The following is a 57,470-nucleotide window of genomic DNA, read 5'->3' on the forward strand; positions in this document are numbered from 1 at the left end:
TAACAAAAAATGCGAGCGAGCTCAGCCACATTTCGAAATGTATACCAATGTATGGATCAGGTAGCTTCTTTACAGTAATATTCCACAAATTAAAACCAACTCTTCCAAAAAATTTTCTTAAAAAAAATTCTAAAAAAATGCCTAAAGTAATCAAAACAAGCAACACGCAAACATAAAAAATAGCATAACATTTTTTGATCAGATTTTTTAAGTAAAAAAATCTGCTCAAAAAATCGTCTGATTTTGTTTGCTGATTTAGTTGACCGAAATGTGTTTGATGAAACAGCAGAAATGTCTGCTTTCCCATTTTCAGCAGACAACAACTGCTGTTTTAGCAAACATTTTTGCTGTTGTGAATAACAAATTTGATTGAGTGTCTGTATTTGAGAGTGGTTCAATTTATAAGGACCAAAAAACATTCACCAAGTGGTTTTCGATAGCCTAAGTTGCAACAAATTTAGCCCAAGTAACCTTGGCTCTAAAATCAAAATTATGCCTCTTGTTTTTGTTGACAATTTTTATACCCACCTCCATGGGATGAGGTAGTTATTCCATTTGAAATACCTCGAAATATTGATCTGTGACCCCGATAACGAATGTTTACATATTCTTGATTGTCTTGCAATTCAAAGCCGATATAGCCATGTTCGTCCGTTCGGTCATACAAATATCGGTTTAGATTTGTGTTCTGTTTCAACATCCGCGGTATGGTTTAAGTCGGTTTATAACCTCAGATAGCTCCTGTATATACCGATCTCCCGATTAGGCCTCCACTGTCCCAATAAGCTTAAATTTTTGCTGAATTAGCAGAAATGTTGTATGGAAAGTATACATTTGCCCTTCAACTAAGTTCGTTTGTGTACATTTTTAGTGCAATCCATGGTGGTGGGTTTCCGAGATTTGGTCCGGTCAGTGATCAATATATCAAGGAGTTACAAACGAATTGGCAAGATTAGTATATCCCCATTCTATGGTGATGGTTATAATAAGGATACAATTTATATCCTCATAAATATATGCTACATGCTTAAACCTTATGTATGTAGGATGGGAACTTAGGCTGTAGGGTTAAATGACCGTCTAGAGCAACTATGTCAGGAACAGTAGGGAAAGGACAGAACTTTCTTTTTTAAATATATACGCGGCTTGTGCAAGATTCCGCCTTGAGTTGGTATTTCGTCTATCGTTTTTATATGAAAAAATATTTTTAAAGTCGAAGTCATTAACCATATTGAATGAATAAATGAATGAAGTCCATTTGAAATAATTGGTTGTTGTTTGTCTCCTGGAAATTGAGCCAGCGGGGTTCGGCAGCGAAACAGAATCTTACATTTATGTGTTAAGTAGAAAATATATCGGTTGTTGTAAGTTAAATGCCATTCTTAACCGTTGAGAACTCATGCCATCGGTACCTAACATCATTATTGCACTTTCAATAATATGTGCACGCCTTATAACGAGTATAGTTGATGCAAGGTTTTGTTTTTTTTTTTTGCAATAATTTTGGATTACGAAAAAAAAACTTTGTTAATTCACCACTTCCATTTTAAGTTCATCAAAAATGCTTTAAATTAAAATGTCTTTTTAGTATGTATACATTTATTGAGAAGAGACAGCCAGATGTGTGCGAAGAACAAACAAAAACAAGCTGTTCTTTTATGTTCTTATCATTTGTTAATATTTTAATTAGGGCTACATAAAATATCTAACTAACTTATTAAGTAGAGTTCATAAAAAACTAAACTAATCTAAATAAATACGTTGTTGCAGAGCTATACAATTGCTTATCTACTAGAAAGTAATACAGGCCTCAGTTTACCAGTAGCCTACAAACTTTTGGAGAGAGAGGGCAAAACCCATTTAAAAATATATGAGACAAGGCTACATCAGTGGTTTATGTACAAATTACAAGAGACTTATATCTATAGAATTCGTTGGGATTGCCTCCTTAGGTTTGAGGAGCTGGGGATTTCTTTTTAAGGCTCCTGCGGATGGTGGACTCCAGCAGCCAAAATAGCAGAGCCATACAAGTCAATGTGTTGATGCAGTGAATAGTGACAGCGTAACCGAAATTGTCCGTTATAGAACCTGCAGGAATAAAGGATGGAAAACTTAGACGCAGGTGTGAGAAAATTGCTAACTAAGGGCTAAACTTACCCAGCACTGGACCCAAGGCAAATGAAAATATTGAATTGAAAATCAGTTGTATTCCCGATGCTGCCGGCAGACGATTCAGGGGCACATAGCTTGGTATGATGAGTGGGGAAAATATGGTGCGGAAACCTTTACCAAAACCTATCAAAATGAACACAGCCACAACCACATAATACGAATCGGTGAGAGTTACTATCAATCGCCCAATGGAAATCGCAATGATACCGAATGCGAACAGAACCTGATTATCGAGCTTGACCTTTTCCAAAGCGAAGGGGGCCAAAAAACGAACTGCTATATCCATGCCACCCAGCAGAGACATGGCCAACGATATCTGATTGTCACTGTAGCCAAAGCTGTTTAGGATGAAGGGCGTTAGCACAGAGAAATTCATTTCTCCGAACATCATCATGGTCATGCCCGCAGCCAAATTAACAAATGTGAAGTCTCTCAGTAGATCCAAGTCAAAAAAGTGAACAATCTTCTGACAGAAAGTCATGCGACTTTTTGCCGCTTCATCTTCTTCCCTTTGGGCTTGCAGCTTAGCCTCTTCCTCTCGTTTGAGCTCTTCGGATCTGTTTTGCAGGAGGGCTTTTTCTTCGGCGCAGGTGCAATGCATGTATTCCTTTGAGTAAATGCTAACTTTGCTGGCATATCGATCCAATTCTTCCTTTTCGCGATTGAAATAATTTGGCTTGTGGAGAGAACTTTCGTGCAGCTCATGTTGCTCCTGGCCAGTTTCGCAGTTGTCTTTTCTTGATGTGTTATTCAAGCCTTTGTTGGATCTGTAGCGCATACCCTTGTCTGCCAATGACAGTTTAGAGCCATACCAACCGTCATTGGCACGGGCCATCATGGGAGTACCGGGTTCGATAATTTCATAGCCTGGTCTCTCCGGATCATCGTCATTGAAAAGATACTGTGAGGAGAAAATACTACGCTTCTCTCTCTTCTGATACTGGCAGTACTTGCACTCGTATTCATCCTGGTCATTATGAATGGTGTTGCCATTGGCTTCCTTTGTCTTTGCAGCATCCGGCTTGGGCGAATGCCTGAGCACCGGTTGGAATGTTAAGGCACATAGAAAGGCATTTAATGAAATAGCTGCATAGGTCAGTATGGAAATTTGGGCACCATAAAACGTCATCAATAGCGTAGAGATATGGGGGAATATAATGGGACCCAGCCCAGTAATGGTCCAAGAGAAACCTGTGGCTTTTCTTCTCTTATTTTTGAAATATGTGTTGACGGCCAAGGAACTGGCGGCCATGCAAAGACCCAGTCCAATACCTATAAAAATATTAAAAAAAAAAAATTTTCACTACTTGTTTGGATTACTTTACATTGCGACTTACCATAAATGCATGAGAAGCATATCAAATACTGCACAAATGTTTGACAGAACGCCGAAAGAAGTATTCCGGCAAATCCTAGAATACTTCCGGCCAGTGCCACCTGTCTGAAAGTGAATCTCCTGAACATGGCACCGTTCACTAGACCGATCAGCGATGAGATCGCCATGACCACATTAACAATTGTGGTTGTCTGTTTGGCATCGAATCCAAAATATTGCATTCGTCGTCTGTATATGAGGCCATATTGTTGCAGTGGTGGAAAAAGTGAAAACTGTAAAGAGATTATGGAGTAATTAATAACCACTAAGGAAGGGCAAAAGTCGGGCGGTGCCGACTGTATAATACCCTACACCTATCCTATAAGTACAATGTGGGAGCTATATCCAATACTGAACCAATTTTGACGGACTTTGGCGTATGTTTCGGATGGATTATTAAACAATCGGTATCACATTTTTAGCAAATATGTTCAAACTGTAATACCTGCGGTTGACAAATGACAATATAATTGCAAATTACCCAAAATCTGACGAACATGATCCGATTTCGAGCAAACTTCTTAGATATTGTAGCAGTCGTCGAAAAAAGCGATTTGCAAAATTTTGGCTCTTGGAGTGAAATTCGGGCGATATACATATGTGGCAGCTAAATCTAAATCTGTAGCGATTTCTTTTTAATTCACTGGTAATATCAAGAGTCATAAGAAAACCCTTCCTGTCAAATTTCAAGAAAATCGGTTATGAAATGAGCACTTTATTGCATTATTTCTCAAAATCGGACGAACATATATATGGAAGCTGTACCTAAATCTGAACCGATTTCGAGAAAACTTTCCAAATATTGCGGTAGTCGTCGAAGAAAGCGTTGTGCGAAATTTTGGCAACATTGGTCAATAAATGCGCTTGCTTTGACTATAGAAATTAAAATCGACCGATAAGTATACGTGAGAGCTACATCAAAATCTGAACCGATTTCCATGAAATTCACTAGTAAAGCCGAGAGTTATGGGAAAATCCTTCGTGCCAAATTTCGAGAGAATTGGTTTACAAATGGCCATTTTATTGCATTATTACTGCAAATCGGACGAACATACATATGGGAGCTATATCCAAATCTGAACCGATTTTCCCTATTTCAATAGGCTTCTTCTTTAGCAAGAAACATGTCTGTACCAAATTTTAAGACGATCGGATGAAAACTGCGACCTGTATTTTGTATAAAAATTAACATGGACAGACGGACATGGCTAAATCGAATCGGAAAGTGATTCTGAGTCGATCGGTATACTTATCAATGGGTCTATCTCTCTTCCTTCTGGGTGTTACTATCAAATGCACTAAGTTATAATACCCTGTATCACAGTAGTGGTGTAGGGTACAAATTTGGGGGATTCGAATATTCAAGTAAAAGCGTGCTAAGTTCGGACGGTCCGAATCTTATATACCCTCCACCATGGATCGCATTTGTCGAGTTCTTTTCCCTGTGTCTCTTTTTAGGGAAACAAAGTAAAGGAAAGGATAAAATATAATAATTGCTATGCTGTTAGCGCTATATAAAGTTATGGTCAGATTCGGACCATAATGGAATGAATGTTGGAGACCATAATAGAAGTCATTGTGTAAAATTTCAGCCAAATCGAATAAGAACTGCGCTCTTTAGGGGCTCAAAAAGTAAAATAGGGAGATCGTTTTATAGGGGAGCTGTATTAGGCCATAAACCGATTCAAACCATATTTGACAAGTTTGTTCAAGGTCATGTTGTACAAAGTTCACCCAAATCAGATAATAATTGCACGCTCAAGAATCCAAGATCCCAGATCGGTTATATGGCAGCTATATCAGGTTATGTACCGATTTGAACCATATTTTGCACAGTTGTTGAAAATCATAACAAAACATCTCGTGCAAAATTTCAGCCAAATCGGATAGGAATTGCGCCCTCAAGACGCTCAAGAAGTCAAGACCCCAGATCGGTTTATGTGACAGCTATACCAGGCTATGGACCGATTTGAACTATACTTAGCATAGTTGTTGGAAGTCATACCAAAACACTATGTGCAATTTCAGTCAAATCGGACTAAAATTCCTCCCTTTAGAGGGCCAAGAAGTCAAGACCCAAGATCGGTTTATATGGCAGCTATATCAAAACATGGACCGATATGGCCCATTTACAATCCCAACCGACCTACACCCATAAGAAATATTTGTGCAAAATTTCAAGCGGCTAACTTTATTCCTTCGAAAGTTTGCGTTCTTTGGACAGACAGACCGACGGACGGACAGACGGACGGACATGGCTAGATCGACATAAAATGTTACGACGATCAAAAATATACAATATATACTTTATGGGGTCTGAGACGAATCTTTCGAGGAATTACAAACAGAATGACGAAATTAGTATACCCCCTATCCTATGGTGGAGGGTATAAAAATCATTTGAAGGATGAAAGTCAATGAATCTTTGATCCATCATAGTTCAGCAAGCCCGCTTATAACGCTCAACGCTTGATTTACAATTTCGGAGAGAAATCGTTTTCAACGTTTGTTATTCTCTCACTGACAATACTCTCTTACTGACGACTCTTCGCTCATATAAGGGAATCTCCCCATTTTTGAGGTGAAACTTGACTCGGATAGCGTTTATTGAATTGAGAGAAGTCACCGTATAAGTTCGTTGTATGTTTGTATATTTTGAAATGGGCGGAAACTCTCCCTGCAGATATAGATCACATATGTATGTATAAGCTGTCTTCCGATTTTTATCTGAGGGTGGAACTCTTACACGGTTTGACTAACATTAAAACCAGGCGTAAGAAGTCGGATCAACAGCTTTTAGCAAATTTGATAGTCGAATTCAATATACGTAAATATAGACCCATCTTGACCATACTCGCTACGAATGTCGAGGGGATGCGCCTTTTATAGACTCAAGACCTTAAATCGAGAGATCGGCATATATGGCAAACTGTATCTAAATATAGACCGATCTGAGCCGTATTGAAGACACGGATATGTAGAGGCCTTCCTTTCAGCGGAATCGGATAATAATGTAGCTAATATGGGATAAAAGACCTTAAATCGGTTATCGGTTAAATCAAGTTTCAGCTCAATATCTCTATTTTTAAAGACTGCAGCATGAATTCAACAGACAGACGGATGGTAGGACGGATATGACTAGATCGTTTAAGATTTCCATGACGATCAAGAATAAATATACTTAATGTGGTCGGAAATTCATATTTCGATGTGTTGCAAACGGAAAGACTCAATGATTATACCCCAGTTCTTTGTGGGTGGTTATAAAAAAAGCAGTGAAAGGTTCGACCGCCACATAGAAGGCAGTCTTTTCACCAATTCCCTGATGCCAGACCAAGCTGCTCCCAAGACCTCCTAACTACGTGAACATACATAGATTAGTGGCCCGACTACAAATAAAATATTGCATTAAATTACTTAAGGGACTTTGCGCACAACAAATTAAAAGTTTTGTGCGATAGTATCAAAGAGATCTTGTAATATACGTACATTGCTAAATCCTGCTGCCAAACACACCACCCAACCCCAACCACCATCTGGAGCTACAAAATCCGGACCCAAATCACTTTTGTCTCGCCTCTTTGGCTTTATCGGCTTCGTGGTCTCTTTGTAAACAACCGTATTGTTGGGTGCTGTCAGCGATGACTTTTCCTCCACCATCCTTAATGTGGTCTTAATTTATAGTCCTGCAAATAGAATGGAATGTCATTAAAAAATGTTTAATGATTTGATAATGTGGTTGTTGTAATCTATAGCTATATTTTTGTAATGATAGGCGAAGGCGTTGTCTATTTGTGTCCCCCTCTCATGGCAGAACTCATTCACAAATGGCCCAACCCAATGAGTCCTTTGTGCTATTGCCACACAATTTACATTGCATAGGGGCCATAATTCTTATTGGCTCCATCAACGAGAATACCAAAAGTAAATGCGGCAAAATATGCCTTTGCTGGCTGCTGATTATTTTTGAATCAAGACACGCTTATAAGCGCGCTGAGTAATTTTCTTTTCTCATTTTGCACGAACGCAGATCATCGATCACTGATGATGACACCATGACTCGACAGTAAATCCCCCAGATACGACAAAGCGGATGGCACCAGCCAAAAACTGAGTATGCTTTGTCTATGCGCCTCACAATGACAAGCGATTTTGAATATTCATGTTATCGCTGCAAACCACAGCACATGGCCACGAACCTGCAGAGAACTTTTCCGTCGCAGGCTGATTGTGCCTACGGTGATGTTGTGCCATTTCCCTCAACTTATGAAAAATAGATATAAAGGTAAAATAATGGCAGGTGCTGTGTTGTAAATCCCTTCGATATCAATGCAAGAAATAAGTTGTACAATAAAATCTCTCATTTTATTTATTCAATTCCATTTGTTCACAAAGATAGGCTCTTAAAAGAGATGGAGCAAAGGCAAAGAACAAAGGCTATATCAATATTGGCGATAATGCTGCTTTTATTTGCAACGATTTGCTTCGATTTTTATACCCTCCACCATAGGATGGGGGTGTACTAACATCGTCATTTCGCTTGTCAGTCGGGCCGAGAAAGAGAAGAAATAAAATTCTAAAGACAAAATTTCAAAATAGAATTTTACTTAACAAAATTTCAAAAAAAAAAAAATAAGACAGATAAGATTTGTGATTAATACAAAATTTCAAAAAAATGTTTTTAAAGATAAACTTCCAATTCCAAAAAAATATTTTTAAAGATAAAATTCCAATAAAATTTTCTGCGAAAACAAAATTTGGCTCAGGTGCACTCCTCGAAATAATTTTTTTTAAAGACAATATTTTAATGAAATGTTTTTTAAAGACAAAATTTAATGTCATATTTTCTAAAATCAAAGTTTAAGGAATTTTTCTCAATGAAAACATGCATAACTTCAATTAAATTTTTTCTAAAGACAAAATTTAAATATCTTTTGTCATCTATTTCAATTAAAATTTCTTTCAAAAAAAACATATCAGTGAAAAATATTCTTGAGATAAAATTTATCCCGATCCATTTCAAAAATATATTTTTAAAGGCAAAATTTCAAAAAAAAATTTCTAAACGTCAATGAAATGTTTTCTAAAGGCAAGATTTAGCGGCCGCTTGAGACCCACAAAATTAAGAAAAAAAAAACAAGTAAGAGCGTGCTAAATAAGTGCTAAATTGAATGCTGAACATTGTAGAAGTCATTGTGTAATATTTTAGTCCATTCGGATAAGAATTGCGCTTTGTAGGGGCTCAAGAAGCAAAATCGGTAGATCGGTTTATATGGGAGCTGTATCAAGCTATATATCGATTTAGACCATATTGGCCATTGAGAAGCCGTTGTACAAAATTTCTGGCAAATCGGATGAGAATTGCGCCCTCTAGAGGCTCAAGAAGTCAAGGTCCCAGATCGGTTTATATGGTAGCTATATCAGGTTATGTACCGATTTGCACCATATTTAGCACAGTTGTTGAAAGTTGTTGTTGACCTCATGCAAAATTTCAGCCAAGTCGGATAAGATTTGCGCCCTCTAAAAGCTGAAGAAATCAAGACCCAAGATCGGTTTATATGGCAGCTATACCAGGGTATGAACCGATTTGAACTATACTTAGCACAGTTATTGGAAGTGATACTAAAACACCATGTGCAAAATTTCAGTCGGATAAGAATTGCGCCCTCTAAAAGATGAAGAAATCAAGACCCAAGATCGGTTTATATGGCAGCTATATTAGGTTATGAACCGATTTGAACCATACTTAGCACAGTTGTTGGAAGTAATACCAAAACACCACGTGCAAAATTTCATTCAAACCGGACGAGAATTGCGCGCTCTAGGGGCTCAAGAAGACAAGACCCAATTTTTGGAAGTTTTGATTGTCTTTCAAGAAAACCTTGATACTGTTTTCTTTTTTTTATTTTTACGCATAAAATAAATATACATGATGGCTCATTTAACTTGCTCAAATTTCGCATAGAAATGCTTTTGATATATAAAAATTTTACGAATAATAATTTTCTTAAGAGGTACTTAGGAAAAACTGTGGTCAAAATTGGCCGGTCAAATTCTCAAATTTTGACAAAAAAAATCGAAAACTTTCTAAATTCAAGCAGGAGCGATTTCTATTGCACGCCAATAGTCAAACGATTTGCGGTCAATTTAATTGAAGTTCGAAGGAGAATTTGAGCACGTTATTTCAGCAGAAGGCTATCGTAGCGCAGAGGTTAGCATGTCCGTCTATGACGCTGAACGCCTGGGTTCGAAACCTGGCGAGTCCATAAAAAAAATTTTTTTTTCAGCGGTGGGTTTCCCCGCCTAATGCTGGCAACATTTGTGAAGTACTACGCCATGTAAAACTTCTCTCCAAAAAGGTGTCGCACTGCGGCATGCCGTTCGGTCTCGGCTATAAAAAGGAGGCCCCGTATCATTGAACTTAAACTTTGCATTTTGTATTTCAGCAGATTTTGGTCATTTTTTTATAAAAATTTTTCAAAATGTATTTTCTTCAAATGCATCTAAAAATAATATTTGCTTAAGATTTTCAGTTTGTGTGCGTCGTATTTTATGGACATAAATAGTATTTAAAATCGATTTCGAGTTCGGGAAATTACTTAACTAACTCGAGAAAAGTTAAAACTAGCGGAAAATATAAACTTTTACAATATTTAACACAATAAAAAATCGTCATCAAAATACTAGCCAGTTCGCTGAAATGATTGACAAAAAAATTGAAAAGCCCAATCTTACTATAAAATTAATGGTGTTTTCGATTGTGCCAAAAAGTGTAGCATTTTTCCCACATGCCGCAATGAAATCGAATTTTTGTGTTCGTTTGTCCAAAAAAAATCTAACCCCACCACCGGGTGTAGTTTTTGTTTATAATGGTGTTACCTACAGAGAGTGGAAAAATGTTGCATTTTCTACCACGTGCCAAGTCTACGGTGTAGAATGTCGCACTTTAAATCAGCTGCCATCACTTCATAGGCATATGCACTAAAATAACCGCGTTCACTAATTGTGATAAATTAGAAGACAACATTCTTCAATGTTTGGAAAAAAGTGCCAAAATATTAAAAATAAATATTTAAAAATGGAAAAAGTGATCGCATTTTATTTAGCTAACGGCATATTAGATGCATTTCTAGAAAGTTCTTCATCCGAAGAAGAAAATGCGATTTTTACCGTATTTTTGGTCGAATTGAAAAAATATGGGCACATGAATATGTTCGGCTGACAATGCACAAAGTGCAACACTATAAAAGTGGGCGACATTTGCAAAATGTGGTCCATATAAGTATAACATTAGGGTAAAATTTTTTTCAGTATCGAAAACACCGTAAGATATCTGAAAAATATCTAATCGGTCAGCAATACAAAGTTTTGGCAAGATATATAAAGTTAAGCTCCCGTTAAATGTCCAAATGTCACCGTCTCTCCCTGGACCCATTAGTGACTAAAATTGTCCATAAAAAAAATTTGCAATCTTTTATTCATTTCACAGTTACAAAAGGATTTGAGAATTTTTCGATTTCGAACCAAAATGGCATCTACCATTATCTTTAACATCCAAGCCAAGTATAGCCCGAATCGGTTCATCATATGGTTCCAATAGCATAGTAATTGGTACCCCTTATCCTTTGTTTGCCTATAACGAGACACCGGGCAAAGAACTTGACAAATGCTATCCATGGTGAAGGGTACATAAGATTCGGCTCGGTCGAATTTAGAAGGCTTTTACTTGCTTGTTTTATGCAAAACTAAGAATGTCTTTATTCGCCTATGCCTCACTTTGAAATTGAAAAAGGTGTGTCAATATAATGACAGGCATTGAACGCTATTACCACTATGACAGAGCAGTGGCTCATTATAATTCAGGTTTGAAAATGAGAGAAAGAATTGCTTACTTTAGAAACAGATATCTTTCGCTTTATGGTTTTCTATTTACATAAACTTAATGAAACAAACTGACATGCTATACCCCTTGTTTCAGGATATTTGAAATACAGAGACGATTCCCTAAGAATGGAAATAATTAATTATAGTCAAAATTCCTAAGTAGAGAGACCTCTCTAACTGCAACAATTGGCGAGGCATAGCCCTCCTATTTGCTGTAAGCAAGGTCTTCATTAAAATCATCCTAAATCTCTTTGTCGCTCCCCTCAATCAACTTCTAAGGAAACAACAGGTTGCATGTCGAGCACATCAATCACAAAGAGAATTATAGTGGAACAAAGCATAGAGTGCAATAGCACTTGGTACGCAGCTTTCATTGACTACGAAAAGGCATATGCAAATATAATTTTCAATAGCTACGACGGCAAACTCAGTAAACTGATTAATTCTACCTCCGGTGTCCGGCAGAAATTTCTGCTATCGCCGCTTCTATTCATCACTGTATTGGACCGCGTGCTAGACATTTTTTGACAGTTCTAATATCAAATGAGGTATCAACTGACGCCCTAACGATTGTCTGGAGGATCTTGAATATGCCGACGATATTGTTCTACACTCGCACACCTATCAGCATATACAATCGAAGCTAAATAACTTACAGAACGAGTCTCAAAAATGGGACTCAAAATCAACATTAAGAAAACGGAATCACTGCGTATGAAATCAACAAATGACACGGCTTTCGCTATTATTGGGCAAAATATAGCAAACGTTGACAGCTAGACATGGAAATCGTTCGTTCCACAAATGGAGCAGCGAAACAGGATATCCTTGGCTGGATCCAGAAGGCGCGTGTAGCATTGGCCAAGCTTCCAAATATATAGCGTGCGAGCAACATAAGCATTAGAAATAAATGCTGAATTTGTAATGCATGCGTGAAGTCAGTGCTTCTTTAGAAGCATGGCTAGTTACAGCAGAGATAAAATACGGTCGCCCAGAACCATTTCTAATGAGGAATTACGGAGAAGTACTCAAGAACGGAATATCAATACCGAGATCAAGATGGCTGGATCGGACATACCATTCGTAAGCCGTACTTATGTCACGACACTAACACAAGTCTGACAGATTTCACACTAGCTGTTATTTTCCACCGCATGTATTTTCTTTGTAGTGATAGGCATTTTCTCCATACGACACTTTTCTCCAGTTTTAATAGGCTTCGTCTCTAGGCGAAACAAATATGCCTCTGTCAAATTTGAAGCCGATGGGATGATAGTTATGACCTGTACTTTGTACACAAATTAACATGGATAAACGGACAGACGGACACAGCTTAATCGAATCTGAAAGTCGTTCTGAGTCGATCCGTATATTTATCATTTGGTGTATCTCTCTCATTCTGGGTGTGACAAATGCACTGAATAATAACACTTCGTATCACAGAGGCGGTTTAAAATGCAAATGCTGAATCTAGAGCTAAAGGTACAGAAATAGATATTTTGGCATATTGAAAGCGCAATAACAAAATTAACATACTATTACCCATTGGTGGTGGTGTAATATAAAATATTGAATTTTTTAAGAAAGTGCCATTAAATTTCATGGCACGGAAAATTCAAACAAAATCGACAACCCTACACCAGAAAGTTCAAACCCACATGCTTCACCATATAAACAAGTAGACTAATTGAAGTGTATACATGTATGTATTTTACAGGGTACCTATCTTCAAAATTTTTTATTTACAAGTTGTCGTACATTGCTGGCCGAAATTGCTGCTAACATCGACACGATTATATTCGCACCTGGTTTGAATTCTAATTAGGCACGATCACTATTAGCCAATTGAAGAGCGTCGTTTTCTTTAATCGGCAAAAAGTTTGATTATGAGCGTTCTTCTCATTAACATGCGTTCCTTAGACAACCAGTGAGAGACCCACTTGGCCATCACAAATAACCAAACGCAAAGCGGGATGATTAAGAAGCCGGTTTCTTTGTTAAATCTGCAGTGTGACTCAAACATGTGCGAGTGTGAACAAGAGAGACAAGTTCATTATAATTCATTATGAATACCGTTTGTTTGCATAGGTGTGAGTTATTAATAAATACTTATGCTAATGGAGCTTCTGGGATACTTCGTGGTGCTCGGCAAATAATGAATGCAACATTGCTACGGTGTATATTAAAGTTGTGTTTGGCCAAACTGGAACCTTTCTCAATACAAACATGCTTATGTCCTTTGCGTTCATTACAACCTAGCTTGTATTACATCCGACTGAAACTGCTTACTGTCCATCAGATTGCATCAGTGTTGTTTGTCTATTAGCATAGCTAATTTTTATTTAAACACGGCTGCTGATTCTATTGGAATTGGTGCCTATCATTTGAACGGTTGTCTGCTTGATTGCTACGTCAGATTCTGGTTTATATTTTGGCAAGTAATGCTGAAAAGCAGCTATTTGTTGCTAAGTGGGCAGTAAACAGACTTTGCAAGGTTTTGACTATGAGGGCCTTTTTCAAAATTATTATTTTGCAAGGAATAAAAGCGAAATTTCTTATCTACGGATACAAATGTCACAAGTGGAGTATGCACTTAGCTAACATGTGGATTTTTGCAAGCATAATCTATTATAAAAACAACGCTCACGATGAGTTTAATTTAAAATTTACCAAATAAAAATGGTCTTAAAAATAATTGGATTTATGATATGAAAGTTATTTTTAGTATTTTTGTCATTTTCAAGCTGAGAAGTGTCTGATTTTAATAAATTGGAGAGAATATTCATACACTCAACGAAATGTAATACACGTATTACTGCTGAACAGGCAAAGAACATCAGAAAAAAAGTTGCAACCATTTTTCATATTTTAAAAGTTTTTTTTATACCCACTATCGCAGGTTGGGAGGTATAGTTATATAATCGTTTGGTATATCTCGAAATATCGTCTGCGACCGTATAAAGTGTATATATCTTCATCTCTATCTACATCTTCTGTTGATCTAGCCATGTCCGCCGTCTGTCTGCGAAATCACGATAGAGGTCAAACGAATAAAACTATGCCCTTGAGATTTTTGTACAGATACTTCTTATTGATGTAGGCGATTGGAGATTGCAAACGGACGATATCGATTCAGATTTGGATTTAGCGCTATATAAACCGATCTATCGATTTGATTTCTTGAGGATCTAAAGGGCGCAGTTTCTCTTCGATTTGGCTATAATTTTGCGCAGTGGCTTCTCCTATGACCTCCAACATCTGGGCTGAGTATGGTGTGAATCGATCCATAACCTGATATTCCTCGTGTATAAACCGATCTCTCGATTTTACTCATTGAGTCGCTAGAGGGTGCAATTCTTATCCGATTACATTGAAATTTTGCACAACGACTTCTCTTACGACTTGCAATATCTGTGCCAAGTATGATCTGAATCGGCTCTTTATCTGATATAGCTCCAATATAAATCTATCTCTCAATTTGGTTTCACCATATTATAAACACTTTTTGTCTGAGTATCGACATGTTCCCAAAAATTCCAAAATCTCTTAGAGTTACAAGTGAACGCAGATGATTCTTACATCAAAACAATAAAACTGGCGCAAATATGTATTTGTGTATATATGTGTTGTGGAGGAGATAATAGGCCCTTTTGAATGGCTCCATTTGTTTAACTTCTGGCTCTGTGGCTAATTCGTAGTTAAAATATAGAAACAAATGTTTACCTAAAATATTTAAATATATGGATACGCCATGCAAGCAAACATTTCATATGCGGGGGGTTTTTGCCACCAAACGTATCTCCTTTTAGTTTAAAGCTGAAATTTGGAAGACATTCGTGTTGAATGTAAACAAATGGGAAAAGAGACATGTCAGTCTAAAATATTTTAACTAGAAAACTTTAGATCATTATGGAAGACTTTTTCAAAGTTACGTCGCTCTCGTCTTTTGATTCCCTTCAGTTTTGCCAAGAATGTCTACCAAATTAAGAACAAACACTTGCGGCAGACATGGAAACCAACGATGCGTATAATTATTTGTAGATAATTAACCCATTAAATTCCAACGGGTAGAAAAATACGCAAAAATAAAGCTATCTTAGATAAATTATTAATTTTAATTGGTAAGAGTTATTCGGTTTTCAATGGAAATCAAAATCAAATATTTCTTAAGGAGCGAACGTTCTAACTTACAGGGTTCTGTTAACTATTATGGTGTCTGGAATTATTGGATGTTTCCAAAATAAAAGAAAAAAATTATTTTAGATTTTCTCATACCTTTTCACTACTAAATGGTTAAAACACCAAAACAAAATTTTATTTTTGCAGTAAAAACATAGCGTTTTATATAATCTTATGAATTTTTTTTTGTGTTTGCTCTCTATTCAAAGGAAAAAAATTATATAAAATTTCACCCAAGTCGGACAAAGGAGTTGAAGATTGGATTAAAAGTTAATGGGTTAATAGAGAAATGAAACGGAAAGAATGAAATCTGTTATGAAAACAATCTATTCGCATTGCTTTCCATATCTGTTATTGTTTATCATTAACAATTAAAACTAAAAATTATATTAAATACGCTCAGAAAAATCATTTCAAAACAAAAATTAATATCTTTAGTGAAGGTATTTTTTAGTAGCAATGCGTATCAGTTCTCAAAAGAGAGACGCTTTTGAAAGATTGGTCAAAAACTCTTGTTAGTTATATGTTTCGCCGAGTTTTAGCGAGCCCGAATTACCAGTACAGGCATAATGGGTTCAATTGCAGGGAGATGCTTTGTTCTGTCGTCTCTGTGGCATCACAATGGTGTGTGTTGTTTCGGACTGCCACTAAATGTAACCAAACTCCAACCTATACGTTTGCACTTAAGCCATAACTAATCCCAAACAGACAGACGCAAAACATATTTTGTGTGGAATTATAATGTTTGATTTGCAATACAATTTTTTTAAAAAACAAATATCTTCTACAAAAAAAATTCAATTCTCTGAAATAGTTACTTTGTTTTATTCAAGTGTGTTATAACAAGTTAATCTATGATTGTAATAAACAATAATAATATTCCATCAATCAATGAATCTTAAAGTTGTCCTACTTTTGTTATCTACTCTTTAGAAAAATCAATCATGCTCAATGAAAAATATACGCAAAAATTTTATAAAGTATATTTCAATTTCAAGTTGTTTGGTACACACAGACAAATTACAAGTGTCTGATGTAGTGAACATTTGATAACGCAGTACTTCTCATTGTACTCAACCAACCGCCACTCAACTCAAAGCTACTGTCAAAGAAGTGAAAACCAATTCATTGTACCCTACATCACAGAGTATATTTACGAAATGATTTTCAAGAAGTCAGTGGCATACAACTTTGTTGAAATGTTAGATATGAATCTAACATCTAGATCTTAAACTCAACCAATTCCAACAAAAATTGTAATAGTGTGGTTTCCCAAATCTGGGGAAGATCTTTGGATATATGTAGCAACATAAATATCTTGCTGGTGGTAAATATAAAATGAGCCACAAACAAATTCTGTAATCGCTAAATGGGCATCTTAACTTAACGGAAACACCCGCAACACCAAAACCTTTACATTGATCCGGTCTGAAAACAAAAATCTTTTAACTACTTTTTTTTACTGGGTTACCAACGAACCATAAATCTGAGAAGATTTATTAAATCTTGAAATTAAAATGATTTTCGCCCTAACAGGCAAAAGAAATTGAAAATTCCGCAGAGCCCGTCCGGAATTCAAACCTGGGCGCGAGGAGTAACGGCGAAAGCCGTTGCCGTGGTCTAGCGTTCGAAACCATCAATACAAATTCCAAAAAATGCACAGAATCATGTGTATGCCGTGGAAGTAGTGTAATTGACAAAAAATCAGCCGTTATACAAACACATGCATTGGGAAAGGAACAGCTAGAAGTCAGGGTTGTTGAGCATGAGTAATGTGGTATTTATGTCATAGAAGCGTTTTCGCAATAAAAACGATAGAAGTACAACATACCAATGTACGGCCCTTGAAGCCCTCACACCTAATATGGCCGATGAGTTATTCTAAACAAAGGACGAAACGCGCGTTGGTGTGTGTGGTGATCTCTGGCTTTCCTTTTCCATTGCAGACAAAAATTTCCAATCATGGAGCTCGTGTCGAAAGAGAAATAAACGAAAATTCAGTGTTCATGAAATATTGATTGATGTGTTCATTGATTTTCGACAAGTCTTCTTCCCGTTCGGGATAAAATTTTTTTGTATTATTCAGTTCTTCTTTTTAGACATCCAGTTTACAAACAGAGAAATGAAAGTTTCTTAAGATTATAACTAACTTGCTGGTTTCAAATTAACTCAATTTTCCAAAGTTGTAGGGAATATTCGGATTAAGCTGAAATGAAATTTGCGAAATCTTGCGGTTTGGAAAAAGTACCATCGTCCAATTAGAACTCATGAGCACCTGTCGGCCGCCCTTTTTATACAATTTAGCTGAAATTGTCCCATTAGCATACATGTGCATATTCTATGCAAAATGGCATTTCAATCCACAATGAAGAAAAAAAATACTAACTTTAAAGATGACAAACTTAGCTTGAAGATGTCAAATTTTCCAAACTTTTAAGTAACAACTTTTTTGGTTAAAATTTTTTACTTGATATTAAAGATTTTTTTCTTAAATGGAAATTTGTTGTATGCTTAATTTTGAATCTTATCTTTAAAGACAAAAATCTTGTAATAAAGGTCAAAATATCATTTATATGAAATTGACTTTGGGACAAGGACAGCGGTGTTCCCTAGTTAAAGAGACACAAAAATTCCTTACAAAAGGGAGAGTCTGTAAATGTTAAAATTTTGAAGTATTTTAACATTGAGACTCAACTGTAGAGACAAATTAGAAAGTGCCATCAATCCTTTAGTATATAGCGGCTTAAACTTAAATACATCATCGCTATTTTGAATATACGCTTCTTTGGCTAGCAATCATTACCAAAATCTTTTGATCAAGGACAAAATCTTTAAGTCCCACTAGACTGAATCATTCGAAAAAATCTGTGTCCATTTTTGGCCACCTAAGTGTGCAATATGATTACTTGTAAATCTTATACGAGCATTGGTATAGTTTTATAGAATAAACTGCTCTGTTTTAAATTTATTCACTACAGTTTTTATCTTCATAATCAAAAAAATGACTTTTCCATCATCTACTTCTTTGGTGTTTTGTTTATATTGTTGATGCTATATTTTTTGGTCATGTTCAAGTATCGGTGAAAAATTAAATTTATCACGTACTGTGAACTAATGATTCCATGAAAAAGGCAACCTTAACTCAGACGGCTTTAAGTGGCTTTGCTATGTCGTCGCTAATCCCGGCGACATGTAATTTTCGTGTGGCCATTGGAGAATGATGATGATGATGGCCTATTGTGTGGTGATGGTGATCTTAAAAAGAAGTGTTGTTTTTTGCTTTCAAATACTGTCAATTGAGGGTTGTAGTTAAGAGAGCATAAATGGGATGGGATGGTATGGAAAAGTGAAAAAACATACATACGGTTTAATATTTCATAAACATGCAACAGAAAATGCATCAGCAAATCTACTTCAACCACAGGGATGAGGAAAACATTTTATTGTTGATATGAAACACATTGAATAGAAAAGATGGTATTGAATGCATGGCGCGACTTCAGACGCTTGACATTTTTGTTTGAAAACCAATATTTCGTGGGTGTGCTTCAAACAATGGTAAAAAACAGACATGGTCGGCTATTAGATACGTGGGGTTCGTTTAAGTGTTTTCCCATTGTTTGAGGCTAACAGCTATTGCTATCTACTAAATTGAAGTCTTTGGAGGAAGAGATTTTAAATCTGTATGTCATTTACATACCCCTAATTCTATTTAATCTATTTTCAGTTCATTGTTCCCTCTTGAGTCTACCTCCCAAGTTATTTAATATAGAGCCCAAGGCTAACACGCAACACTTTTTAAATTAAATTTCTTTACTTTGATGGAGCTGTCCGTCTGTCTGTCCATCTGTCGAGCAAAAAACAAAACACATTTTGAATGTATGTGAATTTGACATCTGATCAAATAAATATAGTATTGTCATTGTTGTTTAAGAGTTTGTGAAGAATCAAACTACAAAAGAAATGAACAAATATTAGCCATGAATGCTGCCCCAATTAAAAACCTGGTTTGGCTGAGAGCTGAAATAAATATCCGGTTTCTAACTCGCAAATTCTAACAACATTCATGAGAGGGGAAAAAACCTGACATAAATAAAAGTAAGCACGCCAAGAGAAAACCAACGAAAAATCTCAGACATAGTATTTAATTATATACACCTCGTACATTCACTCATACGCTCATTCAGTCTCTGACTTAATTCACATTACATACCAGAAAGTGCTTTGTCATTCATTCGTTGCTCTTTAGACATATTCTATTCGTCATCGAATCATTTTTAATAAATAAATAAAAAACAAAACCAATTTAGAAACTAATTACTTTCTGTATTTGTTCGAGCTGCTCCTATGTAAATATTGATGATTATTCAATACATGCAAAATGCTTACAAGTAGACAAATTAACAATAAAATATATTAAAAAGACTCAACTATGAAAATTGAATTTAAGTTTAAGATAATATATGTACATTATCTTACGAAAAAGATGTTATAATAACAAAAGTTTAAAATTGACAAACGAATCTTAAAAAATTTTGAATTAAGAAGAAAAAATGGCTAACCGTCGAAATAAAAATTTTGTTAAATTGACCCATATCCGTGTAAAATTTTGCCACTTGTCTTAATTTGAATTGATTTCTATAGAATTCTCCAGTGATCTGAAGAGTTATAAGAGAATCCTTCGTGCCGAGTTTCTTGAAGATCGTTTAAAAAATCACCAAAATATTGTAGTACTAGTCAAAATCGGACGAAAGTATGTATGGTGATGGAGTTGTAACTAAATCTTAACTGATCTCGACCAAAATCGAAACGGAAATTTTAATGAAATTTTTCCGAAATACAAAATTTCAATAAAAGTACTTCTAAAGACAAAATTTCAATGAAATTTTTCCTTAATACAAATTTTCAATGAAATTATTTCTAAAGACAAAATTTCATTGAAATTTTTTCTAAAGACAAAATTTCAATGAAATTTTTTTTTCTGAAGACAAAACTTCAATGACTCCTTTTCTTAAGGCAAAACTTCAATGACATTTTTTCCAAGGACAAAATTTCTATGAAATTTTTTTTCGAACCAAACTTTCAATAAACTTGTTTCTAAAGACAAAATTTCAATGAATTTATTTTAAAGACGATTTAATGAAATTTCAGGGAAGTTTTCAAAGACAAAGTTTCAATGAATTTTGTTTTAAGACAATTTTAATTAAATTTCAATAAAATATTTTAATTTTTCGAGTTTTTTGCCTGTAAATAAAAACATTTTTCTGAGTGCAGAAACCCCGATTTTACTATTCCGAACTGGTGCCCCTCAATAATTTTAATTTTGAAATAACTATATTAAATCAAACTAAAAATGTTTTTCTCGTTCTCAATTTCCATATTTCTTTTTTACTTGGATTTCTATAATGAAACCACATTCAAGGTAATTTATACGGAACACAATGTGCACAAGGAATCGAAATCTATCAATTAAAATCATATTCAAAAAGAGAAAATTAAAAATTTCCCATAGAAAAGCTAAGCAATAGAAAAATTTTGCGAATAATGATTTCCTTTGAATTCATTTCCCATATATTGTGTCAAATTTCCAAAATATTGACAAAAAATCCAAAACTCCCTTAAAAGGGAAATTTATTTAAATGGGCAATATTTTTATTAATCCAATAAGTAGAAATCCAAATTAGCCCATGAACATTTCATTAAGGAACAGCGGGAATAAATTTCTCGTATCAATGCTGTCCGATGAAAATTTAAAGTTAATTATAATGAATCTCCTTTTTATTTCTAAGTCCGAACGGCTTGCCGCGGAGCGTCTCCACTTAGAGAGGTTTACTCGGCAGATTACCTATAGTAATGACCTCACAAGTTTCGCCAGCACTAGGAGGGGATAACCACTGCTGAAAATTTGTTCTGCTTTAAATACCGTCGAGAACCGGTATTTGAACCCAGGCGTTCAGCATCAAAGGCGGACATGCCAATCTCTGAGCTCCGTTGACGCCAAAAAAAACTAAACTTGGGAAATTAAAACATTGTTTAGTGGGGAGCTCTCACTTTATGACCAAATGTTATTGCTGATGGGTCAGTTTCCGGAAGCAGTAGCGTCCACAAATTTTCTGACAACAAATTAAAAATATTTTATCCATTTCACAGTTACAAAAGGATTTTGAACAAGTACAAAGGCGTTAACTTTGGGTACCCACCACCTCGGGTATACATGTAAACCACTTTTCGTCATAATCCGGTGAAAAATGTATTATATATGCCCCCGATTTGGACCAAATTCGACACGGATATTGAGTGGTCTAATAAGTACAAGTCATTGTTCAATTTTGTAGAACAAAATAGTGGTCTTTTGGTAGCCATATCCAAATATAGACCGATTTGAAACATATGTGACACGGATGTCGCAAGGCCTAATATAAGTCAGTATGTCAAATTTCAGCGAAATCGGATTATAAATGTGCCTTTTATGGGGCTAAGACTTTGAACCGAGAGATCGGTCTATATAACAGCTACATCCAAATCTGAACCGATCTGAGCCAAATTGAATAGGGCTGTCGAAGGGCCTAACACAACTCACTATCCTAAATTTTGGCGAAATCGGACAATAAATGCGCCTTTTATGGAGCTAAGACCTTAAATCAGGAGATCGGTCTATATGGCAGCTATATCCAAATCTGAACCGATCTGTGCCATATTACAGAACGGTGTCGAAGGGCCTAACGCAACTCACTGTCTCAAATTTCGGCGACATCGGACAATAAATGCGCCTTTTATGGGCCCAAAACCTTAAATCGAGAGATCGGTTTATGTGGTAGCTATATCAAAATCTGGACCGATCGGCGGATTGGCCTGTATGGGAGCTATATCAAGTTATTGTCCGATATAGCCCATCTTCGAACTTAATGGATACAAAAAGAGTCTGTGCAAAATTTCAGCTCAATATCTCTATTTTTAAAGACTGTAGCGTGATTTCAACGGACAGACATGGCTAGATCGTCTTAGATATTTACGCGGATCATGAATATATGTACTTTATAGGGTCGGAAATGGATATTTCGATGTGTTGCAAACGGAATGACAAAATGAAAATAACCCCATCCTTCGGCGGTGGGTATAAAAATGTTCGTTTTGGAAAATAAGTGAGTGTAGATTAGTATACCATAGGGTATACTAATCTAGTCATTCCCTTTGTAAGAACTCGTAATATTGCTTTGCAACACCACAATATATGTTCCTGATCGTCTTGATATTCTAAGCCGATCTAGCCATGTCCGTCCGTCCATCTGTCTGCCAAAATCACAACAACGAATAAAGATACCCGCTTTAAATTTTGCACAGATATTTCTTAGATTGTTGGGGATTGCAAATGGGCCATATGGGTTCAGATTTGGATATAGCTTCCACATAAAGTGGTCCTTCGATTCCATATAAAGTGGTCCTTCGATTTGACATCTTGAGCCCCGAGAGGCCGTAATTGTTATCCAATTAAGTTGAAATTTTGTTAATAGTTCCAAACATTGCAAGTACGCTCCAAATCGGTCTACACCCTGATATTGCACCCATATAAACCGACCTTGCTGTTGAACATCTTGAACCACTGGAAGCCACAATTATTGCTCATGTTTCCATGGTAAATACTGTCCAAAGCGGTCTATATCCCAATATAGCTCCTAAAAACACCCTGTAAGTTTAAATTTGTGCCTGATTTGGCAGAAGTTTTGTGCGTAAAGTACACATGTGCCCTTCAAGTTTATATGTGTAAACTTGTAGCAGAATCTATGGTGGTGGATTTTGAAGATTCGTGTACATATATTTTTAGCAGAGCTCATTTCTTTTTCGAAAATCTCAAAATCCTGCAAGCTCAGTAGAATATAGTGTTCCCCAAAGTGACCTAAAAACACCAAAGGTATTTTCGTTTTCCATAGACTCCAACAGAAATATTTTTTTCAAGCGTTGTATAGTGGTGTTATACAGCATAAAGTATTGATTTTTTTACAGGCTAGATATCTTAATAATTCCACCCGTTTGGCATGCAAAGGTTGTCTATTTTCTTTTATCGCCAGATGCTAATTGATTTTTATCGACAATACTTTAATATTCTGTTTGAAATGTTTAAAATCGTAAACAATTTTATGACTTCAATATAAATTTTATGAGGGCCTATATATCTGCAGGCTGTTTTTTATTTGAACAAAATAAAGCCTAGAAAGTTAATTGTATTCGAGATTTATTTTCTCAACATTTCTAAGCGTACGGAATGCAAAATGGAACTCCAAATGCTAACCACTGGGTTAATGTTGTGGGTGCAACTTAAGATCAAGCGTGTAGAAACGAAATCTTTCTTTAAAGTTTTTGTGGGTCATAAGTAATTGTGTAAACATTTTTTGCCTCGAAAACTTTCTTACTATCTTCTAAAAATATAATATAATGGTCGAAGGCTGATCAAAGCCATAAGCAAAAAAAAAAAAAACATTATTTCCAATTATATCTATGTAAATTAAGTTATGAAACAAAACAATTTTTTTAATAATTAAAGTATAAACACCTTGTTGACACTTTGTTATCTTTTGTATTGTCTTAAATGTTAATAAATTAATACAATAAAATTGTAAATTGTTAATAAATATATATAATAATATATAATAAAATTATTGATAAATTATTTATTTAAAATCTTGATTTTGTTTTTTTTTTTTTTTTGAGTTGCTGTCTTATTCACCGCATATTTACAGTTCTAATGCAAATTTCCAAATATTTATCATTGCAATGTCTTTTTATCAGCTATTAAGATGTCGTTGTGCTGCTGTGACGTTATGATGAAATGAAAAAGATCATTGCCAAGGTTTGCGTGTTTGTTTTAATGGCATAGTCGTTTGCATGCGCCTTAGTTTACTTTGGAAAACGGCTTCCGCAGTTGTGCGATGATATTCGTTTGTAGGGAGATTAAAGACGTGCGATGGGTTGGGTATTCTAGACAGTAATCATTATCTGTTTGGTATACAATTATCGTACACAGGCAGACTCACAAATGGATGAATGATCTCTGGTTGGAGAATTAGAAAAATGGCTGTTGTGTAATTCTGAATTTTCTCCGCAAATGTGCTCCAACTAATTGCTTGTGCCGATAGACACTATCCGCTATCATATGAATATTTGTATGTATTAAAAATGCCAATATATTTTTTGTTTGTCTTACGTTATTCTTGTGGGTTGTTAGGGTCAATATGTTTCAAAATGCAAATAAAACAAATTTATTTCATCCTTTTCTCGACGTTTTTATATATTAATTGTACTTCTCCCCATTGACGTTGATAGTAAGATTTAACACATGGCACCTAACATTGAGAACACTGGTCACGAATACTTCAAATTCCACATTCATTGAAACTCATTCAAGTAGTCAATGAAGTAGTGGTTGGCTGTAAAAGTTTTCACTCTTTGTTTGTTCCACTTATCATTTTCGTTTGCTTAAACACTGACTTAATTAGTTTTTGTTTCGCACTGAACTTACTATCGCAAATTTATTAAAAAAGTAACGCTTCTTTAATCTTTTTATTTTATTTTTGTAATTATTTCACTTTGCAATACACAGAGATATGCTCGTTTATTGCTCGCCAATATTATCTCACTTTCGGTTATAAATTATACGACGCTCGAATTTCTTGTTGCGATCACCGTTTCCGTATTTTTATGAATTTTCAAATCAAAATTTCCGTTGCTCTGTCCGAGCTGCTTACTAGTACGCACTCGGCGTCTGACTTAACAGTCTGCTGCCGAGGGTGTTTGCTTTATAGAATTTCCATTAACAATCGAAGTGTTCTCAAATCATGACTCTTAGTTGTGAGAGTAATACTCAACGCTTCGTTCCCCGCTCGTTGATGGTACTGAGTAGGTTCATCGATATGTGTGTGTGTGTGTGAGCAAAGCAGCATATGTTTACTTCGCTAGAAGAAAATCGATACTCAGTGGTGCCATTAACAGTGCTGTATGTTCCCTTTAACCAAACCTCCAGCAAGGCGATGGAGAGATTTACTACCACCGCTAGCCAAATGCGGCAATTTCATCATGAACGTCAAATGTTAAGCATTTGCTGGATAGCAACAGATTTGCTTTGAAGTTATCAGATGATCGATTTGTCGGTAAATCCTTAAGAAGCGGGAAAGTCCTTTAATTAAGTAGTTGGGCTTACTAGATGCAGCGATTGCAGCGATTACCTGTGTGGCACACGTGTTAGCCTTTTTGTAAGTGGGCGTGATGTTAAGCCAGCATGGAAGTCTGTGTTGTTATCACAAGTCAAGCAGTGGAGAAAACATCACAGGACCACACATATACCAAATCCATTCTATAAGCAAAAAAAATAAAAACCATGGTTTACCAGAAATTGGGGTGCTTTTCTAACAACATGATGTTTGATATCGCTAAAGGTGGCTGGTCGATTAGTTTCTTCCAAAAGTAAACATGAAATGGGAAATTTTAAATACTTTTTATATCTCCCAAGCGTTTAATCAACAAAAATCATCGTTTTCAAAATTAAAACCAGAAAAACGATGCGCATACCCCTACACATGTTCATTCGTTGCTGTCTCAACAACGACTAAAACAAAGAGAATAAGAATACGTGTGACTTGCCATCAACGCTACCGTAAGGGCCTGGACATCGCTGTTTTAGTTCTAACCGGTGCAATTCAGATGTGCAAATGCAAATTTACCCAAGAAAATTCCATAAAAGAACAGCGGGGTTACTTCTCCAATATCAATGAGTCCTCTCCAATTCAAGTTTGAGCTCAATAAAAAGAGACCTCCGTGAAATTTTTTTCTGATGTTGTCTCCGGGACATGCTAAGCGCTGCGCCTAGAGATCAGATGTACTTCATGCCAATGCAAAGTTTTCCTAGAAGGCAATCAATATTCTTCGATAATACATACAGTACACACGAGTACAGCATTTTTTAAAGTTTCTATTGCAAGCAAATTTTAACAAGTTAAAACATAATAACTTCAACCGGTGTTAATAACCTCCACCATGGGCCGCAATTGTCAAGTTCTTTGCGCTGTTACTCTTTGTACCGAGTTTTAAGTATTTGGATCAAAGTTATTAAAATTTACTACCGACTCAACTTTAAGAGCTTCAGCGATGAGACTCATTCCTGGCTGAATGGCTTCGTCATTAAGCAAAATATGCGTAATTGCACAACGTACTCTATGAGTCATCATTGCATCCCGAAAAAATTACGCTTTGGTGCGGTTTATGGGCCGTCGGCGTCATTGGGTTGTTCTTCTTCCGTGATGATCGAGACCAGCACGTAACTGTGAATAGGAATCGCTACCGTCCAATGATAACAGAATATTTTTTGCGCCAATTGGATGATATGGACTTGTAGGACATGTGGCGCCACAAAGCACACAGTCTCTTTGCCGCGTTGGTCATGCGATTTGACGCTGATAGACCATTTCTTGCGGGGCTACGTCTAATCTATGGTCTATGCCAAAAAGCCATCGACGATTGATGAACTGCGTACGAATAACAAACGCGAAATTGCAGCAGTTTAGACAGATTTATGCTTGAAAACCGTCGAAAATTGTGTTCAGCGTCTGAACTTCTGCAAGCGTGCCCAAGGTGGCAAGGCAAAAGAAATCGAGTTGCATAAATAATGGCATCGAACGTACTTTCACAGAAATAAAGAATTTCATTGATATCCACAACCGTTTTTGTTTCATTAAAACACTTTTGTGGCGCTCTTATTGAAAACCCCGATAAATATTTATACAATGCATATTGCAAATTTTGCCCATGAACATTCCACTAAGGAATAGGGCCAAACTTCTCACATATCAATGAGTGCAGTCCGATTCAGTTTAAGCTCAATGATTAGGGTCCTCCTTTTTGAAGCCCAGTCCGAACGGTGTGCCGGCATTGTACCTCACAAATGTTGCCAGCATTAGGAGGGGAAAATCACCGCATAAAATTTGTTTCTGATGGTCTCGCCGGGATTGGAACCCACGCGTTTAGCGTCATAGGCGGACATGCTAACCTCTGCGCTACGGTGGCCTCAACAAGACTAAAATCTTAAAGTTACAATGTAGGCTTATAAATGTATTGAAATATCCCTCTTAACAAGAAGAATATTTTTTTTTTCAAAAAGATGTAAAGCATAAACAAATTTAAAATTAAAATTACAACTAACAGACAGGGTTGTTGAGTGTGTGGTAATTGTATCAGAGATGCTTTTTCGCTATCAATACGATTCAAATACAACATACCAACGCACGACCCTTGAAGCCATCACACCTAATATGGTTGAAAAGTCTTCTAAACAAAGACGAAACGCGTCCCATAGTGGTTGGTGTGTGCTGCTATCTTTGGCTTTCCATTTACAATCTCCGATCAATGAGCTCGTCTCGAAAGAGAAACAAACAATAATTGTAAAATTTAATAATCTTCGCCGTAACAGACAAAAAACTTGAAAAATGTAAAATTAAATGATTGTCAAGATATTTCTTAAAACTTTACACGTTGCTGACGTTCTGTAGATCATGGGGAAGTGTATTCCAAAGACGAATAGTGTTAATAAAAAATTTCCGTTCAGAAACGAGACTTCGTGTACTAAAGGGAACTAACGCTCTTACTCTGTAGGTTCCAGTAAATCTTTATTTATACTAGATATAATTTGTTTTCTGGTTTACAATAACTTTTTGAATTAATAATAAGCAGTGTTTCAAAGTTATAACCATAGAGAGAATTCGCAAAATGAGACATATGTTCCGTTTTTTTTTCAATCCATACACATACCGAATATTATAACTAAAATTTATGCTCAATTTGCGCAAACACGTTGAATCACAAATCAAGCGAAAATCTCACATCCGTAAATAAGCCCAGGAACCAGAAAAGTTTTTGTGATAAGAATACATATTTTCAGAGGAGTGAAAGAAAGAGTGACTAACAAAGAACCACAATTTCGCATGCGTTTGTCCGGGAATCACATTCACGTCAATCTTTTGGCCATTTATAAAAATATTATGATTTCCTAAGGAAAAATTCAAATTTTTATGAATGACAATACATTTAGATTTCAGTGGATTCAACAATAAGCTGCCAACTATAAACGTTGGCAGGATCTGTATTAAGTCTAGTTACACACTCATCAATACTACTCACAGAACCGCGAAAATCGAACATACGTAACTCGCGAAATTTGAAAATAAAGTTAATTTTTGATCAGACCTCGTATTCATTAAGTTCGCCTATATCTTCATGATATTGTGAAATAGACTTATATTTCCCAATTTGCAATCTCATCTACAATTTTGCACTTGCATTTTGTATCTGCTGCAGAATTAAATTTCAGGTTTGGCTCTTAATTCTTCTTCTTGCAGTGCAAAATTCTTCATGAAACTCAGGAGTGGTGAAGCGCTTCCATTTAGATTATGCAAGGTCTCTCTCTCTTATGAGGGTTTGAATTGTGGAACAACATGGACAGTTGCATTACATCAAATTTTACTATGACGATGACAATAAATCTAGCCACATAATATTATTCAATTACATAGCGCCACCAATTTTGTTAAACAAACAAACTTCTAAATGTTTGATTCGACTATCGGACTAAGTTCGATAATCAAAAAAATTGTCTTATCATGTTGCGGAAGGCATAAACAAAACTTTTAGGTAAAATTTCCTAAAAAATTAAAAAATACTCTTTGTCAAGCTGGAAAACAACATTTGTTAGCCCCTGCGCCAATCTCATATAAACTGCATAATTCTCAAATGAATTTCCCCCATTGACAATTGATTCGAGTGAAAGGCTTTGTGTTTGAGTTCGTTCATGAACTCCCTATCAATCAAACGATGGGAAGCGGTGATATGGACTTTCAGGTTTTATCATTGTTTTTTTGATAACGATGACGTACAGCACGAAGAGAAGCACAAACCACTCCATATGATAAGATAGAAATTACATTTTCCAGCATTTGGAAGTGTTCAATATTATTCCCTTTTTCAATATACAGACGCATGTCACCATGATAATGGTTTAGCAAGATATTAACTAAAATATCCGTGTTGTTTGTACTTTCATTCGCTATGTAGTGGAACTGAAAAACAAGCACAAAAAAACTGCCAGTCATTAGTGGACAGGTAAATAAAAATGATTCACCTTTGCATACCTTCCCATCTTGAGACAACAGGCAGAACTTTAGAATTTCAACGGGAGAAGTTTCATGTGTAGTGTCGAACAAGCCAATGTCTCTTAATGAGCAAACAAGCGATCGTAAAATCTCAGCAAATACGAGTATAATTTGTGGCTACGGTAAACTGCTACCGGTGTTACATTTTTCGTTTATTTTTTATTTTCCCTCTGTTTCAGTTGTTTGTTTAATGAATGCACCTAGAAAATTACCAATTAAAAAGGGAGATGTAATGTGAGAGAGTACACCTGTATCTGGGACATACAGAGTTGGTACGTGTGTGTTTCCATACCCTTGTAAAGTGGTAGAAAAATGGGGAAAAGATTGGAATTTTAAAATATTGATTGATCACTAAGACTGAAATAATGGTTTTGATCAAATAAAAATGAATTGTAACATAAGCCACATACAAACTGTTATCGCTAAATATGTTGTATATGTGTAATGCGATGTGCGCTCTGATGTATCATCGTCCATGCGGCAATGTACTCTTACACTCTTTACCACGTAATTAATCAGAAACCTTGTAAGGATTAAAAAAACATCAAATGAAAAATACAAAGAAAAATTTCGTCATTATAATTACGTTGTTTTTGAATTTAAAAAGAATTATAAAAAATACTCGTACCCAGCAAAGCCTGGTAAACACATGTCATTACATTTGGCATGTAAAATAATGGATAACTCATTATCCTTACATTTACTAGCTGCTAAAATATAATGAGTTATCAACAGGAATAGCGTCTGTGTTACGGGTAGTACAAATGTCATTACATACAACATTCGATGAAGTTCAAGAATAAGCACTTATTTGTAATAATAGAAAAAAATCATTTATCCTTGGTATTGGTAAAAATTCCATTAAGAAACTGCGGGCAAAATTAGCTCATACCCACGAGTGCTGTCCGTTACAAGGTTAAGCTCAATGATAAGGGACCTCCATTTTATGGCTTGCCGCAAAGCTACACCACTTGCCGAATGGCTTGCCGTCAAGTCACACCACTTAGTAGCACTAGGAGGGAAATACTGCGTCGTTATTAATATAAACAAGTAAAAGTGTACCAAGTTCGGCCGGGCCGAATCTTATATACCCTCCACCATGGATCGCACTTGTCGAGCTCTTGCCACGGTATCTATTTTTAGGGAAACAAAGGATAAAAGAAAATAATTACTATGTTATTGGAACAATATATCAAGTTATGGTTCATTTCGGACCATAATTGAACTGAATATTGGAGATCATAGTAGAAGTCATTGCGTAAAATTTCAGCCAAATCTAGTAAGAATTGCGCACTTTAGGGGCTGAAGAAATAAAAAAGGAAGATCGGTTTATAGGGGAGCTGTATTAGGCTGTAAACCGATTCATGCCATATTCGACACGTATGTTAAAGATCATGAAAGAAGCCGTTGTACAAAATTTCAGCCAAATCGGATAATACTTGCGCCCTTTAGAGGCTCAAGAAGTCAAGATCCCAGATCGATTTATATGGTAGCTATATCAGTTTATGGACCGATTTGAACTATTCTTAGCACAGTCGTTGAAAGTTATAACAAAACACCTCCTACCAAATTTTAGCGAAATCGGATAATAATTGCGCCCTCTAGTGGCTCAAGAAGTCAAGATCCCAGATCGATTTATATGGCAGCTATTTCAGGTTATGGACCGATTTGAACCAATCTTAATACAATTGTTGGAAGTCACAAAAAACACCTCATGCAATATTTCAGCCCCATCGGATGGGATTGCTCCCTCTAGAGGCTCAAGAAGTCAAGACCTCAGATCGGTTTATATGGCAGCTATATCAGGTTATGGACCGATTTAAACGGACGGACAGACGGACGGCCATGGCTAGTTCTTAGACGAATATTTCAAGGAGTTACAAACAGAATGACGAAATTAGTATACCCCCATACTATGGTGGAGGGTATACAAATATTTTTGATTTTTTCTACCTCCCCACAAATCCGTTGATTGTTCCGCAAGCTGTGGGCGTAATTTTAAAGAAATAAAAAATGTAAAAATCATTTTGCGGGTCCGAGGTTCGAACTCGAAACCTTTGTATTGTAAATCTTCTGATGTACACTCTGTGCCACAAAACTACTTAAATCACTCCCATGTGTTGGAATATTATGTCTATAAATAGAATATGTCAAACAAACACAAACGCATGGCCATCTTTGATGTAATAAAATTAAAGTTTGCTTTTGTGTTAGCTAATACTGACAGGAGAATTCTAATTCTAAGTTTTATAAAAATGCATTTACTTTCTTTTAAAAAATCCGCAATTACTTTTTGGGCAACCCAATAATTTTATTTATAACTAGCCGAACCGGGCCCGCTCCCCTGCGCCTTTATGACTTTTTAGGGTGGAGACACTTCGCCCTGAATTCGGATATCGAATTCGTGCCATTGTAGCCTAGGACGCTGAATGCGTTGAATCCGGGCGAGACCATCGGCAAAGCCCTCTTAATGTTGGCGACATTAGCAAGGTACAGTGCCAAGCATGGCACTACGGGACGGTTCCTGGTGGTAATGATCTCATTAGGGGAGGGATGGCACCTCAGATATTTCGACTAAATAAATGTCAAATTCGAGCTGCACTTCCAATTCACTTTAATTTGAACCCCATATTGCCATGGCCGGAAATATGAACCGTTTGGAAGGTGTTTTGGGGTTGGGTGCCCGTGGCGTTCTTAGGCTAAGGGGGAGGGTCCGCCTCCACTCGATATCTAAAAATTATGTAGTCTATGTTTGCTTTCAGACAAACGTACACAATCTATGAAAATTTTAAGAAAATCGGTTCAGCCAAGTTTCATATAGCCATAATGGGTCTAATGGCGTTTTTGAGGAGTGGCGTGACTACCTTATACTTTCATCCGACTTTGTATACCAGATTCAATCTACTCCCTTTCATTTGAGCCACATATTGAAATATACGTCCAATATGTCTGTTTGGGGGAGTTTTGAGGTTGGGGCGGCCCAATGGATACTTAGACTCAAATTTGAATACCATATTCGTATTCTATTCTCCAATACCATTCATTTGAAACCTTTATTGTCCCGATCGGTCCACTTTTGATTTCGATCCCCCTTCCGATACCGAAAAATTATATAGCCTGTGTTTCCTTCCAGACAAACCTACACAATATGCGAAAATTTCGAGAAAATCGGTTCTGCCGATTTTCAGTCTATACTGAACAAACAAATCGAGTCCCATATATCCGTGATTGGCTAATGTGGCCATTTTGGGCATTTCAACAGGAATTTGTATGCCTGATTCATTATCTACTCCCGCATACTTTTCATTTAATATCCATATTGTCCTTATCGGTCCACTATTGATTTTGATTATAAAGCTTACTTCCTACTTCCTGATTCATTTAAGTCCCATATTGTCATGATCGTCAAATAAACCTATTTTAAGGGGTTTTGGGGCTGGGCGGCCCCGAGGCAATTGGATCCTACTTTTAATGTGAAATGCGTACTCTTCTCTTGAATACCTTTCATTTGAATCCCAAATTGTCCCGATCGGCGGTAAGGGGGAGGGTTCGCCCCCTCCCGATATCAAAAAATTATATAGCCTTTGTTTCCTTCCAGACCAAGCTAGATAATCTGTGAAAATTTCAAGGTAATCGGTTCAGCCGTTTTTGAGTCTATCCGGAACAAACAAACAAACATACAAACGAACAAACACAAATTAAATTTTATATATAAGATTTGAATTATTCATTATTCAACTCATGTTTGAGTCTAAGTTGTTGTTTTTAGCAAAGTTCAACTATGATGTGTCATTATTTTTTGACATCTTGTATGCCTAGGCATAAGTACTTATTTTTGAACTATTGATATGCTTGTGCGGAAGGACTTTCCTCCTAGGACATCGCCATGTAAAAGTAAATAGAAACGATGCCTAAAAATATGTAGTTATAAGTTTTTGAATGAGCTTACCTTTTTGGTTATTTGGCAATTAGAGTTTGTGCTGGGATAGTTCTCACTCAATAATGGATAATAAAACCAAAGGGGTTCATATGACACACTTCAAAACGGTTAAGTATAACATAGTATTGGAAAAATTCACGCGTCTGTCGAAATTATGGTAGTGTTTGAAAGAGGTGTCCGCTTGACATTTTATACGTATAATTCTTTTTGATGCAAGTCAGTGTATAAAACATATCCTTCCAAGTGCATGTTCAAATATAATCCGATGCTTATTTTGTACATATGCAGGTATAATTATGTGCAGATCGGCTATTGAGCTACTACTAGCTACTTAAAATAGGTATTGTTATCCATATTGCTATAATTGTAAAAGGCTAACTTAAGCTCACTGGGAGGCAATTGGGTAGAGAGCTGGGATTTTCTAGGTGGAGGTCGTTGATTAGTTTCACACCAGAGGGATTGGTCTGTCGTTATTGTGGTATTGCAATGGGCTACAAATTGCCACTATTACTAACCCTAACCTAAGTTGTATATGAAACTCGACATCTGTGCTATACCATATACAAAGAAAGAAATGTGATTGCAATATATATATATATATATATATATATATATATATATATATATATATATATAGATATATATATATATATATATATATATATATATATATATATATATATATATATATATATATAGAGAGAGAGAGAGAGAGAGAGATTGTATTATTCTTGGCAGTGACAAGTTCTGAAATTCCTCGAAGAACACTTATTTACATCATATATTCAAGTACAATTGGAATAAATAATAACAATATATATATATATAAATATATATATATATATATATATATATATATATATATATATATATATATATATATATATATATATATATATATATATATATATATATATATAGAGATTGCATTATTCTTGGCAGTGACAAGTTCCGAAATTCCTCGAAGAACACTTATTTACATCATATATTCAAGTACAATTGGAATAAATAATAACTACAATTTCAAGTTTATTGAGTTTAACTTTCTTTCCCGGATTGTTGAGGTTTCCTCAAAAATCCACATTTTATGTAGTGTGTCTAAATGTCACTTCGTAATACCTAACATGTGCTCCAAGATTACATCCATGTGCACCATGAACCAATCACTCATCAATGTTGTACGTTAACTACAGTTCATAAATTATAAACAAGCACATCAACGGCAAACGTTTGCATTCATGACATTAACTAAAGATTCTGTAAGGAACATTTTGTGTCATGTGAAGGGTGTATAAATTTTTATCAACCAATATTGAATTTTGCATTTGTGGTGTTTCCATCTTTAATCGGCTTTGTAGAGAAAGCTTTAAAAAACATTATCACATTAAAAGACTTCATTGTAGAATAAGATGACCTTCGTCGAAGTTGAGACAAACTTAAACGATGAGTAATAATTGTGAGATAAGCAGCAACGAAATGAGATGTAAACATGAGTGAATGTTTATTTTGCAATACCAAATTCTGCGAAGCACTTTATTGGAAAACCCATGACATTTCAACAAGGATTTTTGTCATCTCCTTGTTGTAATAGATCAACGTATCAAAAGAAGGTCTTAAGATGATTAAAATAAAGATTTGATGCAATTGAAGGTCTCATTGGAGGAGAAATAATAAAAGTGGGAACTTGAATAGATTGTGGATAGGGATTTCTTGTGCTGAATTCAGTGACACTTTTAGCAATTGTTTATATAATAATTCTAGCGCAAACATTTACCAATTAAAAGAGCATGGGAGTGTTAATGATTTCCAATTCTCCAGTTTGTGCTTCTCCATGCGCTGAATTGGATCCAAGTGGAAGCACATTCAAGTGGAACATTGCCTTATAATTTCACTTGCAATTGGTTGCATGAAAAGTAGGGAGGGGAAATATTTGCATATTCGGTTTTTAGGGGTCGATTTTGACCATAATGTGTATTTAGGCATAATATTTGATATATGCATTTTTTAGGCAAAAAGTAGAAAAAAGATAAGTTTAAAATCTTAAATAAGTCAACCACTAAGGTTTAGGTACTTTTATGGATGTAAATGTGTTTTTTAAACGCGTTTTACTGTCATTGTATCCTAAGGACCTACAACGTTGAAACTTAAACCGATCTCCCGCGTTTGATACCCGATTTCGATGAAATTTAGCACAACCCTTTGTATAAAGTTCCATGATATCTGTAACGAATATGGTTCAGATCAGTCTATATCTTAAGATAGAACCCCTTATACACCGATCTCCCGATTTAAGGTATAAAGCCGCCTTTCTTGTCCGATTTCGCTGAAATTTGGCACATTGAGTTGTACTTAGCATTTCAATATACGTATCGAGTATGGTTCTTATAGGACAATATTTGGGCACAGCTGCCATGTATACCGATCTCGCGAGTTAAATTTTTGGGCCTTTAAAGGCTATATCTAAATATAGCCGCCATATACTCCGATCTCTCGATTTAAGGTATGAAGCGCATTTTTTATCCGATTTCGCTGAAATTTATTCATTATTTCATTTTAATATATTGTACTTACTGAGTATGTTTCTTATCGGACAGTATTTGGATACAGCTGCCATATATGCCGATCTCCCGAGTCAAATTCTTCGGCCTTTAAAGAGCGAATTTTGCTCCCGATTTCGCTGAAAATTGGCACATTGAGTTCCGTTGAGATCCTCGACATACATAAATATATGGTCTAGATGCCATCGACATCTTAATAAAGGGCAATTTTTTAAGAGCTATATGAAAGTTTGTCAAAAAAAAAAAACAACACATAAAATTCAGAAAAATTCTTGAAATCTTTATTTGAATCGGTATTTGCAATTTGTTGTTTGAAGAAAATTTCATGCAAACGTTGACCGAGACTGCGCCTCAAATAGTCCATCCGTTTAGTCCAATTTTGACATACTTTTCAACGTTCTCTTCCAATGTGTCAATTGAAGCGGGCTTGTCTGTATAGACATGGACTTTAACATAGCCCGACAAAAAAATTATCTAAAATATTAAATTGCACGATCTAAGCGGCCAATTGGACGGTCCCGAACGTGAAATAAAATGTTCGCCGAACTCGCCTCTCAATAAGTCCTTAGTTACGCGTGCTGTGTAGCATGTGGCACAGTCTTGTTGGAAGCACATGTCATGCAAGTCAAGTTCTTGCATTTTGGGCAAAAAAAAGTTTGGTCTCATCTAACGGTAGCGCTCACCATTTGCAATTACGTTGTGATTCGCATCATCTATGAAGAAGTACGGTCCAATGATGCCGCCAGCCCATAAACTGCATCAAACTGTGACTTTGTCTGGATGCATTAGTAGCGCTTGCAATGCTTCTGACTGATCTTCATTCCAAAATCGACAATTCTGCTTATTTACGTACCCATTGAGCCAAAAATTAGCTTCGAAATGAAGTGAAAAATGAGCTCGCGATTTGATAATAAAATTCAATAATTTGCAAGCGTTGTTCGTTAGTATGACGATTCATGGTTAAATTATAGACCAAACTGAAGAAGTTTGACAGTTTACCAAAACACGATAATAGATAAGATAATAACTAAAAGTTACCCTTTATGACCCCAAATACACCGATCTTCCGACTTAAGATCTTAAGCCCATAAAAACCGCATTTATAGCTTGATTTCGCTAAAATTTGAAAGAATGAGATATACTAGTTCACTCGATATCTAAAACGAATATGGTTCATATCGAACCATATTTAGACATTTTAGGGTCTTCAACTCATAGAAGGTGCATTTTTCCGTATTCGCTGAAGTTTGAAACAGAGAGTTGTATAACCCAGTATTCCAAATTTTACACAAATCGAGAAGTAAATTATCCTTTTATGGACCAACAACTTTAAATTGGGAGATTAGCTATATCAAATTCGTCAAAATTATCAAGAGAACAAATATAACTCAATGTTTTCAATTTCAGCGAAATCCCGTAAGAAATGCACTTTTTGTGACTGCAGAACCTTAAATCGTGAGATCGATCTATATATCAGCTATGTCCAAGCATAGTCCAAAATGCAAATTGCAAATTTTGCCCATAAACATTCCACTAAGGAACATGGGCAAACTTCTCACATATCAATGAGTGCAGTCCGATTCAAGTTGAAGCTCAATGATAATAGCCGAGTCGGAACGGCGTGCCACAGTGCGACACCTTTTTAGAGAGAAGTTTTATATGGCATAGTACCTCACAAATGTTGCCAGCATTAGGAGGGGTTTCGAATCTAGCCAGGATTCGAAACCAGGCGTTTAGGCGGACATGCTAACCTCTGCACTACGGTTGCCTCCAGCATAGTCCAGTCTTTATCAAATTTGGCACCGATATTGAGAGGTGTAATGAATGTAAAACACTGTTTAGAATTTCATCGAAATTGATTAATAAATGTGCTACTTATGGTCCCAAGACCTTTTATCGGGAGATTGGTCTATATGGCAACAATATTCATATAGTCCAAATGGTTCAATAACTGGTTGCCGGATACATTTGTGCCACATATTGACCGTTTGGGATGCCGCGTTCCTCAAATAGCTTGGTCAGAAATTTATTTACCAGATACATATTTTTGGGTAACTTTAATGGTGTAAACAAAACTTCACTTAGATTCGTTCTCTCATCTCCGGTATCTATTGTTTGTGATGCCAAAAAATATTCAAAATTTGCTAAATATATGCAAATTATGCAGTTTGCATAAAATATGCAAAAAATTCTTAGCATTTTCTTAACGTAAACCCAATGTAACGTATTTTTTTGTTTTAAATTTTTTTTCTATGCTGCAAAAAATTGCATTGCATATGTTTCCGATGTCTAATTATAAGGGACCTCCTTTTTATAGACGAGTCCTAAAGAGCATGGCGATGCTGCTTGAAGAGTATTCCTATTTGGTTGCGTGGGACACACTGTGGCTATACACCCAATATAGCCTCATTTGGCATGTAAAAAATAGGTTTTTTTTAAAACAACACCACCGTGGCTCTTATACCGTCGTTTTCCAAACTCAGTTATATACAGCCCAAAGAGCCAAGGAATTTCCCAAGGTCACCCAGACCTAACACCGTTAGTCCTTCTTTCTTAACAAAAATATGAGGCTTAAGATTTCTTTTAACCCCTGCATAACTGCGAAAATTGAAAGTGATAAACCTCAGGCAACTCGCCCCGGAATAGGTTATTTTTTTCAAAAAGCGTTCAGAATTCCTATCCAACGGCATTATAGTAGGTTAAACTATTACACAAAACTTTTTGTCATAGAATTTTACATCAAAGTTTAGAAACGAATTAATTTTAGATGGATGAACTTAATGGATGGGCTGCCAGAGACGATACGCCTTTTTAATGGACGAGGGCATAAAGATCTGGTGTTCTGTATGTTGAGATTACAGTTCAGTATTTAAATGGATAATTTAAAAAAAAAGTTATTCACATTTATCATAAAAAACTTTTCATTCACCTCCTTTTCCATAAATGAGTGTTTGGAAAAACCAGTCGTCATTGAAATGTTTTTTTCTGATAACAAACGCAATTAAGGGAAAAATCAAAGTCATATATACCACTCCAACGCACTTCACAGGAGTATTCCCCCTTCTGTTGGAGCAACTATGTCATTGGATATGTTCTGTCTGATGCTTCTATGCAATTAGGGCCCACTTCAATTATTAAAAATCTTAAAGAAATTTATGAGGGTTCTTATTGGCATATGAAAGATATGGACAAGTGTGCGACTGCGAGTGAGTGTGTGGCCGTATGTGATGTGGTATCTGTTCCAATGCAATTTGATTATTTACATTTCTTAATTAATTCATTTTTCTCGTTTATTGTTATTTTTTGTTGTGTCATTGTTTAGCGTTTCACAATCAATTAATTTCAATTTAACTGGCGCTGCGACCAACACAAAACACTTAAACGATCAATTTCATGATCACACGCATTCTACACAATAACGAAGGACAAGAAAGGGATGGTACAATACTAGGTCCTTTTTGGTATTGTATGCACTTTTCTATTTATGTTATTCGACTGATTTTATTATGTGATAAAGAATTGTATCTAAATAGTACACCACGGTTATTTAGTAACCGTAAGAGTTTATGAAATAATTTTTTCTTCTAAATTTCACAAAAGTGATCGCAACTCAGCGAACTTGAAACGTACTTCATGATCTGTTTCATATTTTTTATTGCAATTGCTTAGGAAATAACATGACAGTCATGTATTGAAACAAGTAATGGAAGTCTTAAGACAGTCATAGCCGCCAATATAATACCGGCGTACTTTCTTTTTATTTAAATGAAATATAAGTACAATTCGATTAAATCATACGTATCTCCTGTACACTTTTACAAAATTAGACAAAAATTAAAGATACTGCAGCCTCATCGGTTGAAAGATTTGTATGGGTGATATATCTAGAGATAGACCCATTGATAAATATACCGATCGACTCAGAATCACTTTCTGATTTGATTTAGCGATGTCCGTCTGTGAGTCCATGTATTCTTGTAATCAAAGTGCACGAACGCTATTGATTTTGGTAAAAATCGGTTCAGATTTAGATATAGCTCCCATTAATATGTATCGCCCGATTTGTACTTAAATGGCCGTAGTAGCAACAATTTTCAACCAATTTGCATAAAATTTGGCACGGTTGTTTTCTTGCTGATCTTAACATATAGGCAAAATTTTATCAAAATCGGTTCAGATTTAGATATAGCTCCCATATCTATGTATCGCCCGTTTTGCACTTAAATGCCCGTAGTAGCTCCAATTTTCGACCGATCTGTAACCGATAATTTGGCACGGACTGTTTCGTTACCGATTTTAACATATCTGCAATACTTCATCAAAATCGGTTTAGATTTGGATACAGCTCCCATATATATCGCCTGATTTGCATTTATATCTATTTGAAAATCGGTTCAGATTTAGATATAGCTCTCATATACATATACATTTATGTATTGCCCGAATTTATAATTGTAGGGTAGGTGTAGGGTATTATATAGTCGGCTCCGCCCGACTTTTGCCTTTCCTAACTGGTTTTGATACTTAATTTGATAGATAATATTTGATACAAGAGGATAACATTTGAAGCAGTGGACTTTTGAGGCCCCTATTACCGCTTATCCGCCTCTGTTCATATCTTGGCATGTGTGGCCGACGAACAGATCCCAAAAAGAGAAATTCTGATTCTTTGATGATAGTTTGTGAAAACTTCTCTGCTGCACACAATAAACCCGGCATTATTAGTAACTCATCCAGAGGGTGTGCCCGACTCGTGTTGGTGAATTAAAGAAAATAACAAGCTTCGCATTTGACATAGTATGGACAGAGGCGAATATATTGTATAATACGAAAAAAATTATGTTTTTAAGATTTTCAAATCAGGAAACTTTATGCTTTTTCAACTATTACCAATACTTAAAGAATAATTCTAAGAAAATTTTATACCAAATTTTCTTTTTTGATTTCCTGGCAATTTTTGTTAAAAATATTCATCTAATGAAGATAATGTCCAACTTTTTTCTGCACATTTATCAAATTTTTAATATAACCTACAGATTTTATTTTTCTAGAAAACTAGCCGAACCGTGCCCGCTCCGCTGCGCCTTCTTTAATTCTCGCATATTTTTTTAGGGTGGGGACACTTCGCCCTGAATGAGGATATCGAATTCGTGCCATTGTTGCCTATAATGCTGAAAGCGTTCGAGTCCTGGCGAGAACATCGGACAAAGCGGTGTTTATCCCCTCTTAATGTTGGGGCTGGGGCGGCCATCGGCACTTTGCACTGAATATAGTTATGAAATTCGTTCTTTATTCTCAATGAAAATGAAGTTCAGTTTAGGGGGTGCTTTACAGCGTACCCCAAAACACTTGGCTCTAAAATTGACTATCAAATTCGTTTTCTACTCGCAAACACCTTTCAATTGAGTCCCATATTGTCATAATTTGTCAAATAAACCATTTGACGTATCTTTAGGAGAAAAGGCGCCACCTAGATTTGAACGATGTGTACTTGGATCCAAATTTTGATACCATATTCGTTTTCTGGTCTCCAATACCTTTAATTTGATAACCTTATTGTGCCCATCGGACCACTTTCGGATATGGCTGGCGTTTTTGGGGTAAGGGCGAGGGTCCGCCTCCACTCGACATTATAAAATTATATAGCCTATGTTTCCTTCCAGACAAACGTACACTATCTATGAAAATTTTAACAAAATCTGTTCAGCCAAGTATCATATAATGGGTTTAATGGCTTTTTTGAGGGGTGTCTTGACTTCCTATACCTCGATCTGATTTTGTATGCCAGATTCAAAATCTACTCCAGAATACCTTTCATTTGAGCCCCATATTGAAATGAACGTCCAATATGTCTGTTTGGGGGAGTTTTGGGGTTGTGGCGGCCCGATGGATTCTTAAACTCAAATTTTGATACCATATTCGTATTCTACTCTCCAATACCTTTCATGTGATACCTATATTGTCCCGATCAGTCCACTTTTGATTTTGGGTTGTGTTTTTGGCACCGATACCGGAAAATTATATAGCCTATTATATTTCTATCAAGACCAACCTACATAGTTTGCGAAAATTTCGAGAAAATCGGTTCGGCCGTTTTTCAGTCTATACGGAACAATAAAACCGAGTCCCATACATCCATGATTGGCGAATGAGCCCATTTTGGGCGTTTTTGTGGGGGTGGGGTGACCCCCTATACTTCGACAGATTCGCAATCTACTCCCGCATACTTTTAATTTGATACCCATATTGTCCTTATCGGTCCACTTTTGAATTTGGGTGGTGTTTTTGGGGTAACGTTATCCGTTATCAATTAATTATAAAGCCTATTCCTACTTCCTGACCATATTCGTAATCTACTCCCGAATACCTTTCATTTAAGTCCCATATTGTCATGGCTGTCAAATAAATCTATTTTAAGGGGTTTCGGGGCTGGGGCGGACCCCCAGGTACTTGGACCCAGCTTTTATTATGACAATAAAATTTACTTCATTGTAGTATAACTACACTCATAGAAAAAAATTTGCTCTAAATTTGGAAACAAAAGGCCATGCCAGTCATATATCAAAAATGGGAGCTAGCTCAGCCACATTTTGAAATTTATACCAATGGATGCGATATCATGTGTAAAAGGAATCTTTTGATCAGGTAGCTTCTTTACAGTAATATTCCTCAAATTAAAAAGATCTCTTCCAACAAAATGTCTAAAAAAATGCCTAAGGTAATCAGAACAAGTACCAGGCAAATATAAAAATTGGCATACATTTTTTTCAGCAGTTTTTTGAACTTAAAACAGTATATTTTGTTTGCTGATTTAGCTGACCGAAATGTTTGCTACTACAGCAGCCCTATGTTTGCTAAAATATCAGTAATGTCTGCTTTCCCAATTTCAGCAGACAAAATCTGCTGATTTAGGAGACATTTTTGCTGTCGTGAATAACAAATTTCTCAGTCTTAATTGGTATAAAATGTTCTCAATCTACTTCCATAGGTTAATCACCAAGAGCGTTTTTAGAATAACTCATAGAGTTTTTAATAAATACCATCAGATCCACTTTAGATTACAATGAACACTGTTCGCTTAGTAGTGGAACATGAAGCCGGCGACTGTTTTGTTTCCCCTTGTCCATGCCAACCATTTACCAGTCGCCCATTTTCACCATAAATTAAAGTGTTTGGCATACAAAGTAGTAACTCAGAATTCTTTTCCACTTAAGCCGAGGTGCCATCGCACACAAATTCATTGAATACAATTTCTTTTATACATTATATCGAAAAATGTTAGCAGGACGCAGAATATTCAACAGAAACTCACGCACGGTACAGCGTGGGTTGGTGGGGGAGCATGGAGAGTGCCTTTGTTAGTCTCACGTTTAACACTTTATTGTGGAAACTATTGTTGTTGTTTTCAAAGAAATGGTTGTCTGGCATTTTAAATTAACAATTTCTTCAGCAGCAGTTGAAAGATGACTGATTAAATTTTGAAATTCTTCTGTCTGAGAATTTTTATTTTTATTTTTTGTTAATTTTTCCGTTGCTTTTGGTACTTTCATTCTCCTTTCTTTTCACCCCAAATGATGTAGGCTAGTTTTCAGCTAAGCAAGGTAATATCATACCATATGTATTGGATATTTTCTTAAATCATTTTAAAAATCAACTATTCCATTACAAATGTCTAGTTTGGAAAAAAGCAGAATTACATATATCTTTTTTATAACATTGAAGTTAAATTAGACATAGAGAAAACGCAATACCATAGAAAGTAATTTCAGCACTTGAGTGTTGCATAGAAGACAAATTTTAATATGGATACATATCATTTGAATAATAGATGTCCTTGCTCGCGAAACTATACAGAAAAAATACAAATCGGGTTCAATAACGAAAATATTTTATCCAAGTATTTTTGTAATTGAAGCAGCTTTAATCACGGAAATAAAATAGTTTTTAAATAAGGAGATGGATAAATAAAAAATTATTGAAATTTTTAAAATTTCAATAAACTTTTTTTTATATAATTTTATTTAATAAATAAAAAATTATTGAAATTTTTAAAATTTCAATAAACTTTCTTTTATTTAATTTTATTTAATGTTCCAATTAATAAATGATTGAAATTTTTAATTAATTTTTCAATTGATCGAAATAAAAACAAGTAAAAGCGTGCTAAGTTTGGCCGGGCCGAATCTTATATACTATCCATCATGGATCGCATTTGTCGAGTTCTATTCCCGGTGTCTCTTTTTAGACAAACAAAGGAAAGGATAAAAGAATATAATTGCTATGCTATTGAAGCTATATCAAGATATGGGCCGATTCGGACCATAATGGAATGAATATTGGAGACCACAATAGAGTTCATTGTGTAAAATTAGCATGAAGTACTTTGTTTGGCGTCTAACAGCAATGCCAAGTACGGTCTAAATCCATAAGCTGATATATTTTTCATATAAGCCGATCTACCGATTTTACTTCTTAAGGTCCTATAGGGCGCATTTCTTATCCCATTTGGCTGAAATTTGGCTCCTACTTTGGTCTGAAATATCCGACCAATCATGGCACATATATAAGTTTCGGTGAACCGGCCGAACTTAATACGCTTTTGTTTGTTAAATTTGGCTTTATTCGGTCTGTGAATTGATATTGCTTCTATTAAATAAATTTCCTGATTTTTACTTCTCATTTTCGTTTGAAATATAGGAGGTTATGGGAAATTAACGATAGTATCGATGCTATAGATATTAATTATTAGAAATATCGAATTATCGATAGTTTGCAGGCTCTAATTATCATGCTTTGTACAAAAGTTTTTGCGCCTAACAATATGCTATAAAAATATCGGAATAGGCAAACTACACAAAGTTACCAGTTATTGCGGCACTGGATAACAATGAGCAAGCACCACATAGGGTGGAACTTGTAACTGCGACCTTTATGGTGTTTATCGTCATCACGAGAAAGCGCCATACGGAGTAGCTGCAGTCAGAAATAACCTACGGTATTAAGGTCGGGCAGCACCGGCTTTTGCTTAAGCACGAATGCCTATTATAAGGCGTGTTGTTGGCGCCTTCAAATAAAAAATTACCATCAATTAGCCTAACTAACTTGTCACTGGAATAAGTATTGGGTTGCCCAAAAAGTAATTGCGGATTTTTAATATAGTCGGTGTTGGCAAATTCTTTCACAGCTTGTGACTCTGTAATTGCATTCTTTCTTCTGTCAGTTATCAGCTGTTACTTTAACTTGCTTTAGAAAAAAAGTGTAAAAAAAGTATATTTGATTAAAGTTCATTCTAAGTTTTATTAAAAATGCATTTACTTTCTTTTAAAAAATCTGCAATTACTTTTTGGGCAACCCAATATATATAAATATATATATATATATAAATATATATATATAAATATATACATATATATAAACATAGATATATTTATATATATATATATATATATATATATATATATATATATATATATATATATATATATATATATATATATTTATTTATATATAAATGTAGAGTCATTAAAAATTCACAAAAGAAGTTGCTATGGTGTTCTTTGAATATAAACATTGTCCTTAGCTGCCTAAAGACCAAAACGGAATGAGTATGTTGAGGAGCGTTGCGTTGAAAAAGGCAACTTTGCAAACAAATCACACAAAACAGCAAAAATGTTTGCTAGTTTTGGTCTGTTGAAATGGGAAACCAGACATTACTGCTGTTTCATCAAACATAGGACTGCTGTATTAGCAAACATTTAGGCCAGCTAAATCAGCAAACAACATCTGCAGTTTTATAAAGGGTGATTTTTTTGAGGTTAGGATTTTCATGCATTAGTATTTGACAGATCACGTGGGATTTCAGACATGGTGTCAAAGAGAAAGATGCTCAGTATGCTTTGACATTTCATCATGAATAGACTTACTAACGAGCAACGCTTGCAAATCATTGAATTTTATTACCAAAATCAGTGTTCGTTTCGAAATGTGTTCAAATTTTGACAAATTTTGTTCAGCGATGAGGCTCATTTCTGGTTGAATGGCTACGTAAATAAGCAAAATTGCCGCATTTGGAGTGAAGAGCAACCAGAAGCCGTTCAAGAACTGCCCATGCATCCCGAAAAATGCACTGTTTGGTGTGGTTTGTACGCTGGTGGAATCATTGGACCGTATTTTTTCAAAGATGCTGTTGGACGCAACGTTACGGTGAATGAACACATTTCGAACCGAACACTGATTTTGGTAATAAAATTCAATGATTTGCAAGCGTTGCTCGTTAGTAAGTCTATTCATGATGAAATGTCAAAGCATACTGAGCATCTTTCTCTTTGACACCATGTCTGAAATCCCACGTGATCTGTCAAATACTAATGCATGAAAATCCTAACCTCAAAAAAATCACCCTTTACATAAAAATCTGCAAATTTTGCCTGTTTTTTGTTTTGATTACTTTAGGCAGGTTTTTAATTTTTTTTTAATTATTTTGGAAGAGATGATTTTAATCAGTAGAATATTACTGTCAAGATGCAACCTGATCCATCCATATACCTTTCGCAATGCGACTGACCTCGCTCGCATTTTTTGCTATTGCTCTACTAATCTGTACATGACTGGCATGGCCTATTGTGCCTAAATTTAAAGAAAACAAATTATGGAAAGTATACATTCACCGGTGATTATAAACATCGACAGAGACACACTTTTACATTTGTATTTTATTTTTATACCCTCCACCATAAGATGGGGGGTATACTAATTTCGTCATTCTGTTTGTAACTACTCGAAATATTCGTCTGAGACCCCATAAAGTATATATATTCTTGATCGTCGTGACATTTTATGTCGATCTATCCATGTCCGTCCGTCTGTCCGTCCGTCCGTCCGTCCGTCCGTCCGTCCGTCCGTCCGTCCGTCTGTCTGTCGAAAGCACGCTAACTTCCGAAGGAGTAAAGCTAGCCGCTTGAAATTTTGCACAAATACTTCTTATTAGTGTAGGTCGGTTGGTATTGTAAATGGGCCATATCGGTCCATGTTTTGATATAGCTGCCATATAAACCGATCTTGGGTCTTGAATTCTTGAGCCTGTAGAGTGCGTATTTCTTATCCGATTGGAATAAAATTTTGCACGACGTGTTTTGCTATGATATCCAACAACTGTGCCAAGTATGGTTCAAATCGGTCCATAACCTGATATAGCTGCCATATAAACCGATCTTGGGTCTTGACTTCTTGAGCCTCTAGCGTGCGCAATTCTTATCCGATCAGAATGAAATTTTGCACGACGTGTTTTGTTATGATATCCAACAACTGTGCCAAGTATGGTTCAAATCGGTCCATAACCTGATATAGCTGCCATATAAACCGATCTTGGGTCTTGACTTCTTGAGCCTCTAGAGTGCGCAATTCTTATCCGATTGAAATGAAATTTTGCACGACGTGTTTTATTATTATATCCAACAACAGTGCCGAGTATGGTTCAAATCGGTCCATAACCTGATATAGCTACCATATAAACCGATCTTGGGTCTTGACTTCTTGAGCCTCTAGAGGGCGCAATTCTTATCCGATTGGAATGGAATTTTGCACGACGTGTTTTGTTATGATATCCAACAACTGTGCCAAGTATGGTTCAAATCGGTCCATAACCTGATATAGCTACCATATAAACCAATCTTGGGTCTTGACTTCTTGACCCTCTAGAGGGCACAATTCTTATCCGATTTGAATTAATTTTTGCACGAAGTATTTCGTTATGATATCCAACAACTGTGCCAAGTATGGTTCAAATCGGTTCATAACCTGATATAGCTGTCATATAAACAGATCTGGGGATTTGATTTCTTGAGCTTCTAGAGGGCGCAATTCCTATCCGATTTGGCTGAAATTTTGCATGACGTATTTTATTTTTACTTTCAACAACTGTGTCAAATAAGGTTCAAATCGGTTCATAACCTGATATAGCTGCCATATCAACCGATCTGGGATCTTGACTTCTTGACCCCTAGAGGTCGCAATTATTATCCGATATGCCTGAAATTTTGTACTATGGATCCTCTCATGACCATCAACAAACGTGTTTATTAAGGTCTGAATCGGTCTATAGCCCGATACAGATCCCATATAAATCGTTCTCTCTATTTTACTTCGTGAGCCCCAATGGGCGCAATTCTTATACGAATTGGCTGAAATTTTACACAGGTCTCCAACATATAATTTAATTGTGGTCCGAACCGGACCATATCTTGATATCGTTTTAATAGCAGAGCAACTCTTTTCTTATATCCTTTTTTGCCTAAGAAGAGATGCCGGGAAAAGAACTCGACAAATGCGATCCATGGTGGAGGGTATATAAGATTCGGCCCGGCCGAACTTAGCACGCTTTTACTTGTTTCTTCTAACATCCCCTTTATAATTAAGCAGCAGTCATTTTCAGCAAACAACACACTTTTCAGCAGTCAACCTACTGCTCTGAAAATGCAAAATTGCAGCTGTAAATGCAGAGCTACTGCTATAATAACAGCAAAATTAACTACTAACATTCAGCAGACAGTGTATTTTGCACTCAGCAAACTTTTTTTCTATGAGTGCAAAAATTTAAGAATTTTCAACTTTGACGAATGAAATCGATCGTCATTATGTGTTGTCATACGTGAAGTAGTGCTTTAAGCCGTCAAAGTTAAAACTTTTGTTAACTTTGAGGCTATACTTTTTTGATATTTGGTTGCTGATTTGTATTTTTCAACGCCACGCTCCTCATTCTGTTCGGTCTGTAAGGGCAATGCTAATATTTAAAGCATACCATAGTTTTGGGCTTAAAGCTGGAAAATATCCTATTAAGAAACTCGAAAAAAAACCCGTGATCATAGCGAAATACCACTATTCTTGCTCTCTTTCTATCCTTGATCGATCGATCGATGCGCACAGAAATATCAATATGAAACTACGGAACAAAGAAGAGTATATTGCTTTCACCGGCTTCTTAACTCCTTAATTTGCATATATAAGGTTACATTTATTTCAAAATAGAAAATCAAATAATATTTTTTTTTTAATTATGGAATTAAATATAGCACTGACATAATTCTATATTATTTAGTGCTTGTTTGAGTGTCATTTCATGCTTCACCTAAAATACAAGGACATTTTGTTCAAAATATCAATGCCAGTACTGTCATAGTTGATTCAACATTTTTGATCCTTATTTGTAGAAACAAATACAAAAAGTATTGCTTATTTAGTATATCTATATAGCATTTAGATCAATTGGATCGGTTGTGAAGTCTCCTTCTCAGCATCGCCTCAACTACCCAAAATATTAAAGCCATACAGGCTAAGACATTGATGCTGTGTATGGTGAAAACGTATCCAAAATTATCGGTTATTAAGCCTAGAAAAATTCTCATTAATAGTCAAATATTTACTGAACATGTCTGAGTCTTACTTACCTAGCAACGGACCTAGGAGGAAATATGTAATCGAATGGGATATAAGTTGCAATCCCGAGGCAGCTGGCAAACGTTTTAAGGGCACATGACTTGGTATAATCAGTGGTTGGAAAATAGTCCGAAATCCTTTGCCAAAACCGATTAACACAAAGGCCATCAGAGCAATGTGGTAAGAATCAGTCATCGAGACAATTAAACGTCCCATGGATATGATGATGATGCCAAACCCAAACAAAACCTGATTTGGTAGTTTGACTTTTTCCAAAACAAATGGTCCCAAGAAGCGTACTGTGATATCGACGCCTGCCAATAAGGACATTGCTCTGGATATCTGAGTGTCACTGTAGCCAAAGCTATTCAGTATGAATGGAGTTAAGATGGAGAAATTGATTTCTCCAAAAGTCATAATGCTGACACCAACAGCCAAATTCACAAATGTAAAATCCTTGAGAAGATCCAAATCGAAGAACATCACAACTTTTTGCCAAAATGTCATTTGCTCACGTGTCAGTTCATCCTCCTGTGAAGGTGTATTGCTTGTCACTAGCTCCTGGTTGTTGGTCTGCATCAGCAGCTTTTCTTCGGCACAAGTGCATTGAAATTCACTTGCAGCACCTGTTTTTGAATTGACACTTACTTTGCTGGTATAACGTTCCAACTCGTCTCTTTCAAGATTAAAGTAATTCGGCTTGGACAGAGAGCTCTCACCCATGTCCTCCTGATCATAGCCATACTCACAACTGATTTGTCGAGTAGTATGCCGCCTAATGCGTGGCGGTCTGTAGCGCGCACTCTTTTCGGCCAATGACAGTTTGGAGCCGTACCAGCCGTCGTTGGCACGGGCCATCATAGGCGTTCCAGGTTCCATAATTTCAAATCCTGGCCTATCTGGGTCATCTTCATTGAAGACATACTGTGAAGTAAAAATGCTGCGTTTGCGTTTCTTCTGATATTGACAGAATGTGCATTTATAATTATTTTGAATTTGATTGGAATCCATGTCAATTTTGACTGTCTTTTCCCCAGCTGACTTCTCTATTTTTGGCTTGGGAGAATGCCACAGTACCGGCTGTAAAGTCAATGAGCATAGAAAGGAATTTAGAGTTAGAGCTGCATACACCAATATAGAGCCCTGAGGCCCATAATGAGCCAATAACAACAACGAAATGTGGGGAAATATGATGGGTCCCAAGCCAGTAAGGGTCCATGCGTATCCAGTAGCCTTTCTGCGCTTGTTCTTAAAATATGTGTTGATAGCCAAAGAACTGGCTGACATACAAAGTCCGACTCCGACGCCTAGAATGTAAAAAATATGAAGTTTCTCAAAATGTTCTCACTAATTTGATGGTTACCATAAATTGCTGAGAAAACTATCAAGTACTGGACAAATGATTCACTAAATGCCGATAATAAAACACCGGTAAACGCCAATAGACTTCCGAATGCGCCCACTTGTCTGAATGTGAATCTACGAAACACGGCACCATTCACAAGACCCACTAAGGACGACAAAGCCATTTCAACATTCAATATTGATGTGATTTGTTTGCCATTGAATCCAAATTTCTCCATACGCTGCCTATAGATTAGTCCATATTGTTGAAGAGGTGGGAAGAGTGAAAACTTCAATAAAAGGAAGTTAAATTTTCTGGTTGACGTCTGAGCAATATCGCTTTTTTGTATTTAACTTCTTACTTACGTTGCTGAATCCAGCAGCTATACAGACGATCCAACCCCAACCGCCATCAGGTGCTATAAAATCTGCTCCCAAATCGCTTTTGTCTTTTCGCCTTGGCTTCTTACGAGTCGTGGAGTCATTGTTGACAGTTGTCTTTGAAGAATCTTGTGGTGTAGATGGTTTCTCCTCCATGGTTCCGGATCTTTTTTTGAAAGCAACAAAATTTCTTTTTAGAAACTAGGCATAGTTATCTATCTGCCGTTCTAAAATTATTTCAATTATTTTCCTTTATAAATTGGTTTGTGGATCTATAGATTGCCCTCCTTAATAGGATTCAAAGCACCAACTAGATCTGTAAGATTTGTAAAATTGTTGTGTGTTAAAACGCATAGAAGTAATTATAGTCAAAATGAACCCATTGTTAGAGTATTGTAATCTTATAAAAATGAAATTGGATTTAGAGTTTTCTTTCACGATTAACAAATTAAAAGAATTATAAGATTTATATTTCGATAGTAATTAGCATAAGCGTAGTTTGAGGGGATTGTAATTGTATTGTGCTCCTTCCAAAATTATTAAAATTTCCCTCCTAAGCCTAGTACTGACTTCGACTTTTCACCCGTACAACTGTCAAAATGCATTATAAAAATCAAGTAAAAAGGCATTAAGTTCAGCCGGGCCGAACTTTGGATACCCACCACCTCGGGTATATATGTAAACCTTATTTCGTCACAATCCGGTGAAAATTTGCACCCAAATTCGGCACGGACATTGAGTGGTCTAATAAATATAAGTCACTGTTGAATTTTGTACTTCAATTTTCAACAAAATCGGGTAAAAAATAAAGCTTTTATGAGCTTCAGACCCTTTATCGGCATATCGGTCTATATGACAGTAATATCTAAATACAGTCCGATCTTTACCATATTTGGCGGGCGGCCTAAAACTACTTACTGTTTAAAAATTCAGCGAAATCGAATAAAAAATAAAGCTTTTATGGGCTTCATACTCTTTATCGGTACATCGGTCTAAATGACAGCTATATCTAAATATAATCCGATCTGAACCATATTTGGATCCTATATTGGGAGGCCTAAGACTACTCACTGTTTCAAATTTCAGCTAAAAATAATTCAAATCAGTTAAAAAATAATTCTTTTATCGGCTTCAGACGCTTAATCGGGAGATCGGTCTATATGGCAGCTATATCTAAATATAGTCCGATTTAACGTATATTTGGTCACGCAGTATTCACCCATATTTAAAGCATAGTCAACCATATCCATGCTAAAGCCTCAAATCGATGGCACCAGATAGTGCTCTGTATTTGGTGGGATAAAAAGGATATTTTGTACAAGGTAGCTGACGAAATATTTCCAAGTTTACACTCGTATATCTGACAAACTAGAAATGACAGTAACATTGCTTACAAGTTATTTAAAAAGAGACTTGTTGCGTTAATGTGATTGCTTTTACTTTGGTTGGAAAATCACAACCGGCTATTGTTGTGATTTTCCAACCTGTCAGACACCTGACAGGTGTCTGAGTTCTAGACATCTAGTCACGGACATGACTAGATCGACTTAGAATGTCAAGAATATACATATATATTTAATGGGGTGGCAGATGAAAATTTCGAGGAGTAACACATGGAATGACTAGACTAGTATACCTCCATCCTTTGGAGGTGTGTATTAAAACTAGTTCTAGATAAAGCCTTACAAGTTCCAAAAGGCAAACGATCTTACACCAAATCGAAGGATGGAATAACATAGCCGCATTTAGATCCCATATAAAATGGTCTCCCAATGTGAATTCTAAGGCACCTGCTGTGAGCAATTATTATCCAATGCATGTGGCAGATGTGTTATGGCTTTTTCGATCAATGTTAAGTGCAGCCCAAAGCTATTAACAACCAAATAAAAGTCCCAAATATCTGACCTTCCGATTTGGCTTCTTGAGCACTTCAATTGCAATAGACATTCTGCAAGTGGACTTCCTTTGTCAAGACTCCCACTTACATTCGTTTAGTCTTTGGCGGCCGCACTTATACATGTTCAGTTCAGTTGTTGTCAAAACGATCTGTCGCTTTCCCACAAGGGTCTAGAGCATTTTATATTGCTCAGTCTCAGACGGCGTAGGCACAATTATCAAATTTGAACCACTTTTCACAGAAATTGGCACGATTAAAATGGATTATAAAGTGCAGAGAAGCAGCTTTTCAAGCGTTGCTAAAAATAGACGGAAAAGTAGTTCTCTGTTTATAGTGAGGAAAATGGCAAAAAACTATTATAGTGGCAACACTAGAAACTATTGCCGGCAGGGACGTATCTAGGATTTTTTTAAAATCTTTTTTTTTTTTTTTGATTGTGGTTGCTATTGGGTGCAGGAACTGACACGTCGGCGGTGACATTGGTCATAAAATCAGAGCTGAATTTTACACTGATTACCAACACAGTGCAAATATCTTTTGGAAGTTGTATTAATGACTTCGAACGCTAAGCAACGGCAAAGGTTTTGCTGCTGTTCCGTGTGCCCAGGTTCACATTAACGACGAAAAATATCCAAGATAAGAGCTGCCTTAGAAAAATTCTAGCTCGAGTCGTAAAGAAATTTGGATTGGTGTAATGTAGACGACTGAAACCAGTTACAACAATTTTTCCCGTCATGTTTTAGGGGAAAATTGGCTTGTCAAAATTCGGCAATTTGTTATATCCCAAAAATCAAACAAAAAAATTTCTCAAAATTGTTAGGAGTGAGATTTCAGGAATCCTTTTTAATATCTTGTTGCATTTGATTGTTTCTATAAAAAAATAAAATGATGGTAATAATCCTACTTCTTTTCGCATCAGGTTTTATTTTATGCCAAAAACCATTAAATTCATCTTTCTTCGCTAAATGGTCATGAAATATTAAAAAAAAATTATATTTTTGTTGTATAGGCTAGGAAATAAAAATAAAAAGAATATTTTTTTTTTTCAAATTTTTAAAATTCAAAATATTTGAAAAAAAAAATTCAGATCTGTAGCTCAATCTGTAAGAAAGTACTAAATAGTATCAATTAAAGCACTTAAGTACTTTTTATTCCACTCCTCGAACGATTTCAACATCTCATATTTGGTACAACTTATCGTATATTTGTCAAGACATCGATCATTTTTAGCAATTTTTTAATTTTACTCCTCTTTGTTCACTGTAAAAGCAAATAGGCTGTTTCGTACTCTTTGGTACCAAATATGATTTGTTAAAAATTACTTAGATTTCAGAGGTCTAGTTCACTCCGTAAAGAAAGTATGAAATGGCACCAAATACGGCACTAAACGTACGTTTCTTCTGTTTCCATTACTATTTTTCATATTTTTCTATTTACCCCCTTTATTTCGCAACAACAATAATTTAAGCCAAATTTCGTACCGGTTTTGTTTCTAAATGTCCAAAAAATCTTTTGGCATCCCAATTTAAGTTGCCATAGGGTAAATAAATTCCAAAATTCAAAGCTCTAGCTCAATTAACAAACAAGGTACCAAAAAGTTCCAACTTCGGTACTAAACGTACTCTTTTTCCCTCTTACGGTACTATTTTGAGAAATGTTTGTCACCAAATGTTATTTTTTCGAGACGCTCTGTAATTTGAGGCCAAAATCATACGCTCGCGCTGGGTACAAAGTCACCATTTCGAATTTTTTAGAATTATCGCGAGCGTATGACCTCAGACCCACATTAGTGCCAAATTTCATGACTCTAGCTTTAGCCGTTTGGCCTGTGCGTTGATCTGTCAGTCAGTCAATCACGCTTCTCTTTTATATATAAAGATAAAATTTCATCAAGTTCGGACAATGGAATCGAGGGTCAGGCGACATGGGTTAAAATTTTGTCTTTAAAAATATTTATTGAAATTTGTGTACAGAAAAAATTTTAGGAAAATCTTGTTTAGAAAAGATAAACATAATAAAGACTTTAAAAATGTTTATGCAAAATTTAAATTGGTTTTACAAAATAAAAAATAAAATAAAAAAGAAAGAAATTAAAATGTAGTCTTCAGAAAAAATTTTATGGAAAAATTTTTAAAAAAAATTTCAAAGGATTATTGTCTTAAAAATAATTATCGAGGTAGGTCCGGCCCGTGCTGAAATTTTGTCATATGAGAATATTACGTTGAAATTTTGTCTCTAAAAAAACATCATTAAAATTTTTTCAGAAAAAATTTTGTTTTTACTAAATTTTTTATTACAATTTTGTCCTTAAACAAAATAATTTTAAGCCTGCCCTGACCTCAGCAAAATTTTATCTTTGTAGAATATTATAAATATGAAATTTTCATATTATATGTCATATTATAAATATGACCTCAGCAAAATTTTATCTTTGTAGAATATTATAAATATGAAATTTTGTCATTGTAAAAAATGTAAATGAAAATTTTGTTTATAGTAAATTTAATTAAAATGTTTCTTTAGACAAAATCATTTTGGGGGGGCTCGCACGAGAGGGCTCCCCCTTGCTACGTCCCTGATTACCGGCATCATTTTTGTTTGTTTTATTGGTTTCAATGGTTCGTTTTTCTTTATTTATTTGAGAAAAAATAGAGAAAACAATAAGTGCAGATAAAGAAACGTGTTTTGGTATGGAAACAAAAGCATTTGATTGCCGTCAAATTTTGCTCGCGAAACAATTAAAAATTTCAGCGGCTATTTTGAAAGCAGAATAGAATTCTAACTTATATGAAAGGGAAACAATGATACAACGATAATTGTGGATGTTCAGAGAAGATGGCAACACTAGAAAACATTGAATTATGAAAAAGCTATTACATACGTTGAAACGGTATCCCTTACTTCCTAAACCAATTACAAATTTCATGCATATTTAGCAGTTGGCGAAAGCGCAGATCTTAGCCATAAGTAATGAAGTAAAATTTTGAGATATAAGCACGTAGAGTTGTAACATATCGCCAATATTTTATATTCTGACATGGAAACGTAATACTGAATGCAGCAATAAAAACCGGTTCACCCCTTCTACCAGTCTATAGCTATTAGAAACTATATAGATAAAGCTGCCATAAATTTAATCAATGCAACAAAAAAAAAAAAAAAGAAAACCTTTATCTTTAATTGAAGCTTTTGAATTTCAATAACTGCAAAATATCAGAGATACCAGATAATCATTTGTTAGGTGTGCACTGGCTTCGATTATATACCTCTGTTTTGGAATGTCAATCGTTGTTGAGTAAGGATTTATTTATGTATGCCAAGCGATTTTGGTTTCCTTAACAATAAACGCCTCTATGAACTTAAGGTTGATGCATGTCAAGGCAACTTCTCTATTTGCCAGACGGCATTGGTGTTATTTTAGTCAATTAATTTATTATCAAAAATTCTACATTATTCGAAACGTCATAAATGCGATAACTACTGCGAGCGGCAAAGCAATGTTCATAGGTCGTAATGTTAACATTTCACCCTGAATGTCACGCGAAACACACAGTTCAATAATAGTTGCATGGGATACACCGATTCTAATTACTTATTTTCACAACTTCTTGAAACTATTTTGATTTGTTGTAATCAACTAAAAATCACATTTTTAAAGCATGCCTTATAAATCATGAATTTAAAAAAACAAAATGTCACTATTCGTTCGATTATCTTATTTTCCGTGTAATTCAAGGTTGTGACTAGCAGCTTTGCTGTTTATCAATTGAGTGGCAAACGTTGAGTTTTCTATCGATGTTAACTGAAATGTGGCGGATTTCTTGACAACTGTTGGCGGTTTCGCGAAGCGGGCCCGACTAACTATTCGCAAACAATTCTCTTTGGTTTTGTGCAAAAGAACCGATGTTTAGAACCGGAGGTTATTCACCTCAGTGTTATCGTCGCTTTGAGGTACCTTCCTTATACACGGAGTTACATTTGGATTGTGTTCTAAAGGTGTGTTAATATTTTACCACAGATTTCCAATCCTTATCAAATCAAATTAGGTGCCTATACTAGGTTAAGTCGACTTAAATATGCCTTTATCACCCCCAAACAAAGTCATTGGGTGGAATTTTAT

The 57,470-nt window shown here is 35.6% G+C and overlaps 2 protein-coding genes across 3 annotated transcripts; both read right to left on the reverse strand.

Annotated features, from left to right (window-relative positions):
* Nucleotides 1-1,571: 1,571 nt before the first annotated feature.
* On the reverse strand, nucleotides 1,572-25,360 carry LOC106095894 (uncharacterized). 2 transcript variants are annotated; one of them, XM_013263332.2, is made up of 5 exons: nucleotides 25,125-25,360; nucleotides 7,037-7,233; nucleotides 3,510-3,780; nucleotides 2,158-3,444; nucleotides 1,572-2,088 (listed from the first exon to the last, which is right to left on the reverse strand). In XM_013263332.2, the coding sequence occupies exons 2-5, from the start codon at nucleotides 7,205-7,207 to the stop codon at nucleotides 1,949-1,951; spliced, it is 1,869 nt and encodes a 622-aa protein (XP_013118786.1). In that variant the 5' UTR covers nucleotides 7,208-7,233; nucleotides 25,125-25,360; the 3' UTR covers nucleotides 1,572-1,948. The 2 variants fall into 2 exon arrangements, with proteins under 2 accessions (XP_013118786.1, XP_013118787.1); XM_013263333.2 differs by lacking the exon at nucleotides 25,125-25,360 and adding an exon at nucleotides 24,810-25,112.
* A 24,032-nt stretch (nucleotides 25,361-49,392) lies between these two features.
* On the reverse strand, nucleotides 49,393-57,245 carry LOC106095861 (uncharacterized). Its single transcript, XM_013263269.2, has 5 exons — nucleotides 56,617-57,245; nucleotides 51,439-51,769; nucleotides 51,092-51,362; nucleotides 49,740-51,035; nucleotides 49,393-49,681 (listed from the first exon to the last, which is right to left on the reverse strand). Exons 2-5 carry the CDS (start codon nucleotides 51,607-51,609, stop codon nucleotides 49,554-49,556), a joined length of 1,866 nt encoding a protein of 621 aa, XP_013118723.1. The 5' UTR covers nucleotides 51,610-51,769; nucleotides 56,617-57,245; the 3' UTR covers nucleotides 49,393-49,553.
* Between the last annotated feature and the right edge of the window lie 225 nt (nucleotides 57,246-57,470).

The sequence above is a fragment of the Stomoxys calcitrans genome, chromosome 4 (genome assembly GCF_963082655.1).
Source record: "Stomoxys calcitrans chromosome 4, idStoCalc2.1, whole genome shotgun sequence".
In the NCBI taxonomy this organism is placed as follows: Eukaryota; Metazoa; Arthropoda; class Insecta; order Diptera; family Muscidae; genus Stomoxys; species Stomoxys calcitrans.

Bases quoted from the DNA above. Each gene is read 5' to 3' on its own strand.
- LOC106095894 (XM_013263332.2), bottom strand. From the start codon at position 7,207: ATGGTGGAGGAAAAGTCATCGCTGACAGCACCCAACAATACGGTTGTT. The intron at 3,781-7,036 runs GTACGTATATTA...ATCTCTTTACAG, and splicing joins TGGCAGCAGGATTTAGCAAT to TTTTCACTTTTTCCACCACT. The intron at 3,445-3,509 runs GTAAGTCGCAAT...ATATTTTTATAG, and splicing joins ATGCTTCTCATGCATTTATG to GTATTGGACTGGGTCTTTGC.
- LOC106095861 (XM_013263269.2), bottom strand. From the start codon at position 51,609: ATGGAGGAGAAACCATCTACACCACAAGATTCTTCAAAGACAACTGTC. The intron at 51,036-51,091 runs GTAACCATCAAA...TTTACATTCTAG, and splicing joins AGTTTTCTCAGCAATTTATG to GCGTCGGAGTCGGACTTTGT. The intron at 49,682-49,739 runs GTAAGTAAGACT...GAATTTTTCTAG, and splicing joins CCTCCTAGGTCCGTTGCTAG to GCTTAATAACCGATAATTTT.